Source organism: Cryptomeria japonica, chromosome 3 (genome assembly GCF_030272615.1).
Source record: "Cryptomeria japonica chromosome 3, Sugi_1.0, whole genome shotgun sequence".
Lineage (NCBI taxonomy): Eukaryota > Viridiplantae > Streptophyta > Pinopsida > Cupressales > Cupressaceae > Cryptomeria > Cryptomeria japonica.
In genome coordinates this window covers 399,785,790-399,857,878 of record NC_081407.1, presented here as the reverse complement: position 1 = coordinate 399,857,878, position 72,089 = coordinate 399,785,790, and positions in this window count along the sequence as shown.

The following is a 72,089-nucleotide window of genomic DNA, read 5'->3' as shown; positions in this document are numbered from 1 at the left end:
AGCCTTTCAATATTGTTATTATTGTTATCCATTTTCACCATACACATTTTGGCACGCCCCGTGGGACATGGATTTTTCTTAGATCTATGTTTTTTTTGCAGATTTTTCTAACCCTATATTGCTATTTTGTAAAACAATTTGGAAAATAACCTTGTGCAGCTAGGGTTTTGGACACAAAATCAAGATCTTGGAGAGATTCGATCATATCTCACAAATGGCTAGGAAATTTTGCACCAAATTTTTTTTGCAGGTTGAAGAAAGTATCAGGAGCTCTCAATCCAAAATTCAGAATTTTTGGAGCACATTTTCATTTTCTAGGAATTTTTTATGATTTTTCATAAAAAATTAATTTTGAGAGTAAATGAGAGAATTTTTTGGATTTTCTTATATTTTTGGAAATCTCTCATAATTATACATAGGATCTGTTCTTTGTGATTTTAATTTTGATGCAAAATATTTCCCTAAAAATTGGATCTTTAAAAAATAGGGTTTTTCCTTATTTTGATCAGATCTCACAAACCGTTTCTAATCAGATCTCACAAACCATTTCTAATTTTGACATAAAATTTTTTATGCAGGTCACGAAATGTATCAAAAAGATTCAGTAAAAATTTCAGATTTTTTGGATCTATTTTTCATTTTGTATGAATTTTTTAGGATTTTTCATAAAAAATTAATTTTGAGAGAAAATTAGCGAATTTTTTGGATTTTCTTACATTTTTGGAAATATCTCAAAATTATACACAGGATCTGTTCTTTGTTATTTTAAATTTGATGCAAAATCATTCCTCAAAAATCAGATCTTTGAAAATTAGGGTTTTACATTATTTTACTTATATCTCACAAACTGCTTGGATTTGTTGCAGAAAACTTTTTGTGCAGGTTTGGAAGACCATAAAGACTCTCCAATAAAATTTTCAAGTTTTTTGGATCGATTTTGCATTTTATATGAATTTTTTATGATTTTTCATAAAAAATTAATTTTTGGAGCAAATTAGCAAATTTTTTGGATTTTCTTACATTTCTGGAAATCTCTTGACATTTTACAGGTGGTCTTTTTTTATGATGAATCAGGTCTTTGAATTGGTTAACAAAAGCCATTGTTGAAGGCCCCTATTTCACAAAGTCTTTTGGATCTAAAATTTACCTAACTTGTGTGCTTGCAGGAAGGGGTGATTATTTCAAACAATCCAAACTACTAATAAATCTTTGTTGCATGTCCTTGGCAAGGGTTTTTGGATTTTTATTGTGTACCTTGTTTTCATAGACTAGCAAACACTTCAATTGGTGCACTAAAATTGAATCATTGTCTTTTGTGTCTTGAGCAATAGGCTCTTTTTGTTCAATCTTTAGAGGGCCTATCTTCCCGTGTGGTCATTAGGACTACTAGTGAGAAGAGAACGACCCAAGTGGTAGCGAGGAAAACCCATCTCTTCCGAACCACTATAGTCAAATGTATTCATGGTGAAAACTATGGATAACGTGTGCTGATTAGTTCATACCGACACTATGTCTCCCCATAAACCCGTTTGATCAAATTTATTTGATCATTTGTAGGGCGTAACCCCTATCAGCTGGGAGCCTTCTATATTTACAGATTTGAAAGTGCCGCATGTATGGCCACACGAGCGGATGCCCTTACTAGCACCTTTTTGTTTTAGAAGCCCAAATCCTTCTAGTTGTTGGGGCAGGAGGTCGGACCTCTAGTAGCGGCCCACACACATACGGTTCTTAGTAGAGATACAAAGTTCGCCATGGGGAGTTTTCATGGGGACTGATGCTTGGCTGACCCGAGAAGTGAGTGCCGAGGGTGGAGCCAATGAGGTCAAGCATCTAAGTATCCACTCAGAATAGCGTAGCCTCGGGGGTAAAACCCCATGTGGGATCAACAACTATTGTCGTGGCCAGCCATAAGAATTGTGCTTGACTTATTTTAAACATTCAAAACATTCAAAACCAAACAGCAAAACATTGTGTCTTTTGTGTTTTCAAGTGTATGCAAAACATTTTTACATCAAACAACACACTTTTCTTGGAGAGTCTAAACACTTGCAAACATTGAATCCTCATCAACATTGTGTCCTCTTGTCACGAAAAACAGTCAAACATTCAGATTTGGTCACAACTTCACAAATTGGAAAAATTTTACAGTCAAGCAAACAAGAACAATTAGTTTCGGAAATCTTGAGCTTCCTAGGTTGTTTCTCCAGGTTTTCATCTAGCATTCAACTTGTCTTTGGGTCTCACAAAATCCATCATTGCTTTACACCTTACATTACATTCACATTTGTCTAAACTTGAGTCAAAAGGTCACTTGCTTGTCCTCATCATACTTTGTCAACACACTACATACAACAACACTTTGCTAAGTGGTCCCTCATCAAGGTTTCTTACCTTTGGGTCTCATTTGGTCTTACTTAGGGTCAAGGTCAACTTACCTCATCAAGAGAAACTATCCTCTCTTTGGAAGTCACACCTACTCTACTACATACATACTTGGTCTTACACTTTGGACATTTGCAAGTACACTTCAGACTCATTTACATTCCATTCAACTCTTGGTCTTCCATACTCTTTCCATTTTCATCTAGTCTCACACATCTTGGTCAATACCTAGTTCATGGTTGAAACCCGTCTTCAAAAATCTAGGAGAGAAACTAAAGAGGCTCAAGAGTCCGCAAACATGAGTTCTTATGAGTATGACAATGATATCTTTTTCAATTCTGATCATACTACATTACCTAACATGGATGCCTATAGAAACATTCCAAATGTTGAGAACATGGACACTACAAACAACAATGCTACACACAATGACAATGTGGACAAATTTTCAGTACATTCAACAAATGTGGAAGAATCCATTATGAATCCCCATTTTAATCGATTGGTTGAGGAAATAATGAGGAGAGAGAGACAATACTTCTTACACATGATGGCACAAAGTGGAGCCAAGATACCTCATGATTTTGACATGTCTCAAATAATGGAACATAGACCTTTGCAACAACCTCACTCCAATATGGATCAAAGGAGACCTAATAGTGGAGGAAATAGAGGACCACATATGGTACCTAAATCACCATCAGCTTTGCTTCAAAAACTAGAGGTCCCACATACACATGGTCAAACATATGATACTCACCTTCGCAAACCATTATGGAAGTCTTATGGAGAAAAATATGCTCAATCACATATCAATGCTAAGGATCAACCACCAAAGCAATGGGATATTCCAATGCATGCTCAAAATTTGGACACAAGGAAACCTCATGTCAAATTTGGGGGCAATACAATAGAACATGACATGCCTGTAGAGTATGGTATACATGCACAAAATAGATATGGTGTTCCTCAACATGAATCTATACCAAGTGGTCCATATATGCAACATCATTACAGACCTCCTCCATAAGAACATGTGTATGATCAATATCATCCATATATGCAACATGCACCTCCTCCAATGGGTACCTCAAACATAGGATATGGTTCAAGAAGTTGATCTCCACCTAAGAGCAATTTGGAGGAACAAATCAGGGATTTACAAAAGAAAATGGAGGACATAAATACACCAAAGCCAACATACACAATGAGAGACATATGTCCTTACCCATTTGACAAGAGCATTCCAATGCCTCCATTTCCTGCACACTTTGTGACGCCTAAATTTGACAAGTATAGAGGAAAAGGGGACCCCAAGGCACATATAAGACAATTTTTCACAACTTGCATTGAGGTAGCAGCAGAAGAGACATATTTGATGAGATTATTCCCACAAAGCCTAGGTGATCAAGCTATGGAATGGTTCTCCCAACTTCCACCTGGCATTAAGTCATGGGGTGACCTAGCAGAAGCATTTATTCAACATTTCTCCTACAATATAGAGACAGACATATCAGTCACTACTTTGTGCAACACCAAGCAAAAAGAGGGAGAATCTTTTGCATTATTTTTACAAAGATGGAGAAATCTAGCCAGCAGATGCTCTTGTGAGATTCCACAAAAACAAATGGTAGAGATGTTCACCCAAAATGTTAACAAAGAGATTGGTTATGACTTAAGGAAAGCTTGTTTGTCTACCTTCAAGGACGTTATCGAAAAAGGCTTAGCAACAGAAAAGGTCCTAATTGAACAAGGAGTCATTAAAATATTCAAGGAAAACAAAGATGACTTTAAAGGAAAAGACAAGCCAAGATTTTGGAATAAAAACAAGAGCACAGTCAATGATGGTGTTGTTGATGCCAACACAGTGCGACCCAAATTCATTTTTTCTGGACCAAGTTCTACAAACAATCAAGTGAATACTCAAACAACTTCTAGATCACGAAGGAAGTATACCCCGTTGGGAGAACCACTTGAGTCAATTTTCAAAAAGTTAGTGGCAAACAAGGTGATCACAATTCCAGATTTCCCGCCATATGAACCAAAGGTCAAACCAAATTGGTGGAATGATGATGAGTATTGTGAATTTCATAAGAGCAAGGGTCATAAGACAAGAAATTGTCATCGACTGAAGAACATCATACAGGATCTCATTGATAGAGGTGACATTGAGATTGAGGGACATTCGTATAATCAAGAACATGAGATGTTTAAGGAACCATTCCCAAAACATGACAAGGGAAACGTTAAAGCCACAGATGACCAAGCCAACTATACTAGAGCACCTTACAACTATGATTCAACTATCAATAATATCTCGATGGACAATTACATCTCTACTATTATCATCAAGGACAAAGCATCTAAGAATTCTACTCAGAGACCCAGGATTGTCCTAAAAGGTGTTGGATCTTCTTCCGAACCTACCTCTGAATGTCACGTTACAACCCGTCGAGGTAAAATTACTTTGCAAGGTGCTCCAACTAAAAACACCACCTCTTCATCAACCAAACCTGAGTATGACCTTGTAGAATAGTTAGGGAAGACACCCACGCTCATTTCAATCCTTGAACTATTACGCATATCTCCCACACATAAAGCCATTCTTGACAAAATCTTGAGAGATACTACTGTTCCTACTGATCTGAACGTGGACCAGTTTCAAGCCATGGTGGGATACCTTTCCATTCCACACTCCCTTACATTCACGGAAGCCAATGACGCCTCTGTAAGTCAGCCACATAATGCACCACTACACATCGAAGCCTTCATACACAAACATAGAATCAAACGAGTCCTGGTAGATGGAGGAGCAGGTCTAAACATTTGTACATTGAGCACTATTAAACAATTGGGATATTCTAACAAAGCTATGAATTCTACAAACAAAATTACCATCAAGGCATATGATGATGAAGAGCGTTCATCCAAGGGCACAGTCACCTTACCTCTCAGAGTTGGGCCAGTTACAAAGGATGTGGTTTGTCAAATCCTTGATCTATATCTCACATACGACATACTCTTGGGACATCCATGGATTCATGAGATGAGCGCAGTCCCATCTACATATCATCGATGTATCAAGTTTCCACACAATGGAGTTGAAGTGACCGTCAAAGCAGATCCAAATCCATTCATATATTGCAACAATCTGCAACCTCAATCAGAAATAACAATCTCAGTCAATCGCGAAGCTGTTCCTTCATCGACATATGTGGATCCTGAATCCTTAAAAGCTTCTACATCCAAACAAGCAGAGCTAAAAGAAAAGTTCAAGATTAAAGACCTAGGATGTGGTGAGTATATATTTCATGTTGACCAACTCCCATTATCTCCTAAGGTATTCTGTCAACAAGAACAACCTACAAACAATTTTCAATGCCAAGGAATTGGGTGTGAACCACCTAGTGTTGTGGCTACTAAGTCTGAATGCAAATCTCCTCTAGCGGTGCAAGCAACTCTTGATATCAATAGTCCTAAGAGTGGTTCTAACAAAGAATCTATTGAGTGTATCGCCAACCCTCTTGAGAACTCACATAGCCTTACCATATCATCTGCTCATTCCATTTCCACTCCTCCCCTAGACTTGGATCAACAAGAATTACAAAAGCCCTTACTAACTGGGGATCAAAAATCAAGCTTTGAAAAGAAAAATCTAAAAGTCAAAAATAAAGAAAAGTGCTTCAGTCCAAATCAAAATCAAAAGCTATTGGACTCTACAAAAATCAAAGTCAAGGATAAAACTCATATGAAGCAAAAAGAGCAAGAGTTGATCTCCCCTAACACCAAAATAACTGGGGGCAAAAGTTCTACAATTTTAAGTCAAAAAGCATACTTGTTGATCCTAAGTCTCCATCATGCTATCCTACTTTCACTTCTTTTCACAATCATAAGCCTTCATCACTCATCCACTTGTTCCACACATCCATCCCCTTTTGGTGATACATCACGGACCTTTAATGGAGCTTCCTCGAAGGACTTTGCTATCAGTGATGCCCAAACTTCTTCAGGTGACACGCATATGGGCCTGTGTAGTCCACACACTAGTAATTCTATCTCAATTCCTTCATCAAGGAAGACAGTCACTCAAGCTACACATCATTCAATCAAGGAACAATGCAGCTACAATCACAAGGTCAAGCCTCGCACATTTGAGGTAGGTGACTTGGTTCTCAAAGAAAATCCCAAACATCAGCAAGACAAAGAGAAGAAGGGCAAGTTCGAACCAAACTGGTTGGGTCCTTACATCATCACAGCAGTATATGGCTCTAGGGCATATTAGCTCTCAACTACAGAAGGTGAAACTTTGGAGGATCCTATCAATAGCATGCACCTTCGTAGGTTCTACACATAGCTCTTCAGAATATCCAAAAAATTCAAAAATACAAAAAAAATAAAAAAAAATAAAAAATACAAAAAAAATTATAAAACAAAAAAAATCGTTACTTGGTGAAAACCTGGCAAGCAGGCGCCTTGTGACACAAAAACATTGAAAAATCAAAAAAAGTAAAGAGAAATAATTTCGTCCAACGGTGAAAACCACTTCGGTGGCGCCCTGGGCAAGTACCATGGTGAAAACTGGGTCACCAGTGCCATGCGTAGAGACATTGCTCCTCCCTCCTTCAGGATTCACTTTCATCCTTTCACTTCGCACACACTCACAACCTATTCATCCATAATAAATTTACCCAGTCCCATCATGGCTTGTTATTGATCTACCCAAGATTGGTTAGCCATTCATAATAAATCTCCCTTTTCACATCCCTTTCCATCCATAATAAATCCGATCCTATCTATGGCTAAGGCAAAATCCTACGTCTAGTGATGGGTGTGGAACTGAGAACATCACATGTTTTGAGGAGTAAAGTTTCTTCCAGCTTTCTTCAGTCTATTCGCGCACAATCCGCAATAAAGCAACATCTGCATCACAGATCCGAAATAAAGTTTCATCTTCTCTGCAATAAAGTATCAGTTTCATGGATTCAGTCAGTTTTAGATGAGACACAGCAGCAACAATGGGCTTCAACAAATCAAATCTTTCAACAGACTTAGACAACATTATGGTTCAATGCTATCTATCCTTTCTGTGAAAGTAAACATTGTGACCACAATCAAATAAGACTTATACAGGTGACAAGAGACACTAAACTTGAGGACTACAGTGGATGTTGGTGTCGAGTCTTGGTTTTCTTTTGATTTCATCTTTTTTTTGTGACATGTCTTTTAGCTTTTCCGGGATGTCTTTGACTAGAGATTTTATCTCTAGGATGTCTTTGACTAGAAAGGCGAGGATGGGGTATCATCACCCATTTTCTTTTGTTGTCTGTGGATTGTTTCTTAGTAATGATATGACTTGTCCAAGGATATGAGGACACTGTGAGTCTAGTATGAACTGGGGCATTCCTTGTTTGTGACTGTCTTATCTCCATGCAAACAGGTACAATGACTTTCTGGGTCGAACATATGCCTTGATTGTCATAACCTGCTTGCCATAATAAAGCTCAATGATGATAATGCACAAGAAGCTCTTTCACTTTCATATCTTCTGTCTTCCATCCCCCTTTCTTGATTGACTTCCATCGTCCTTCTCGAGTCCGCGTAGCCTGCTATCACATGACTGAGTATAATGACACACCAAAAACATTTGCATTTCATGTAGTTGCACCTACATTACCACATATAAGCATCTCATACATACATATAGATATCACAGCTGCATCACATCCTGTACACAACACCTGTTAGCACAATTTACATTTGCATTATCATATTCATCTGCATTACATACATTCACATTTGCATCATGCATACGCATATAAAACATAAAAGAACAAAAATATTGCATTGTGTCATATACATATTTGCATCCATATCATAAGCATCACATAAGAACATCTCATCACATAGGTACACATGCATATAGCTGCCGCAAAAATGAATCATCTCTCATATATATATATAAAGTGTCATGATACAATGATGTCAAAAATCATATGGCTACAATCACCCGCAGGTGTCTACATCATTATACAAAATGGTACAAAACTGATACAGAGGAACTCACTGATCACTCCTGCCAACACTATTGGTAGTGCTAATCCTATCCATGTCATGGTATCCCATGCCACGTGTCCCACCCTCATCTCCAGTCTTGGATCCTAGAACACTCGTCTAAGGGCATCCCTATCTCCGTCTCGATCGTACGGAATCAACTCCCCATCAATCGGTTTCCGCATAATCCTATATACATCCTCCAGGGTGACTGTCATCTCACCCATCGACAGATGAAACGTGCACGTCTCAGAGTGCCATCTCTCAGCCAACGCAGTCAGCAAACCCATGTTCGCCCGAAACTCAGGCACGTACAGTACATGTCTCAATCCCATCTCCTCGATGGCAGCTCTGTCCTCGAGCGACAACTCAGGTCGCAACCTCTGCGTCGATGGGAATCTCTCCCGTGACTCTAGCATCGGCAAATACTCCTGCAGTCAAACAACTCAATCATGTCAGTTATAGTGGCATTCACTGTTTATCACAAAATGCTACTCGCTATCTAAATGCATATGGCTATCTACCCTAGTGACACTCACTGTTCATCACAAAGTGTTGCTATTTATCCTAGTGGTACTCACTGTTCATCACAAAGTACTACGTGTGTGACACTCCCTGTTCATCACAAAGTGTTACTCACATTTGCACTCCCTGTTCATCACAAAGTGCTGCTCATATTTCAGTACTCCCTGTTCATCACAAAGTACTCTATCTTGGTACTCACTGTTCATCACAAAGTGCCTTGATCTATCCTAGTCTTCCTAGAGGACCTGCTTGAGTGTATCCCCTCAGCAGCTTATCCAATCGACAGTATATGTTCATCACAGAACTGTCGATTTGACCTAGAAGATGTAAATTCACATTTTTCAAACGCAAACGCGCTTACATGACATAAACGCGCCTAAAGACTGCACAAGCGCGCCTGTAAACACAGACGCACCTGTATGACACAAACGTGCCTATGCTGTGCATAAACGCGACCAGATGACACAGACGCGCCTAAACATAGCAGACGCGGTTCTAGACATAGACGTGCCTGGCGGACACAGACGCGCCTGGCACCAACACAGACGCGCCTAAACATTTTTTGACACTTTTTGGACCCTAGTCTAAGCGCATTTATTGCCCTATTCGATATGCATTAATGACAAAATTAAATGCGTCAAGGTACAAGGAGGTTTGGTGGTACTTACCGGCTCTCCTGCCTCTGCTGGCCTCTGAAATCGGCGAACACGGTCAAATCTATGCACGAAAGCCATCACTGCTGACTGCTCCTGCTCTTTTCTCACTCTGCACTTTGATCTCGTGAAGGTGTAGATGACAATGAGGATGTATTTTCCCCCAAGATCTATCTTATAGCCTACCCTAGCATTAGCCTTCGTTTCCCGAGTTAGTCTTCGTTATCCCGTGACTTTGTCACTTTATCCGGTCAGTCTATTCTAGCCTCTCTTTCTTATCGAGAGATTGTCTGCAATCTTTTCAGACATTTTCATCCAATCTCTCGAGGGGGCATATCATTCCCATTCTGGGGCAACTCTGTATCAGTTCATCTTATCTTCTTTGAAACAACAAGCCGCATTGTCTCAAAGAGGGGCAAAATGTAGACACCTAAAATTGTCATGTCTAATTAAATAAATATTTTATTTATTTAATTATCTAAGCCTAATTCTTCTATTAATTAAATAAATCTTTATTTATTTAATTAATTCATTTATCCTCTTCTAGCCTTATTTCTCATTTAAATAAATACATTTATTTATTTAAATTATCCTTTTCCTAAATTAAATAAATATTTTTATTTATTTAATTATCCTACTTCTTCTATTTATTAATTAAATCTTTATTTATTTAATTAATTCATTAGCTTTTTCTACCCATGACACATGTCATTCATCTCTTAATTCATACACTACCTACCCCTTTCATTATTTTATTATTTCCTTTACCTACCCTCTAATCCTAGCCGACCTCCTTTTTACACCTCTCAATCTTATCCCTCCATTTCATATTGTGTCTTCTATTTAAGGAGATGCCTTCTTCATTATCAAACCTTAATCATTCATTCCTAATCATTCTATGCATTCTAATCACTCAGCCTAATCGACAATTTGGAGGACTCGACTACACTACGATCCTACTTGCAACCACATTCCATTCTTTGTTGAGCTCTTGTGCATATAAAAATCTGAGAGCAAATATATATCAAGCAAGATCAATGGAGATAGGAAGAATGGAGATCCAAACCCTATTGGACATGTGATGGTATAATCTTTGTGATTTCATTTGATTTGCATTGTCTTAGGTAATCTTCATATGTTATGGTGGATCTTTGTTGATTGTTAGGCTAGGGTTTTGTGGTTGGATTCATTTAGCCTTTCAATATTGTTATTATTGTTATCCATTTTCACCATACATAGAATGATTATAGACTTCCAACACTAAGGAAGAGGTCCCAATTAAGGCTATGTAATGAATATCCTCATCAGGGATACTTGTTCCAATATTAGAGAGGGAATTCCCAATAGGAATATACACCTCTACAATCGATAAAACATCCTTATAGAAGACACTACTTCACAAAAGGGGAAGTTTTAATCTTAAGAAGTAGAAATGTTTGAAGTCATTCTTGCCCTCATACATAGAGACAAGAGATGGTAAAAAAATAGGCTATTATGTTACTTCCAAAGTAGGATTGCATGTGAAATTGTACTATCATGAATGACAATGAGCCCTGAATAGGTAAGCTACCAATGTCACATAGTGCAAAGAAACATAATAGCCACTAATATTATTTAAATATATGATAGATTGGATGAGGAATTTGAATATGACATGTTAAATTCTCTACAATCAATGAGAGCAAAAACATCTATAAGATGATATGTATTGAAATATATTGATCAAGAAAGTAGCCTCTAGTAGGAGAATAGGCCACTAAGTCGCATTCCTCTTGCACACAAATTTTCTCATACATAGAGGAAAACTTAGGAGAGGGATAAGTATAATTCATTAGGGCCTTATTTTTATAAGAGAGGCTATGAATAGAGGGTAAAGCCTCATAAGTGGGATTGGAAATCTCTTGGGGAGATTCATAAAGAGACTTGTCAATCACAATAATTTCCTTATGATTGGAATGAGTGTTGAGAGATGTAGAGGATGATTTAATTGAGATGGAGTCATCATCACTACTAAATATAGAATTCACATTGAGAGATGATCTTTTAGATGCTTTGGTGGACTTTGAGGGATTATATCCAAGTCCAAATAAAGCTTCACGTATGTTATTTTCTAAAGGAACCTTAATCCCTTGTTCCTTTATGCCACAAACATTGCCACTATATCCACTCTTAGCTAAGAATTGAAAATTAGGACCATAAAGAGATGTCAAATCAAAAATAGGTGTTGGGGTGTCATAGGTCTCAATGCCATAATTAGATGAATTAGAAGAAAATGTTGAATAATTGTTAGAATTAGAAGCATCTACAAAATTGTTACTTAGTTGTTTAGACAAAGTGGGTTGCTTTTTAGATTCATCCATGTCTTTCTCCTTTTTAGTCTTAGGATCTCTTTGGGGTATTTTATTCTCCTATAAAGGTAGGTGTAAAATCTATGGACCCCCAATCGTCTTCGAAGAGTACTTCCTTAGAGGAAGTATCTTGAGGAGGAGATGGTGTAAAATCTAAAGACCTCCAATCATCACCCAAAAGCCCTTCTTTTGGTGAATAAGTATCTTTCGGTGAAGATGATGATTTGGTGTGAGTGGAAGAAGATTCGAGAGTACTTGAGCAAGTAGGTTTACCTAAAGAAGTAAGAGTACTTGTGGAGGAATTAGAAGTAATTGGAGAAGATTTAGAAGATGAAGTTTGAAAACAAGCTTGTAAATTGGTATCAGGGTGCAAAGTATACATCTTATTGGTGTAAATGAATTTGAGGTTGCGATGAAGTGTAGAAGGGACAACTTGCATACTATGAATCCAAGGTCGTCCTAATAAAAGATTGTAAGTAATCTTATCGGGCATGATATGAATAGGTGTAGGTAAAATAATAGGTCCCACTTTTATAGGCAAGTTTATAGTACCTAAAGATTGTTTAGCAATATTGTCAAAACCACACATAGTAAGAGAATCAGGTTGAATAAGAGAACGATCCACTTTAATCTTATGAAATAAATCAATGCTACAAATATTAAGGCCAGATCCATTATCCACTAAGGTTCTTCTTATAGCATTACCATTGATAAGAACAACAATCATAAGAGGATCATATTGATGTTGAATCTCATGGGAGGGTAGCTCATCTTGTGTGAACACAATTTAAGCTTTAGATTCTTTCATGGGATCAATCAAAGAATCCATATTATTAGGTGTCACTATAGGTGGGACATCTAATTTATTTAAAGTATCTTGTAACATTTTATGATGTGTAGATGAATTTTGAATTAAATCCCAAAGAGATATCTTGGCAGGAGTTGCTTTAACTTGTTCAATATGATCATACTCCTTACTAATGGTTTGTGAGATATGAGGTGTTGGTGGAAGAATAGGTTGAAAAGCAAGAAGTGAAGAAGGAATAGCCGGAGGAGGAGTAGGTTGTCTATTGTTCCTCATATTATATGTGTGGGCAACTGAATTGTAACTCTCTCATGTGATTTTTTTAGAATACTCATAAGGACTCTTAGTGGGATATCCTCCTTGCACAATAATAACTAGTTTGTTAGGAGTGCAAAAGGCATCATTACTATAACCACCTTGAACTGCAAATAGAGGATTGTTAAGAGGTTGAGAATTTGGAAAAGGACTAGCACCTTCAACCGTGAAGAGGGGTTTATTAGGTGTTCCATAACCATTCACATGTATCATATTGATCGAAGATGGTTTGGGAACATGCGAGGAAGGTCTAGTAGAGCTGAAATCATCAAGTGGTTCATAAAGGGGATTATCAACCTTAAAATTTTCTTCATGAGTAGTATTTTCTTTAGATTGAATGAAAGGGACATCTTCATAGAGTGGATTGTTAATAATAGTGAGCCCTTGTAACCTAAGAGCATTCTCTTGTTCCTAAGTGTCCCTACAAAGGGTATGAATTTTAGAAGGATCAACATCATTTGTATGATAAATACTATTGAAAGAAGTGTTGATAGTTTCTTCATGCACAAATTTTTTATCATGAATAGGATCAATGTTGGGAGAGGGATTACCAGTAGTCATTAATGTTTCATCCCTAGAAGGAAGTGTATTGAAAGACAGTGTAGTGTTATTAGGAAAGATAGGCATCATATCATCCTCTATCACCAAAGGATCTACATAGGAGAGGTACTCTCTAGGATAAGGATCAACATCACTATTCAAAGCTTCATCCTTGGGAGGGAGATCTTTGAAAGAAATATTAGCACTCTCTTCTTGAACTAGGGTATCCTCATGAGTAGAGCCAAGTTGAGGAGAGGGAAATGTTTCATCTTTAGAGGGAAGATTATTGAAATGAATAGAAGGTGAGGTGTCAATCATATCACCCTCTTTTATCTCAATATCATCTTCTTTGACCAAGGTACTCTCATAGGGAATGAAAAAATTAAGAGAATGATCAACACCATCATCTAATGGCTCATCCCAAATAGGGAGATCATTGAGAGAAGTGTTAGAAATATATCCTTGTACTATGTTGTCCTCATGGGTAGAGACAATTTAGGGAGAAGGAATAGCATTATTTATTAATGCTTCATCTTTAGAAGGGAGAGCATTAATACATATGTTATTGAAATCATCCTCTTTCCTCAAAATTTCCTTAGTAGGATCTTTAGGGGAGGGGTGAAGAGTCATAAGAAGGTCTAGAAAACAATCATGATGCAAAGACAAATCAGCCAAAGGCTGACATATCATCCTAGAATTGATGGCACAAAAAAAATTTCTAGCATGAAAAAGATTTGAAAATTTTCTTTTTTTTTTACAAAACGAAATGAAAGAAACAATGCAAGAAAAGAAGGAAAATTGAATGTGCTAGTAATGAAGATACTATGTGTCTAACTAAAATGCAACCATGTGAACTAACCAATACAATTAATGAAAGTGCATAAGATATGATTGCAAAATGAATGTTTAAGTGCATTACAACTTAGATCTAAATATGAAAATCAGAATTAATGCAAGTGTAAGAATGTCGGGTTCAGCAAAATGTAATGGTGAAAAATTAGGGTTTCCACCACACGAGAGATGAAAACCACTAATTTTAAACTTGGGAGATAATTACATTCAAAAGAGGTGGAATCCAATAGATTCAGTCAAAAACCAGCAAAGATTAAGATTGAATACTGACTGGATTTGATTGGGGGTTTCCCCTTTTGTAAGTTGAATTGTTGAATTAATATGAAGTGCTAGAAATGAAGGTAAAAACATGAAAACATTAAGCTATAGATGCAAGTTTGAGTTGTGCACCTGGATCTGAGAAATATTTGCAGACTCAGATCTAATCCCTGAAATGACACCAAAATGTCGATATTGTGGTGCTCATCACCATGGTTCTCAAAACTTTTTGACCACTGAAGGGGGATTGATTTGTCTCTGCAAATAATGTTGATTCTGAAGATCATGGCTTTGTACCTATTTCCTAGACACAAACATTAAGGGGAAATAGGTTGGGAATAGGGGCTTGCCTAATTCAAACCCCGATTTTGGAATTAACCATGAAATTAAGATAAAGATAATTGAAATTGTTGTAATGGAAGGTTCTCCTTTTGAGGGAGATGTTGAATAATGATTGAAAATCAAATGATATACCTCCTTATGAAGTTTTTCTTGTCTCCACATGGGATTAGGGTTTTATGAAGTCTTCAACAAAATAGGATGAAAATGTATACTTTAATGCTAGAATCTTAACTTTATTGCTGCTCCAAGGCTTGAAGGAAGATTGATTATTGCTCAATTTCTCTTGAATGCTTGATTGTTTGATGTCATATGTGTTTGATTCCATGTGATCTTCAAATGAGAGGGGAAACCCAATTAATTTTTTGACATGAGTTGACATGGATATAGGAATCCCACTCAAATTTGAAATGCTAAATTGGGTTTTTGAGGGGCCCAAAATGAGGAGGACCATGGTGTGGCGCCATGGTCTTAGTGAGGACCAAGGCACCGCGCCCTAATCCTGTTGGTATTTTGGTATGGTTTTGTCATTGATGTCAACACCTACTAAACTCTTATAAACTTTGGCACTTTGGAGAATCAGCAACATTCACTGGCAAGCAAGTGACTCATGCACAGTCATCGGTATCAAGTACACCAGCAAGATATAATGATCATCGGCACTTGGAATGATATGGAAAACACATGGTTATGTCGAAGACATCGTTTGGACATCTTGTCTTGGAGTTTTGTTCATTGGTATATTCGTAGTTGCATATTTGTTGTTACCGGCAAATAGGTCTAGGGTTACGTCGGCAGGTTTATATTTTCCAGGTCAACATGGCACGCTATGAAGATGATTAATTATGGTAAATGCATTAAGCCGACATGTTCAATTGGTTATTGCATCGGATATTATATTGTTTGTAAAATGTTTTTATTGTAATATCTTGTAGAGCCAACCTACTAAAATTGGTCTTAGGTTATGGTATAAATGTAAGATCTTATTTGTAAGATCAAGTGTGGAATGCAAAAAAGGATTGTGTGAAGGTATATGCGAGAATAAGCAGAGCTATACACGCAAACATCATTTGAAGGTGAAGCTAGGTTTTTGTGAAAGCACATCAGCATTACACCGGTACTGAATCCAACATATGAAGATGCTATTTTGTGCAGTACATTCTTATTGGATTTAACCATCCAACTATAGTCAGTGTGACTCCCATTTTGTGATTGAGCAGTGAGCTCTAGGCGGTTGGCCTTTTTGCATGTGTAGACCCCATTTATGTACACTTACTATCTGCAATAGTATCATCTGGTTGTGGGTAAGGTTTCCCACCATGGTTTTTCCCCTTACAGGGTTTCCATGTACAAATATTGGTGTTATGTGTTGTGGATGACTTTGTGTTTATGTTTCATGCACTAATCCTTACCGGTATAACAATTAACTGCTAAAACTGTCTACCAGCATATTTAACTGGTTTACCGGTATTAAGCATTAAGTTGGTTAAGTTGTTTTTGGTTTAAATTTATTTGACAACCGATTCACCCCCTCCCTCTCAGTTGTCTCTGGGACCTAACAATTGGTATCAAAGCCTAGTCCTCTTTTGCAGAAGTTTAACAGCTTGAGGAGATCCAATGTCTACTAATTATTTTATGAAGGATAGTCCTAAACTTGATGGAACCAACTATGGGATATGGAAGATCAAAATGGAGACACATCTAAATTGCATTGGAAAAGACATCTGGGATGTTACAAAGAATAGTTATACTGCTACTGTACAAGGTCAACCTAGTCCAGCTAACTTGACTAAAGATGAGGAAAATGATTGCAAAGCAAGCACTTTTGAGAGCATTATCAGATCAACAAATCATGGGACTATCAGATAGGTCTACTACTAAAGCTATTTGGGATCATTTGGAAACACTGAATGAAGGAGATTCCATAGTCAAAATTGCAAAACTTGAAAGCTTCCGAGTTAGGTATGAAACATTTGAAAATGGAAGAAGATGAAAGGATTTATGCTTTTATGGAAAGAGAAAATGAAATTATTTTGGGTATTAAATGTTGTGGAGGAACCTTAAGTGAAGATGAAATTGTTTCAAAAGTTTTAAGAGGATTGCCACCGGCATATAAAATGAAAGTCACTGCTATAAATGAGTTAAGAACAATGCCTAATACATCAGTTACTAGGGATACATTGATTGGGAAACTTTCAGCTTTTGAAATTGAAGAATTTGGTCATGTTGCTACTATAAAGACAGATTTGGCCTTTAAAGCATCAACATCATTTGCTCCGTCATTTGACAAATCTGATTGGAAAGCCTTTTATGCAGGAGAACTTGAAGAAAGTAGGAAAGAAAATGAAGAACTTGAAGAACTTGAAGCACTATTTGCAAGGGAAATGCCTAAAGGTCCATTTGGAAGTAAGTATGAAGGTAAAGCACCCTTTAAATGTTTTAACTGCAATAAGATTGGTCAATTGGCTTCAAGATGCCCTGATAGACATGCTAGACTAAGAGAAGAAGCTAGAAGAACATAAAAGCCTAACCCTGAATATCAGAGATGTATATTTAAGAAGAATAAAGACAAATCTTGTTACATTGTTGATGAAGGTGTGACTGATGATTCTGATGAGGATCCAATAGACAATGGATGGGTTTTTGTTGCTATAACAAAAGATCAACTAGCACCTACTACTCAATCGGTAGTCCAGGCCCTCGCAGCTAAAGTTGAAGTAAAGGATGAATGGATCATTGATTCAGGATGCTCACATCATATGACAGGAGACAAAGGTAAATTCTTGAACTTTCAAGAATACAATGGAGGCGTAGTGAGATTTGGAGATGACAAAGATTGTTCAATCAAAGGTAAGGGTATAATATCTCTTGATGGTAAGCATAACACTGACAATGTCTACTATGTTGAAGGATTAAAGCATAATCTTTTGAGTGTTAGTCAATTAGTTAAGAAAGGATTTCAGTTACAATTTAAAAATGGAAAATGCAAAATCATGAATAGAACTGGTTTGGAAATTGCAACCGGTAATCAAACTAGAGGTAATATCTTTCATTTGAATAACAGTGAAAAGACATGCTTGATTGCACATATAGATGAAATTTGGTTATGGCATAAGAGACTCTGTCATGTAAACTTTGATTGCATGGTAAAGATCAGTACTACTAAGGCAGTTAGAGATTTACCTAAAATTGTCAAACCTCAGAATACAGTATGTAAGGAATGTCAATTTGGAAAACAAGTTAGAGCTAGTTTCAAAAGTATTCCAGAAAAATCAAATAATGCTCTTGATTTGATTCACACTGATTTATGTGGTCCAGCTAGAACTAAAAGCTTACAAGGTGATAGATATTTCATGCTAATTATTGATGACTATTCTAGAATGTGTTGGCTTACTTTTGTCAGAGAAAAATCAGAAGCACTTGGAAAGTTCAAACTATTCAAAGCAATGGTAGAAAATGAAACCGGTAAGAAAATCAAATGTTTAAGATCAGATCAAGGAGGTGAATTTACATCTAAGGAATTTAATACATTCGGTGAAGTGAATGGAATCAGAAGACAACTATCAGCACCTCGGACACCACAGCAGAATGGAGTTGTTGAAAGGAAAAACAGAACTATCTTGGATGTAGCAAGAAGTATGTTATCAAAAGCAAACCTACCACATGTATATTGGAGAGAAGCAGTTGGTACAGCGGTCTATACATTTAACAAAGTTCACATCAAAGGTGAAACTGGTAAGACCCCTCATGAACTATGGTTTGGTAATACTCCTACTCTTAAGTATTTCAGAATTTTTGGAAGCAAATGTTATATCAGAAGAGATGAGTATATTGGCAAATTTGATCCTAGAAGTGATGAAGGAATATTTCTTGGTTATTCATCTAAGAGAAAGGCATATAGATGTTTCAACAAAAGATTGCAGAATATTATTGAAAGTACAAATGTAAAGATTGATGAACAATTCAGAGGAACTTCAAGGTATATAGACTCTAAACCGGCAATAGAAATTTTGACAAATGAACCTACTCTGAATCCACCGATACAGAATGAAGATCCAGTTAACCCGGTATCATCTGAGGATTCCACAATAATTGAGGAACAACAACAAATCAAGACACCCCGGTATGTAAGACTAAATCATTCTGAAGATCAAATAATTGGAAACAAGTTTAAAGGAGTTATGACAAGAGGAAGATTGGCAAATGAAGAGGTATGTCTTATTTCTCAAACTGAACCATCATCTATTAATGAGGCATGTGAAGATAAATTTTGGATTAAAGCTATGGAAGAAGAATTAGTACAAATTGAGAAAAACAACACTTGGACATTAGTTCCCTGGCCTAAAGATAAAAATGTAATTGGAACCAAATGGGTATTTAGAAACAAACTTAATGAAGATGGTAAGGTTGTTAGAAATAAAACAAGACTAGTGTGTAAGGGATATTCTCAGAAAGAAGGAATTGATTACAATGAAACCTTTGCACCGGTAGCTAGAATTGAGGCAGTCAGATTATTTTTGGCTTTTACAGCACACAAGAACTACAAAGTTTATCAAATGGATATTAAATGTGCATTTTTTAATGGAGATCTTGAAGAGGAAGTATACATTGAAAAACCTGATGGATTTTCTTTGACAGATGACAATGATATAGTTTGCAGGTTAAGGAAAGCTCTGTATGGACTAAAACAAGCTCCAAGAGCTTGGTATGCAAGATTGGATAAGTATCTTTTAAAGATTGGTTTTACTAAAGGAAATACAGACAAAAATTTATAATATAAAGTAACTAATGATGACATCTTGATTATAGAAGTATTTGTTGATGATATAATCTTTGGAGGAGAAGATGGATTATGTAAGGAATTTTCTAATAAAATGCAGCAAGAACTTGAAATGTCTATGATTGGAGAAATAAAATTCTTCTTAGGATTGCAGATTTCACAGACTGATAAAGGTATATTCTAGAGTCAATCCAAATACTTAAAAGAGTTACTAAACAAATTTGGGATGGAGAACTCTAAACCGGTAAGCACACCTATGACAAAAAATGACAAATTATCACAAAGGGATGAATCTACACCTGTCAATCCAACTAGATACAAATCTATGATAGGAGGTTTACTGTATTTGACACAAACCAGACCTGATATTATGAATGCAGTATGTATTATTTCAAGATTTCAAAGTAATCCTAGAGAAAATCATGAATCGACAGTAAAAAAGATTTTTCGGTACTTACAAGGCACTATAAATCTTTGATTATGGTATCCTAGAGATGAAAACTTTGAATTATGTGCATACACAGATGCAAATTGGGTAGGAGATGTGGATGATAGAAAAAGCACCACCAGCGGAGCATTCTTTCTTGGAAACAGATTAGTCTCTTGGTTGAGTAAGAAACAAAGTTGTACATCTTTATCAACAACAGAATCAGAATATGTTGCAGCAGCAACTAACTATACACAAGTATTATGGCTTAAGCAAATGCTGAAAGACATAAAGGTAAAATGCAAGGAACCTATTACTATCTATTGTGATAGCACTGCAGCAATTGATATATCTAAGAATCCGGTATTACATTCTAAAACCAAACATGTTTCTATCAAACTGAATTTTCTAAGGGAAAATGTTGAAGCAAAGGAGATAAAACTGGTTTATGTAAATACTAAAGAACAAATTGCAAATATTTTCACTAAACCTTTGCCTAAGGAGACTTTTGAATATCTCAAAGATCAGCTTGGAGTCATACCACCATTGGTAGAGACTTAGACAGTTGATGATTGTCATCAACCAGCAGAATTAACAAAGAAATCTTTTATTCCGGTCCTTGATAAGAAGCTACTTCTCAGGGGGAGTAGTTGGTATATTGAATTGATTGGTATTTTGTCTATGAACTTGGTTTTATTGTAACTTTGGCATTTGATGTCAAAGGGGGAGAGATTGGTATGGAAAAACTTTGAGAAACACTAGGAAAACACATGTTGCTCCCAGGGGAGAGATTGTTGTTTAGGAGAAGTTATTACTTTTTATATCTGTATTTTGATTTTTGTTTATGATCTTTTTGGAGATTGTTGGTTTTTGGTATTTGGCATTTCTGTTTTAGCACTTTGATGGTTTTTCCATCTTGTGTTGCCATCAATGCCAAAGGGGGAGATTGTTGGTATTTTGGTATGGTTTTGTCATTGATGTCAAGACCTACTAAACTCTTATAAACTCTGGCACTTTGGAGAATCAACAACATTCACCGGCAAGCAAGTGACTCATGCATAGTCACCGGTATCTGGTACACCGACAAGATATAATGATCACTGGCACTTGGAATGATATGGAAAACACATAGTTATGTCGAAGACATCGTTTGGACATCTTGTCCTGGAGTTTTGTTCATTGGTATATTCATAGTTGCATATTTGTTGTTACCGGCAAATAGGTCTAGGGTTACATCGGCAGGTTTATCTTTTCCAGATCAACATGGCACGCTATGAAGATGATTAGTTATTGTTGTAAATGCATTAAGCCGACATGTTCAATCAGTTATTGCATCGTATATTATATTGTTTGCAAATTTTTTTTATTGTAATATCTTGTAGAGCCGACCTACTAAAATTGGTCTTAGGTTATGGTATAAATGTAAGATCTTATTTGTAAGATCAAGTGTAGAATGCGAAAAAGGATTGTGTGAAGGTATATGTGAGAATAAGCAGAGCTATACACGCAGACATCATTTGAAGGTGAAGCTAGGTTTTTGTGAAAGCACATGTCAGCATTACACCGGTACTGAATCCAGCATATGAAGATGCTATTTTGTGCAGTACATTCTTATTGGATTTAACCATCCAACTATAGTCAGTGTGACTCCAATTTTGTTATTGAGCAGTGAGCTCTAGGCGTTTGGCCTTTCTGCATGTGCAGACCTCATTTATGTACACTTACTATCTGCAGTAGTATCATCTGATTGTGGGTAAGGTTTCCCACCGTGGTTTTTCCCCTTACAGGGTTTCCACATACAAATATTGGTGTTATGTGTTGTGGATGACTTTGTATTTATGTTTCATGCACTAATCCTTACCGGTATAGCAATTAATTGTTAAAACTGGCTACCGACATATTTAACTGGTTTATCGGTATCAAGCATTAAGTTCGTTAAGTTGTTTTTGGTTTAAATTTATTTGACAACTGTTTCACCCCCCCCCCCCTCCTCTCAGTTGTCTCTGGGACCTAATAGATCCTACCCTATTTTGGGGCTAGGACAAAGTGCAAAATGAATGTAAAAGGTCAAAGATGGTGCAATACATGAGGGGCATGAGCATTATAAGGTTCCAATAAGGCCAAGGGGTGCAAACGCTAAGGTAGGGACCCAATGCAGTCAAAATTGCAAAGGGATGCAATTTTAGGACGCTACAAGTACAAAGGTTTGCATTCAAAACTTTCATCAAGACATCAAAGAGACAAGACACACTAAGCCCCCAAGGGACTTTAGGATCTTACTACTTTAATATCGAGACAAAAAGTACATCAAGAGAGAGAGAGAGAGAGAGAGAGAGAGAATCAGAATCATGACTGAGCCTAGTAAGTTTTGCTTACTATGAGTCGTGAAGAAAGAAAAATACCAATTACAAAGCAAAAGGTTCATTTTGCAAAGTAAATTTAGTATTGAAACGTGATTGTGTGTGCATAAAGTGAAACATTGAGCAAAGTGCATGCTCCCATGTTAAAGTGATTGTATATGACTTATCAGGAGCAATTTCTTTAAGGTAGCATGCATCCAAAAGACAAGCACATTACCACAATGATATGCCCCCAGGAAAGGACAAATCAAAAGATAATAATCACAAAACATAAAACACATAAGAGATCCACTAACTCTGGGGTCTATATGCTCTTATGATAAATGATGTATACCATTAAATTTATGTATTGAACTGATCTCATCTCCCAAAGGTAGTGGAACCACAAGAAAAATGGAAGAAGGGAACATGTGTCTTTTGAGTCAACATGGAAGATATCAAAAGAGATCTCAATGTTTTGCATCGTCCCCAAGTAAACAACACAAGGGACAACAAAGAGAAGAAATGAGATACAAAATAGAAGAATGTCACAATAGATTTGGCCTCTTTATTACCTTGCACCAACAAAGTGACAAGGGTCATCCAAAGAGAACCTAACATAGCAGAAAAACACATCATAGGGGAAACACAATACGAACAAGCAAGAGAGGGGAGAGACTCTACGATGTGAATGAAGAAAATCAAGAAAATCATCTGCCTCCCAATCTTGTTGAATATTATTTTGGGAAGGTGGACAAGATGCAAGAGGATCAACTTCAAGCATGGTAGATGGAGCTACTACAAGTTCCAAACAAGGACCAAGCTCTAATGATGAGTCACTTTGTCTGTCACTAAGAGCTAGGATTAATGTTTTTTAAAATTGTTTGGATAAATCATTGTCAAAATCAACAAGCTCATACATATCATCAGAATCATTATCATCAACATTGCTATAATGAACAACATCATCATTCATTTCTTCATCAAGATTAATAAAAATATGATCTCTAATATGAATAGAACATGAACCATTATTTTTATTAAACATTTTTAATGTTGGTGATTTAGGTTGAACTTCCTCCCTAGGATTCAGCAAAGGTTGGACAAATGGGACCAAGTCAACATTTGGTGTCTTCGGGGAGGAAATGGGTTGAGAAGCAAGTTCATGAGCCTTAGCATAATGACTTTTTCGGTGTTCTCTCACACAACGGTTTCTTTTAGTTTTAGCTAAGTGTTGTGAAGGTTTAGGAACAATGTACATAGACATATTCTCTTCTTTTAAAGGAGAAGAAATCAGAGAAGGTCTACTAGGTTGAAAAATAGTATATGTCAGGTGTTTCCCTTTTTAAGATGTAGGAGGTGAGGTTGCAACATTATAGGAGTAATAGAAGGTGTAGGGAGGATACCAAATCACACATGAGGAGGAGGAATAGGTCTAGGATCTCTAAGCTTACTCAAAGATATGATCATCTCATTCTTCCACTTTTCATAAGATTGAAAAAGAGCATCACTTTGAGGCTTAAGAGGCTCAAATTGTTTAGGACAACAAGTAATCAAGGTTCAAATATCCATGCCTCATTGTGGGTTGATACATGCTATAATTGATTTTTATGAATTTTTATTATAAGAGAATTTAGACATTATGAATAGTAGAAGGGATCACTTTCATGGAAGAGAGCCAAGGATGTCCCAGTTTCACACAAAATTGATCCAATGTAGGAATGATAGTGAAAATGACATATAAGCACTTAATACCAGCCTCAATGAGAAGTGTAATAGAACCAATAGTAGGGCAAGACAAACCATCACACACCTTGACCACTACATTAGATTTATCATATGTTATTTGATGCAACTGTAAAGTATAGAGATATTCTTCATTGATCATATTCACCATATACATTGGATCAATGAACATCCCTCATGAGAGTTTGTCTTTGATCTTTGTAGTGATATAGAGTGAGCCATCAGGTGCATCAATAGTATCACTAGGATCAAAGGTAATGCATAGGTCCTTAGAAGGTGTAGGTTTGTCGACCAGATTCACAATATTATTGGACTCAATACCAAGTGTAAAGAAGTTAAGTAGCGAAACAACTTCCTAAACTAACCTTGAGAGGAGGGTAATGCAAAAACTTTACAGATCATTGCAACAGTTACAAAAATTTAACTAAAATAATCATAAATAACATTCATACCACAACACAGTTATTTACATGGGGAAAATCCTTTCGGGAGAAAAACCCAACACTCCAAAAGCAACTCAATATATTATTCAGTAATCGATAACAGATTACAATATACTTGCAGAGCAATCTCTTCATAGGAGTACCACTCATTAGAGACTTAGACATAACTCAATGGCCATAAGACTCTTACTCACAACCTCTATCTCTCGCACCTCATATATAGGAGATGCAATACAAGAAACTGTCAAATGGTATTACAAAACCATGGGCTAAAACCACCCAATAAAGTAGAGCCGACCTTATCTCCATTCTGGATGCCCTATGACATTTCAAAACATACATCAACACGTGTTTCTCCATTTTACTTCTTATTTATGTGTCTGATGCATTTTATATTTCCTATTTCAGGAGTCCAAACTTCTGGAGGCCATAACTTGTGAACCAGGTGTCTGATTGATGAACTTTTTGATGCACCAGAAAGATCGTGAAGTTCTCTATCACCTCGTAGACCACTATGATAGTTACGCCCACTTCTCAAGGAATTTTGGATGGTCTAAAGTTCTCAAAATTAAATTTAAACCTTTCATCACACCCTTCAAAAATTGTGATAGACTTATAAAGCACTGAGAGGGGGGGTAAATCAGTGATAGCAAAAACAATAACACTTTAATCCCAGACCGGTAAAAACAATTAACTAGTTTACTTAAGACTTTGCATGCAATCCAAAATGATATAAAAGCATCCACAACAAGTAAACCATTCACCATAACACAAGTGTTTATACGTGGAAAACCCAACTGGTAAAAACCACAGTGAGATGGGACTCACAAGTTAACTATCTGCAGAAATAGGTAACTGGCCGGTTAAGGTCTACAAAGTGCTCTACTAGGAGTGAATCCTATTAAAGATCCCAATGCCATGTTAGGAGCTATACCTGGTTAAAGGTAACCTCAGTAAAGGATTTAGATCCAAATTAATCAATCACCTTGTTAGAGGATTTCTACAATGAAGCTTGTTAGAGCTTACCCGGTTAGGGGATTTAACTACTGTAGTGATTAGAAAACAATAGGTGGTTGATCTAGGAATAGCACATTCTCCTTGTATAGATCCTTTTCTACTCACTCAATACTGCAACACCAACATACTCTGCAACTCTTTCAATAAATCACATCAACTCTAACTCATAACATCACTTGAATCTTGCATATCAAAATAACTCATCATCATGTCTTTTTTATAGACATTAGATTTCATGTTGGCTCAAGAACCTCAACACAATTTCCTAGGTTCAGTGAATCTAGACAATCTTTCATAACACATCACAAATTATCGCCAAAAATGTCGGTTAGAGATAATTCATCACGACCGGTGATAACTCATCACACAATCTGTGAAACTGGTTGGAACACAAATATCGATTGAGTGTTAACCGCTTCCAACTCATATACCGATTGTCTCCATGTGCCTCCTTGTCGCTCTTCGTTGTATCTCAAAACTGGTAACAGTGGAATTGATCAAAACCAATTGTCTTGATTGTATATATCAATTGTCTACATATACCGGTTAGACTCCTTATACATATGATATTGGTTTCACTTAACTAAGACACTCAAAACATATGTGTGCCATCAATGACAACACATAAAGTCATCCAATACAAAAATCATCATCATGCCAACAAATGGAAACTTTAATAGCTTCAAAACTAGTTATGATCTTGTGACAAAAATTTGTCGGCATCCTTATCTAGCCAATCCAAAGATTTGGGGAGAATTTCACACCAATTCGTGCTCAAATAAAAAATTACTATAAATAGTAACCTCATGTAATTGCAAGGTTGAGACACCATTTTCCCAACATTCTCCCACTTCTTGAACATCTTGCAAGAGCAAAGGGAGTATCAACACAATAAATTAATTGGTAGGGGTCATGAGGCCCATAGACTCTGAACACCATCTAAACTTCTTTGTGCTCACAACCTTAGTTAAAGAATCTACAACATTAATCATAGTTTCTCCCTTAACCAGCTTCACCCTGCCATCTTCGACCATATCTTTGAAAAAATGATATTGAACGTCAATGTGCTTGGTTTGAGCATGAAATTTCTATAAGGAAGTTAAGTTTAAACCTTTCATTGGACCCCTCCAAAATGGAGACTTTAATATCTTCAAAACTAGTTGTAATCTTGTGACAAAACTTTACCGGAATGCTTATCTAGCCAACCAGAAGCTTTGAGCAGAATTTCGCACCATTTCATGTTGAAATGAAAACTTAATATAAATAGTAACCTCATGTAAATGCAAGGTTGAGACACCATTTTCCCAACAAATCTCCCACTTGTCAAACACCTTGCAAGAGAAAAGGGAGTATCAACATAATGAATCAATTGTCAGGGGCCATAAGGCCCATACACTCGAAACATCATCTGAACTTCTTTGTGCTCATAACCTTAGTTAAAGAATCTACAAAATTCATCAAAGTTTCTACCTTAACTAGCTTCACCCTACCATCTTCGACCATATATCTAACAACATGATACTAAACATCAATGTGCTTGGTCCGAGCGTGAAATGTCGAGTTCTTAGCTAGGCATATCGCACTCTAACTATCACAATAAATTGTCACAACTTCTTGTTTTATTCCAATGTTTGAACACAATCTCTTAATCCAAATGGCTTCTTTACAAGAATGAGTAGATGCCATATACTCTGATTCAATAGTGGACAAAGCAACCACAACCTGTCGCTTACTCATCCAACTAAATGCACCACCAAATAAAGTAAACACATGAGCAGTAGTGGATCGTCTGCTATCAATATTACCTACCCAGTTTGAATCCACATAACCGCAAATATCAAGGGAAATCACATCTCCAACTAAATTACCATGATAACACAAAGAATACTCTGAGGTACCCTTCAAATATCTAAAGACTCTTTTGACTACATCCCAATGAACTCTACCGGGATTAGACATATATCTGGAAAGAAATCCCATTGCTTGGGCAATGTCTGGTCTAGTACAAACCATAGCATATGCCAAACTTCCAACTATACTTTGATAAGGCACTCTACTCATGTCTTCCATCTCCAATGGGGACACAGGACAATCTACAATAGATAATTTCATTCCAACTGTGAAAGGAACACACAATGGTCTACAATCCTGCATGTTGAACCTCTGTAACACTGAATTTACATACTTACTCTAGCTTAGCCATAGCTTTCTATTCTCTCTATCTCTTCTAAGTTCCATCCCAAGAATGTGCTTTGTTGCACCAAAATCTTTCATTTAAAATTTAGTAGCGACTGAGACATTTTTTATGAAATCATACCTTTCCCTTTACTAATGAATAATATATCATCAACATACAATGCATAGTAAATGATCACCATCAGATTTATAATAAACACAGTGATCTGATTTTGAAGGCTCAAATCCCAAACTCAACACATATATATCAAATTTCGGGTACCACGTCTTAGGACTTTGTTTGAGGCCATACAAGGATTTCCTTAATTTACAGACCAAATTACTTTTACCTTTTGCCACAGTTCTTTGGTTGTGTCATATAAATATCCTCATCCAAATCACCATAAAGGAAAGCAATTTTCACATCCATTTGCTCAACCTCTAAATCATAAGCAACAACAAAAGAAAGCAAAAATCTAACGGATGTCAATTTTGCAATAGGAGAAAATATCTCACCATAATCAACACCCTCAACCTGAGAGTAGCCTTTTGCAACCAACATTGCTTTATACATATCAATGTTTCCATCAAAACTAATCTTTTTCTTGAACACGCATTTACAACTGATAGGTTTCTGTCTTTCAGGCAATGGTACAAGATCTGTGTGTCATTCTTTTTCAAAGTTGTCATCTCCTTTTCCATACCAATCTTCCAGGATTCTGCATCATTCATACCTAACGCCTCTTCTACAAATTTCGGTTCATCCACATTAGTATTCAAAGAAAAAATACATCTCTAATCATCAGGCGAATACCTTTCAAGTGGTTGTCTATGTCTTGTAGACCTTCAAACAAGCTGAGTTGGATGTTCTTCTTCCTCTTTTGAAGATTCAGAGCTAGACAAGCTCTCCTCAACTTCCTTCATATCTAGGGGTCTTGATTCAACTCTTTCAGGTGTAGAAGGGAATTGAATCACATCTTCATTTTAAGTCTGTTATGGCTGCAATGTAACAGAAGGAGACTTAATTTCTCTAAAAATAAGACTTCTAATATGAATTGCATGTTGTGCAATAGGGTCCCAAAGCTTGTATCCTTTCACACCATAATTGTACCCGATGAAGATACATTTCACAACCTTGTTCTCTAACTTTGTTTGCTTCTCCTTTGGCACATGTGCATATGCCTCATGACTTAAAACTCTAAGATGTCTCAATGAAGCCTTCTAACCTGACCATACTTCCATAGGTATTTTATCAACAAGGGCTGATGCAGGAGACCTGTTAATCAGGTAGCAAGCAGTGGCAACAACTTCAGCCTAAAACTTTTATTCTAGACCAACACCACTCAGCATACTCCTACCCATCTCCATCAATTTCTTGTTCATTCTTTCTGCAACTCCATTCTGTTGTGGAGAATATGGAGTTGTCTTTTTTCTATTAATGCCACAGTCTTTACAGAATCTATCAAAATAATTTCCTTAAATCGACTAAAAACTTTAGATTTACTCTTTAGAAAATATACCCATGTCCTACTACTAAAATCAAAAATAAATGAAACATAAGATGTGGATTTTCCAATCGAAGGAATGTCTACAGGGCCAAACACATCAGAATGAATAAGATCCAAAACACCACAAGATTTATGAGAACTCGAGTAAAATTGAATGTAGTTTTGTTTTCCATAAATGCAATGCTCACAGAATTGAAAGTCAAGATTACAATCATTCAAACCTTCAACAAGGTTTTTATTTTTCAAGGTCCTTAGACCCTTTTCTCCAATGTGGCCAAGCCTTTGGTGTCATAACATAGTCTTCTCTACAGGTAACTTTGCTTCAGAAGAAAGAGCAACCTTAGTTACCCAAAATCCATTTCCATCTGCTGAAGGTGAAACCCTCAAATCTTCCAATGAAGTATCCACAGATTTACTTTTTATAGAAGTTCTATTACACTCAATAGTGTATGCGTCTAGCTTATCCAAAGTGTCAAACTTGACACCTCTGGCAATAACCATAACACCCTTAATCATCTTACATCCTTCTTTAGAAAAGACTACCTACGCACCCACATCTATCATTTTGCTCACAGATAATAAATTTTGTTTAAATCTAGGCATATGTTGCACACCAGTAATCCTTTTTATTCTACCATCAGAAAACCTGATGCTAACTTTACCTCGACCAACAATGTCTAAATGTGAATCATCACCCAAGTACATCCTACCTCCATTAAATTCTTCATATTCAGAAAACCAATCTCTATTGGAAGTCATATGAAAAGATGTACCTGAGTCAATTAACCAGGCATCATTACCTACATGAGTCACCAAAGATGCAATAAATGCATCACCATCTTCCTTCTCGAACTTAGAATTAAAATAAAACATCTTCTTTTTCTTCTTTTTTTCTTCTTTGGAGTCCTTACGGATGTGACCTTGTTTACCGCAATTCCAGCAAATGACTTTGGACTTTCCGAGAGATTTTGATCTCCATCTCGATTTGGACTTATCGCGCTTCTCATTCTTCTTGCCTTTCTCCTTAGATCTTCCATAAACAATTAGGGCTTCCTTTGAATTGAGGGATACCTTCCTCTGCATCTCTTCACCAAGTAGGGAAGCCATCACATCTTCAGACTTTAAAAAAAAAAAAAAAGTACTACCGATAGCCATAATAAGAGAATCCCACGAATGAGGCAAAGAAAAAAGAAAGATCTAGTATTTCTCCTCTTTGTTCATCTTAACATTGACAGATACTAATTGAGCCACCAACCTATTGAATGCTTCCAGGTGGTCTGTAATGATAAATAATGATGAACAACAAATACCCTAATCGGTACTGAGAGGGGGGGTGAATCACTACATAAAAAAACTTCTCAACAACTTATCAAGTTAAAACAATGCTAACCAGTTGTCTTCATCACTGAACTTAACCATGGAAATACCGGTTAAACAGAGTAAGACTTCAGACAGCTAGACGAGTAAAACTAAATACTTCAAATAACATTCAACAGTTGATAACTACTTCACCAATATACTCAGGCATGTGTTGTATCAGTAGTACCATAACCATTAGCTTTGCATGCATATTCACCTAAACAAAGACTTCTCAATCATCACATGAAAAATGCACAACTCATGACACACAGATTCTTCACATGGAAACCCAAATGGGAAAATCCACGGTGGAGATGAATACCCACAAGCTTGTTTTTGAACAGTTTTGAAGCTCGCTCTGTTGGGAGCCTAGTCTAGTTAAAGACTTTACAATAAGGTTCTATTAGGAACCGATCCTATTAAATATCACTTGGTTAAGGGATGGCTATATACCCTGTTAAAGGTTACCTCGCTAGAGGAGTTGAAGAACTCAATGATCTTGAGTCACCTGGTTAGAGGATTTGCAATAAGCCTGTTAAAGCTACCTGGAAAAGGGATTTTCCTACTGTTGAAATGATTAGAAGACAACAGGTAAAGCTTTGATCTGATAACAGCACTACATGCTAAGGAAGATCCTTTTCAGCTCCTCTACTCTGCAATCACACTCTGCGGTTTTCCACTCACTGGTCTGGCAAGTATCTCATCACTCAAATACAAACACAATATTTGCCAACACAAACAATAACAAACATCATCGACCTTATAGACAACATTTAGGTCGGTAGCATAAACCCTAAACCCTAAACATTTTAGGTTTACAATTACAAGCGGTCCAATCTTGACCGTTCAAAACACTTTGCATAGAATAAAACAATCTCAAATAGATCACAATTCATTCTGCATCATCCATTCTTCACCACATATGGAAATCAGTAACCCATCATGCTCTCTTCACATATCGCTAAGAAGAATGTTCATTCCCGAGGTAGACATTCAATGCAAGCGATCTTCACATGCAAGATCCTCAAGGAAATTTTTCACGTGCACAAAACTGACATGGCATCTCGATCTCATCCTTATTTCTTAGCTAACTAATCACATAATGTCATCAGTTGCTTCGCACAAGCTAGATTGCCAAACCGGAAACCCTAGAGCTGAGACTACCAACTGGTAGTCACACTTAGTGGTTGGAGTGGGATGGGGGGCCCGACTACTATTGTTCGTCAGATGAGTGCCACCTGGAAATCCTGACACCGATCCACTTCATCCTTCATACCGGTTCTCCTACTTGAACATCAATAACAACTTCTTCCAATATTCATACTAGTTCACCTGCACTTGTTGACATCAATGACAACATACATTATCATCATACCGGTTCACCATATGCCAACAATCTCCCCCTTTGGCATTGATGGCAATACTCGGTGTAGCATTGCAACTATAAAAAAAATAGACCAGTGCAACTATAACATATATCTTCATCATCAGATATCTTCTCCCCCATACATCAGATATCTTCTCCCATATCATACATCATCAAATATCTTCTCTCCCTTTGACAGCAATGCCAAAGTGGAGGCACAAGCTTCCAAGCTCCACTATGTTTCTCCGCCTATGGAATAGCATCCTCAAAGATTTTACACTGTATTACCTGACTGATGTGGAGCACAAAACTTTAGTTTACTTCATGAAGTGGTAGAACCTCTAATTTACCTCTCAAATTGGTAAATGTAGTCTTCGGTAAGGGCTTAGTGAATATGTTTGCTAGCTGCTCCTTACTAGAAACATGTTCTAATACAACCTCTTTGTTTTGAACCTTCTCTCTAAAGAAGTGATACTTGAGCTCAATGTGCTTAGTTCTAGCATGCAATACCAGATTCTTGGAAATATTTATTGTGTTGTCACAAAATATACTCACCAATTCATATATAGGTACTTTGAAACCATCCAATACATGTTTCATCTGGATTGCTTGAGTGCAATTCATAAATGCTGCCACATACTCTGCTTCAGCTGTAAACTGGGAAATACAGCTCTACTTCTTACTCATCCATGAGACTAGTTTTCCACCAAGAAAGAACGCTCCACCAGTTGTGCTCTTTTGGTCGTCCACATTATCTACCCAATCTACATCGGTAAATACTTTGAGATTAAAATAACCATTGTATGGATACCACAATCCATAATTAACTGTCCCTTTCAGGTATCTAAGAATCCTCTTGTCTGCTACCAAGTGGGATTCTCTTGGACTTCTATGAAAACGGGCCACAATGCCCACTACATGAGCAATATATGGTCTGTTGTGTACACCAATACTCCTTATCATTCACCAATGCTGAATCATCTTCCTTAGTCAATTTACAGTTGGTCACCATTGGTGTACCAGCCGGTTTGCTCTCCTCCATGCCAAAGGTCTTCAATACCTCTTTAACATACTTGGACTGGGTAATAAAGATACCCTCTTTCATCTATTGAATCTGTAGACCAATAAAGAATTTTATCTCCAATCATAGACATCTCAAACTCTTTCTTCATTTCATTTGCAAATGCATGGCTCATTTTATCATCTCCTCCAAAGATTATGTCATCTACAAACACTTCATAGATCAGAATCTGATCACCTTCAGATTTCAGGTAGATGTTGTTGTCTTCACTTGTTCTCTGAAATCCTATCTTCACAAGATGAGAGTGTAACCGTTCATACCATGCCCTCGGTGCTTGTTTCAATCCATACAGGGCCTTGTGTAATCTACACACCATGTTACTATCTTCTGATAAGGAAAACTCATCTGGTTGCTCAATATACACTTCCTCTTCTAGGATTCCATTCAAGAATGCAGACTTCACATCCATTTGGTATTGTTTATGGTGAAAATGGATAACAATAATAACAATATTGAAAGGCTAAAATGAATCCAACCACTAAACCCTAGCCTAACAATGAATAAAGATCCACCATAACATATGAAGATTACCTAAGACAATGCAAATAACTCAAAATCACAAAGATTATACCATCACATGTCCAATAGGGTTTTGATCTCCATTCTTCCTATCTCCATTGATCTTGCTTGATATATTTGCTCTCAGATTTTTATATGCACAAGAGCTCAACAAAGAACGAAATGTGGTTGCAAGTAGGATCGTAATGTAGCCAAGTACTCCAAAATCAGTCATTAACATGTGTTATTAGGGTTTGAAAATGAAGAAAGCATCTCCTTAAATAGAAGATAGAATATGAAATGGAGGGATAAGATTGAGAGGTGTAAAAAGAGAGGTCGGCTAGGATTAGAGGGTAGGTATAAGAAATACCAAAATAATGAAAGATGTAGGTAGTGTATGAATTAAGAGATGAATGACATGTGTTATGTGTAGAAAAAGCTAATGAATTAATTAAATAAATAAAGATTCATTTAATTAATAGAAGAAGTAGGACAATTAAATAAATAAAATATTTATTTAATTTAGGAAAGGGATAATTTAAATAAATAAATGTATTTATTTAAATGAGAAATAAGGCTAGAAGAGGATAAATGAATTAATTAAATAAATAAAAATTTATTTAATTAATAGAAGAATTAGGCTTAGATAATTAAATAAATAAAATATTTATTTAATTAGAAATGACAATTTTAGGTGTCTACATTTTGCCCCTCTTTGAGACAATGCGGCTTGTCGCGTTGTTTCAAAGAAGATAAGATGAACTGATATAGAGTTGCCCCAAGATGGGAATTATATGCCCCCTCGAGAGATTGGATGAAAATGTCGGAAAAGATTGAAGACAATCTCTCGATAAGAAAGAAAGGCTAGAAGGGATTGACCGAATAAAGTGACAAAGTCACAGGATGAAGAATACTGACTCGGGAAATGAAGGCGAGGGCTAGGATAGGCTATAAGATAGACCACGCGCAAAAGACATCCTCATTGTCATCCACACCCTTACAAGATCACAGTGCAGAGCGAGAAAAGACCAGCAGCAGTCAGCAGCGATGGCCTTCGTTCATAGATTCGACCGCGTTCGCCGATTCCAGAGACCAGCAGATGCAGGAGAGCCGGTAAGTACCAGAAAACCTCCTCGTACTTTCACGCATTTCAATTTTTGTCATTAATGCTCAATAGGTAGCAATAAATGCGCTAGGAATAGGGTATTTAAAAAATGCAAAAATGCGCAACCGCGTCTGTGTCAGTGCCAGGCGCGTCTGTGTCCAACAGGCGCGTCTGTGGCGGGTCCAGGCGCGTCTGTGCCTGGGACCGCGTTTGCGTTGATTGCGGGCGCGTTGGCGAATTGTAGAGGCGTTTATGACCTTTAGGGGCGCCTGTGTTCCCTGGCCACGTTTATGAAGGATTTAGGCATGTATGTGTTCCGAAAGCGCGTCTGTGTTGCAGAAGCGCGTTTGTGCAGTCTATAAGCGCGTTTATGAGTTTAAAGTGCGTTTGTGAGTTTAAAATGCATAGTTTAAGTCTTCTAGGTCAAATCGGCAGTTCTGTGATGAACATACGCTGTCAATTGGATAAGTTGCTGAGAGGATACACTCAAGCAGGTCCTCTAGGAAGACTAGGATAGATCAAGGCACTTTGTGATGAACAGGGAGCACCGAGATAGGCAGCACTTTGTGATGAACAGGGAGTGCGGATGTAAGTAACACTTTGTGATGAACAGGGAATGTCACACACGTAGTACTTTGTGATGAACAGGGAGCACTACTAGGATAGATAGCAACACTTTGTGATGAACAGTGAGTGTCACTAAGATAGATAACCAGATGCATTTAGATAGCAAGTAGCATTTTGTGATGAACAGTGAATGCCACGATAACTGACATGATTGATTGGTTGACTGCAGGAGTATCTGCCTATGCTGGAGTCATGGGAGAGATTCCCGTCGACACAGAGATTGCGACCAGAGTTGTCGATTTAGGACAGGATTGCGATTGAGGAGATGGGCCTCAGACATGTGCTATATGTGCCCGAGTTTCGGGCAAACATGGGTTTGCTGACTGTACTGGCGGAGAGATGGCACTCTGAGACTTGCACGTTTCACTTGCCTATGGGGGAGATGACAGTGACCCTCGAGGATGTGTACAGGATACTGCATATACCGATCGATGGAGAGCTAATTCCATATGATCGAGATGGAGACAGGGAGGCGCTGAGACGGGTATTCCAGGATCCCGGGTTGGAGATGAGAGCAGGGCACGTGACATGGGATACCATGACCGCAACAGGTTTAGCGTTGCCAGCTGTTATTGGAGGAGCCATCAGTGGTTTCTTATGTCCTGACAGGGCTACCCGGGGATTGGCAGTGGGCTGGGGAGGAGCACTGGAGACACTGGTGACTGAGCACACCAGATATGCCTGGGGGCCATGTGTCCTGGCACATTTGTACTATGAGCTGCATCAGTTTGTCTATCACGGATCAGTGGGCTTGGGCTGCGGAGTGACACTGCTACAGGTGTGGGCATATGAGCACCTTCCTATCACACGGCCTATCCACTTCAGAGGCAGAGGACATGGATGGAGTTTTGTACACCTGTACGATATGATTACATCACAGCCTCGGATTGGCCGGCTGGAGCACTGGAGGCCGGTCATAGATGACATTGATATGGTTATCTGGAGGCTGTACCTGGGGTGCGAGGAGTGGGAGGATGATGTCGTGGAGCTGCCATACACATTTAGGAGCAGATATCTGATTGGGCATACGCCCTACATACTGGAGAGGCAGCTGGTTGACAGGGTTGGGAGACAGTTCGGCAGGATCCAGAGGATGCCGCGAGGCTCGGGCATGTATGCCCGCACAGTCAGTGATCAGGCACAGTTCGGGCCATTGTTATCGTATGATCAGGCCGTCACACAGCTGGCTGAGATGATGCCACTACCTTGGGATATGTGGCCAGAGGTGGAGGATGCAGGGATGGACGTAGAGTATGCTGCATATTGGGCAGAGCATCCATTTCCGAGGTTGACAGATCCTAGAGAGCTGCTGGATGGAGAGGTTGGAGGGGATGATGATGATGATGGTGGAGGGGATGGAGGTAGGGGCCGACGGAGGTGGAGGGGAGTAGTGGGGGAGAGGCGGGTAGCACCTTGGAGGGAGGGAGGACAGGAGGGAGCAGCCCAGGTGGTGAGGGGTCGAGGTGGATTGCCCCTACAGGTACCAGCAGCACAGGGTCCTAGAGCACAGGGACCTAGACAGGTGCAGGGACAGGGACAGGTACAGGTTCCCCAGCAGGTACAGAGACAGGCTCTAGTTCAGGCACCTAGACAGGTATAGAGGGAGGCACAGGTACAGGCACCTGCAGAGGAGGAGCCACAGGCAGAGGCTGAGGGTGGAGATCCTGAGGAGGATGAGCTGCTAGAGCTGAGAGAGATCTGTCAGGGCCAGGCAGACGAGATCACAGAGTTGGAGCGGGAGAGGGATCGTCTCAGGATCAGGCTCCGAGATACAGAGTGAGAGAGGGACCAGGCCATCCAGCGATATACTGAGGCCGAGACAGCTCTGAGGGCAGGGAGGCAGGCGGCAGAGGATGCAGGGGCAGGCTACGCATATGTGCTGCGAGCCGGAGAGGAGATTGGGTATTGGAGGGACCTGTACTATGGTGCAGTGCCAGCGGATCAGCGGGCGAGGAGCTTCCATAGACCATCGCGTACAGCGACGGCTACGGGAGGGAGCCGGAGGAGGCAGGCATCTAGTGGTGGGGTTATGGGTCCTCCACCACCACCAGACAGGCAGGGTGATCCTGGAGCAGGTCCATCTACAGCTCAGCGTCCGTCGAGGCCAGGCGGCTCCGAGGGAGGGAGTTCATCATAGCCATAGAGGGCTCCCCTTTGTATCAGTATATGTATCATTTTTGTATTGTAGACACCTGCGGGTGATTTTGTAGCCATATGATTCTTTTGACATCATTGTATCATGACACATTTGATTATATATGAGAGATGATTCATTTTTGCGGTAGCTATATGCATGTGTACCTATGTGATGAGATGTTCTTATGTGATGCTTATGATATGGATGCAAATATGTATATGATGCAATGCAATATTTTGTTTTTTTTGTTCGTTTATGTTTTATATGAGATGCATGATGCAAATGTGAATGTATGTAATGTTGATGAATATGATAATGCAAATGTAAATTGTGCTAACAAGTGTTGTGTGCAGGATGTGATGCAGTTGTGATATCTATATGTATGTATGAAATACTTATATGTGGTAATGTAGGTGCAGTTACATGAAATGCAAATATTTTTGGTGTGTCATTATACTCAGTCATGTGATAGCAGGCTATGCGGACTCAAGAAGGACGATGGAAGTCAATCAAGAAAGGGGGATGAAAGATAGAAGATATGAAAGTGAAAGAGCTTCTTATGCATTATCATCATTGAGCTTTATTATGGCAAAATAGGTTATGACAATCGAGGCATTTGTTTGACCCAGAAAGTCATTGTACCCGTTTGCATGGAGATAAGACAGTCACAAACAAGGAATGTCCCAGTTCACACTAGACTCACAGTGTCCTCATATCCTTGGACAAGTCATAGCATTACTAAGAGACAATCCACAGACAGCAAATGCAAATAGGTGACGATACCCCATCCTCGCCTTTCTAGTCAAAGACATCCTGGAAAAGCTAAAAGACATCTCACCAAAAGATAAAATCAAAAGAAAGCCAAGACTCGATACCAACATCCACTGTAGTCCTCAAGTTTAGTGTCTCTTGTCACTTGTATAAGTCTTATTTTATTGTGGTCACAATGTTTACTTTCACAAAAAGGATAGATAGCACTGAACCATAATGTTGTCTGAGTCTGTTGAAAGATTTGATTTGTTGAAGCCCATTGTTGCTGTTGTGTCTCATCTGAAACTGACTGAATCCATGAAACTAATACTTTATTGTGGAGAAGATGAAACTTTATTGCGGATCTGTGGTGCAAATGCTGCTTTATTGCGGATTGTGCGCGAATAGACTGAAGGAAGCTGGAAGAAACTGTACTCCTCGAAACATGTGATGTTCTCAGTTCCACACCCACTACTAGACGTAGGATTTGGCCATAGTCACAGATAGGATCTGGTTTATTATGGATGGAAAGGGATGTGAAAAGGGAGATTTATTATGAATGGCTAACCAATCTTGGGTAGATCAATAACAAGCCATGATGGGACTGGGTAATTTTATTATGGATGAATAGGTTGTAAGTGTGTGTGAAGTGAAAGGATGAAAGTGAATCCTGAAAGAGGGAGGAGCAAAGTCTACGCATGGCGCTGGTGACCCAGTTTTCACCATGGTACTTGCCCAGGGCGCCACCGAAGTGGTTTTCACCGTTGGACGAAATTATTTCTCTTTACTTTTTTTTTTTTTTTTTTCGATTTTTCAATTTTTTTTGTTGTCACAAGGCGCCTGTTTGCCAGGTTTTCACCAAGTAACGATTTTTTTTGTTTTATAATTTTTTTGTATTTTTGAATTAGGATATTCCAACGAGCTATGTGTAGAACCTGCGAAGGTGCATGCTGTTGATAGGATCCTCCAAAGATTCACCTTCTGTAGTTGAAAGTTGATATGCCCCAGATCCATATACCGCTGTGATGATGTAAGGACCAAGCCAGTTTGGTTCGAACTTGCCTTTCTTATCTCTGTCTTGCTGATTCTTGGGGTTCTCTCTGAGGACTAAGTCACCTACCTCAAATGTGCGAGGTTTGACCTTGTGATTGTAGCTGCGACTCATTCATTGTTGGTAAGCCTTGAGATGATTAAAAGCAGTATGTCTTCGTTCCTCCAGCAGTTCTAGTTCTTGTACGCGAGAGACCCTGTAATCTTCATCGTTGATTATGTTTCTCAAGGAGACCCGTAGAGAAGGCAACTCGACCTCAATAGGCAAGATGGCTTCAGCGCCGTAGACAAGTGAGTAGGGTGTAGCTCCTGTAGGTGTGCGGACACTTGTGCGATAGGCCCAAAGTGCAGGATTAAGTTGGATATGCCAGTTACGGCCAGCGTCGTTGACTGTCTTTTTAAGGATTTTAAGAATTGTTTTGTTAGATGCCTCAGCTTGGCCATTACTTCGGGGGTAATATGGTGTGGAGAAACGATGAGAGATATGGAAGCGGTCACAGAGTTCCCGAACATCCTGATTTTTGAAAGGACGCCCGTTATCAGTGATAATGGAAGTAGGAATCCCATACCGGCAAATGATGTAGTTCAAAATGAAGGTAGCGATTTGTTTCCCAGTAACTTGTGTGAGAGGCACGGCTTCTATCCACTTTGTGAAATACTCTATGGCTGTGATAATGAATTTATGACCATTGGAAGAAGGAGGGTGAATCTTGCCTATGAGATCAAGTCCCCACTGACAAAAGGGCCAAGGAGATGCAAGTGGTTGTAGTTCCTGTGCTGGTGCATGTATGAGGTCTCCATGAATTTGACACTGCTTACATTTCTTGACAAACTGATATGCATCTTTTTCCATAGTAGGCCAGTAGTATCCAGTTCTGATGAGTTTCTTGGCCAAGGTAGGACCACTAGTATGCGGACCACATATCCCTTCATGCACTTCTCGTAACACAATCTGAGCTTCGTCACTCTCTAAACATCTAAGAAGGGTGCCATCTAGACCTCGTCAGTATAGGATATCAGCTAAAATGACGTATCGAGAGGATTGGCGAATGAAAGTGCGGCGTTGATTGTTCGATAGATTGGGAGGTAAGATATTGTTGCGAAGGTATGTGAATATGGAACCATATAACTGGGATTCAGGACCAACAACACATATCATTTCTATAGGAGTGATCTCATATGAGGGAACCAACAGGTTGTCTACCAGGAACTCATAGCAGGTCTCATTTTGTGGTAGATCAATGAGCGAAGCAATTGTAGCCATGGCATCTGCAGCACGATTCTGTTCTCTTGGTATCTGCTCAAACTCTATCTTTGCGAAGTGTTGTTTCAGATCATCTACCAGTTGTTTGTAAGGCATTAGTTTTTCATCTTTTGTTTGGTAATCATCAGTTGCTTGACGGATAACCAATTGAGAATCCCCAAAAACACGAAGTTCTTGGATCTTCCACTGAACTGCAATTCTTAATCCAGTTGTTAATGCCTCATATTCCGCTATATTGTTGGTGCAAGGAAATGATAAGCGGTATGATTTTGGTATAGAATCGCCTTGAGGAGTTATAAAGAGTATACCCGCTCCTGCCCCATGCTGTGTGTAAGAGCCGTCAAAGTATAATTGCCATGGCTTTCCAGGTGATATTGTTAGAATGGACTCATCTGGAAATTTTGACTGTAGAGGAACATCATCTATCATGGGAGCATCTGCCAATTGATCTGCAATTGCTTGTCCTTTGATTGCTTTCCTGTCCACGTACTCGATGTCAAATTCACTCAAAATCATTACCCACTTGGCCAGCCGCCCAGTAAGTGTAACTTTGTTGAGAAGATATTTTAGTGGATCGATTCTGGCAATCAACTTAGTCTTGTGAGTGAGCATATAATGTCGTAACTTCTGTGAAGCAAAGACCACAGCGAGACATGCACGCTCGATTGGTGTGTAGTTTAGCTCATATCCCACCAATGTGCGACTGATATAATAGACTGTCTTTTCCTTGCCGTCAGGTATTTGTTGTGCTAGGAGTGCCCCCAGTGCCGTTGGAGTAGCTGATATGTAAAGTAGCAACGGTTGATCTGGAATGGGTGGCATTAAGACTGGTGGGTTCAAAAGATAGTCTTTGAGCACCTAAAAAGCCTGTTGACAGTTCTCATCCCATTTGAACTTGATGTTTTTGTGTAGCAGGTGCTGGAAAGGATTACACTTATCTGCAAGTTGTGCTATGAATCTTCGTATGGATTGGAGTCTCCCTTGTAAAGATCGAAGTTGACCGATATTCTTGGGTGGCGGCATGTCCAAGATAGCCTTGACTTTTGCTGGATCGGCTTCGATTCCGCTTTTAGACACAATGAATCCTAGGAGCTTCCCGGAGGTTACTCCAAAGACACATTTCTTTGGATTTAGTCTCACCTTGTATTTTTCCAGCTGATCAAAGACAACTGAAAGTATGTCCAAGTGTGTATCTCTGTCTATTGACTTTCCCAAAAGATCGTCAACATAATCTTCCACGGTTATGTGCATGAGATCATGAAAGATAGTAGTCATCGCTCTTTGATACGTGGCGCCTGCATTTTTCAGCCCAAAGGGCATGACATTCCAACAGAAGGTTCCCCATGGACAAGTGAATGATGTTTTATGTTGATCTTCAGGTGCAATCCTGATTTGATTATATCCAGAAAATCCGTCCATTAAGGATAACATTTCATGACCTGCTGTGAGATCAACGATCAAGTCTATGTTTGGTAATGGGAAATCGTCCTTTGGACAAGCCTTGTTGATATCTCTGAAGTCTGTACATATTCGGATACTGCGATCTGGTTTGCTAACAGGTACTAGATTGGAGATCCATTCGGGATAATCAATTGGGCGTATGAATCCGACATCCAGTAATTTCTCTAGCTCTGCTTTGACTAGTAATGCCACTTGTAGGTGCATTTTCCTTAATTTCTGTTTTACCGGCTTTGCCCCCGGTTTGACTGTCAAATGATGCATTACCAAATCCGGATCCAGTCCAGGCATATCAGCGTATGACCATGCAAAGTTGATTTGTCGTTCCTTGAAGAAGCTTATGAATTTTGCCCTTTCGGCCTCTGTCAATGATTGTGCCAAGAATATGTTGTGTGGAACCTCTTCTGTACCAATATTTGTCTTTATAGTCTCCTCTACCAACATGGATGATTTTTCCTCATATGATGCTGGGAGAATGTCGAGCCTTCCATCTTCGGGTGCCTCAGAGAGGTTTTCGCCCTCAGATACGTCCTTTCTTTTTACTTTTTTGGGGTCAGACAGCGCCACAGTGTGGTTTTCGCCATAAGACCCTTGTTTTGTTTTTATTTTCATATTTTTGTGACTGGAAGGTCCGACACCCTCACCGAAGTATGCCATGTTGTTGAGTTCTATGGCATATCCTGCTTTATGGTCTCCGGGGGGAAGATCATCTCGAATGCCAAGATAGTCGACAATAGCTTCGTCATTTTGAAATGTATCAAATTGTGCTGGTCCTTCATGATCCCAGTCAATGAGTTAGGGGTGAACAAGGGGAAGGTCTTTAGTGCTTTCAGGGTTTGCAGGACTAATAGTGAAGATGTGGTTATACTCGGGTATGTCAAGGCAATCGTCGAGGTCATCGATGGCACTCTCCTCATCAGTTTCGATCGTGAGCGAATCCAAATTGTCATCACTAGTAGCGCCTTCTGGGACAGGTGCCCTCATCCTATGCGATTTCAACCTAAGGCCTTGAAACGAAGAATGTGCGGGATCCTTATGGGTTGGTTCTTGACCAACTCTGAACTTTTTGTAAAATTCCTCTTCCTCTGTGGGTTCATCTGGCTCTCTGAATGTTTCAGCGAGCTCATAGTCACTGGAGGATTTATCTGAGCCCCATTCCCACTCATTAGAATCTGTGGAAGGATAATCCTCTTGTTGAACTTCGGCAACCTTGATTTGCCATACCTCTTTTGTTCTTTTATTGTGATTCTTGGAATTCAGAAAACCAAGTCCCTTGGAGTGTTCCCTTCTTGTAGTTAGCTCAGGTTGTAAGGGCTCCATGACACCTTCTTTGCGTAACCCGAGAGGGCTTTTTCCATCATACCCGAATTTTTGTAGAATTTTAAAGCCTTTGCCATAGTTCTCACAGGGTATAATAATCTGATCATGTGTGTCCTCTTCAATGTCTTTATAGAGCATTTTATATAAATTTTCCTCTTCTAGTTCACCCCACCTTTGAAAGATGGTAGGATCCCATTTGAGTATCATGATGGAGATTTGCTTGTTAGGATGTGGCCTCCCATATTCTTTTGGAGAGCTCAGGACTTGTCGTAAAAACATTGTCTGATTCAAAGTGTATTCTCCCATGCCTTTGTCTTGAAACTTGCCTCTAAGTTCACCTTGTTTGGATGTCGAGGGTTTTAATGACTCAGGATCAATGTATGCTGAAGAAGGAGTAGCCTCACGATTACTAGGAATGATAGTCTCAGTATGTGATCTCAAGTTATTGCAATATATGAATGGATTTGGATCACCATTGACTGTTACCTCGACTCCATTATGAGGAAACTTAATGCATTGATGATATGTTGATGGGACTGCCCTCATTTCATGAATCCAAGGACGTCCTAGCAATATGTTATACGTGAGATCTAGATCTAGGACTTGACAAACCACATCCTTTGTGACTGGCCCTATTCTTAGCGGTAAGGTGACTGTGCCCTTGGACGAGCGCTCTTCATCATCATAAGCCTTGATGGTGATTTGGTTTGTAGAATTCACAACTTTGTCAGAATATCCCAATTGTCTAATAGTGCTCAAAGTACAAATGTTTAGACCTGCTCCTCCATCTATCAGGACTCGCTTTATTCGATGTTTGTGTATGAAGGCTTCAATGTGTAAAGGTGCATTATGTGGCTGACTTATAGAGGCGTCATCGGCTTCTGTGAATGTGAGGGAGTGGGGAACGGATAGGTATCCCACCATGGCTTGAAACTGGTCCACGTTCAGATCAGTAGGGACAGTAGTGTCTCTCAAGATTTTGTCAAGGATGGCTTTATGTGCAGGGGATATACGTAAGAGCTCAAGAATGGAGATGAGCATGGGCGTCTTCCCTAATTGTTCTACAAGGTCGTACTCAGGCTTGGTAGATGAAAGATTGGTATTCTTAGTGGAGGTACCTGGCAATGTAATCTTACCTCGACGGGTTGTAACATGACATTCAGAGGTAGATTCAGATGAAGATCCCACACCTTTTAGGACAATCTTGGGTCTCTGAGAAGGGTTCTCAGGATTTTTGTTTTTGATAGTAGAAATATGATTGTCCATTGAGATGTGATTGATAGTGGAATCATAATTGTAAGGTGCTCTAGTGTAATTGGCTTGATCATCTGTGACTTTGCCTTTTCCTTTGTCATGTTTTGGGAATGGTTCCTTAAACATCTCATGCTCTTGATTAGATGAATGTCCCTCAATCTCAATGTCGCCTCTATCAATGAGGTCTTGCACGATGTTCTTCAATCGATGGCAATTACTTGTTTTATGACCTTTGCTCTTATGAAACTCACAAAACTCATCATCATTCCACCAATTTGGTTTGACCTTTGGTTCATATGGAGGAAAATCTGGAACTGTGATCACTTTGTTTGCCACTAGCTTTTTGAATACTGATTCAAGTGATTCTCCCAATGGAGTGTACTTCCTTCGTGGTCTAGAAGTTGTTTGAGTGTTCACCTGATTGTTGGTAGAACTTGATCCAGAAAAGACGAACTTGGGTCTCACTGTGTTGGCATCAACAACACCATCATTAACTGTATTCTTGTTCTTGTTCCAAAATTTTGGTTTGTCCTTTCCTTTAAAGTCTTCTTTGTTTTCTTTGAATAGCTTGATAACTCCTTGTTCAATTAAGACTCTTTCTGTTGCTAGGCCCTTTTCAATAACATCTTTGAATGTAGACAAACAAGCTTTTATGAGATCATAGCCAATAGCCTTGTTAACATTTTGTGTGAACATTTCTACCATTTGTTTCTGCGGGATTTCACAAGAGCATCTGCTAGCTAGGTTTCTCCATCTTTGTAAAAATGTTGCGAAAGATTCTCCTTCCTTTTGTTTCGTATTGCATAAGGTAGTAACCGAGACATCTGTTTCTATGTTGTAAGAGAAATGTTGAATGAATGCCTCAGCTAAGTCGCCCCATGACTTAATACCAGGAGGTAGTTGAGAAAACCATTCCATAGCTTGATCGCCTAAGCTCTGTGGAAACAACCTCATCAAGTATGTCTCTTCTGCCGCTACCTCAATGCAAGCTGTGAAGAATTGTCTTATATGTGCCTTGGGGTCTCCTCTCCCTCTATATTTGTCAAATTTTGGTGTCACAAAGTGTGGAGGAAATGGAGGCATTGGAATGCTCTTATCGAAGGGATAAGGACATATATCTCTCATAGTGTATGTAGGTTTTGATGTACTCATGTCCTCCACTTTCTTTTGTAAATATCTTATTTGTTGCTCCAAATTATTCTTGGGAGGAGATTGATTTCTTGTAGCATACCCCATGTTTGAAATGCCCATTTGAGGAGGAGCTTGTTGCATGTATGGATGATACTGATCGTAGACATGTCCATATGGAGGTCTATATTGTTGCGACATATATGGAGCACTTGGCATAACTTCATGTTGAGGGACCCCATATCTGTTTTGTGTGTATAAACCATATTCAATAGGCCTTTCATTTTCCATTGTGTTGCCCCCAATTTTGACATGAGGTCTCTTTGTGTCAAAATTTTGAGGATGTCCTTGAGTATCCACTTGTTTTGATTGATCCATACCTTGAGCATGTGATTGAGCATATCTATCCACATAAGGCCTCCATGATGGTCTTTGAGTGTAAGTATCATATGTTTGAGCTTGTGTATGTGGGATTGCTGGTTTTTGAAGCAAAACTGATGGTGACTCAGGCATCATATTATTCGGTCCTCTATTTCCTCCACTATTTGGTCTCCTTTGATCCATGTTGGGCTGAGTTTGTTGGGAGGGTCGACTTTCCATAAGTTGAGATAAGTCAAAATCATGAGGTATTTTAGCTCCACTTTGTGCCATCATGTTTAAAAAGTACTGTCGATCTCTCCTCATTATCTCTTCAACCAATCTATTGAATTGAGGATTCATTATGGATTCTTCTATGTTTGCTGATAGTATTGAAGAATTGTCAACATTGTCATTGTGCGTAGCATTGTTGTTTATAGTGTTTGCGCTTTCCACATTTGGATTGTGTCTATAAACATTCATGTCTGGTAATGTAGTGTGCTCAGGATTGTAGAATAGATCATTGTCATACTCATAAGAACTCATGTTTACGGATTCTTGAGCTTCTTTAGCTATTCTCCTAGATTTTTGAAGGCGGGTTTCAACCATGAACTAGGTGTTAGACCAAGATGTGAAAGACTAGATGAAAAGTGAAAAGAGTATGGAAGACCAAGAGTTGTATGGAGTGTAAGTGAATCTTGAGGTGTACTTGCAATGTCCAAAGTGTAAGACCAAATATGTAAGTAGTAGAGTAGGTGTGACTTCCAAAGAGAGGATCGTTTCTCTTGATGAGGTAAGCTGACCTTGACTCTAAGTAAGACCAAATGAGACCCAAAGGTAAGAAACCTTGATGAGGGACCACTTAGCAAAGTGTTGTTGTATGTAGTGTGTTGACAAAGTATAATGAGGACAAGCAAGTGACCTTTTTGACTCAAGTTTAGACAATTGTTAATGTAAAATGAGATGTGAAGCAATGATGGACTATGTGAGACCCAAGGACAGGTTGAATGCTAGATGAAACCTGAAGAGACAACCTAGGAAGCTCAAGTATGCCGAAACTGATTTCCTTTGTTTGCTTGACTGTTAAAGTTCTCAATTCCTGACACAGACGCCTCTGTATACTTCACAGACGCGTTTCCCAGACACAGACGCTTCTCTGTTTGACACAGACGCTGATAAAAACACAGACGCTATTCTGTCCTTCACAGACGCGCCTATATTACGCAGACGCGGTTAAAACAGACACAGACGTGTTTCTGTAAACTTAGTGCAATTTTTCTGATCTGTGAAATTGTTTTGTTGTGACCAAATCCGACTGTTTGACTGTTTTTCGTGACAAGAGGACACAATGTTGATGACTCAATGTTTGCAAACTGTCTAGACTCCAAAAGTGTGTTGTTTGATGTAAGAAGTTTTACATACACTTGAAGACACAAAAGACACAATGTTTTGTTGTTTTGTCTTGAATGTTTGAGTGTTTAGCATAAGTCAAGCACAATTCTTATGGCTGGCCAAGACAATAGTTGTTGATCCCACATAGGGTTTTACCCCCGAGGCTACGCTATTCAGAGCGGATACTTAGATGCTTGACCTCACTGGCTCCACCCTTGGCACTCACTTCTCGGGTCAGCCAAGCATCAGTCCCCATGAAAACTCCCCATGGCAAACTTTGTATCTCTACTAAGACAATGATTCAATTTTAGTGCACCAATGGAAGTGTTTGCTAAGCTATGAAAACAAGGCACACAACAAAATTACAAAACCCTAGCCAAGGCCCTGCAACAAAATTGTTAGTAGTTTGGGTTGTTTCAAATGATAACCCCTTCCTGCAAGCACACAAGTTAGGTAAATTTTAGAAAACCCAAAAGACTTTGTGAAAAGGGGCCTTCAACAAAAATGTTTTTGCCTCCAAAGCAAGCTGCACAAACCAGGTTAGCTAGATCTGCAAGGGTTAGCCGAAAATAAACCAGATCCGAAACCCTAAGTATGAAATCCGAAAACCCGAATCAAAGAAAAATTAAAAATTGCAAAACAGAAAGCACAGACGCTTCTATACCAGACGCAGACGCGTATGTATTACACAGAAGTTGTTCTGTGATGCACAGACGCGATCAGAGATCACAGACGCTGTTAAGTGACGCAGACGCGATTTGATGCAGTGCAGACGCGGTTTGGAATCACAGACGCAGCTTTCGGAAACCTGCAAAACAAAAATTGGCAAAAACACAGACGCGATTCCAGAGTATACAGACGCTTTTGAAACACAAAAACGCGATCCGAACGCTCACAGACGCGGAAAAAAAACTAAAATGTCGTCAAAAATAGTCCGATCTGCAACTTCAAAAATGCCAAATCTGCAATAAAAATGTTAAATGCAAAGGGACAAGAGTCCCATCGGGCGTGCCAAAATGTTTATGGTGAAAATGGATAACAATAATAACAATATTGAAAGGCTAAAATGAATCCAACCACTAAACCCTAGCCTAACAATGAACAAAGATCCACCATAACATATGAAGATTACCTAAGACAATGCAAATAACTCAAAATCACAAAGATTATACCATCACATGTCCAATAGGGTTTTGATCTCCATTCTTCCTATTTCCATTGATCTTGCTTGATATATTTGCTCTCAGATTTTTATATGCACAAGAGCTCAACAAAGAATGGAATGTGGTTGCAAGTAGGATCGTAATGTAGCCAAGTACTCCAAAATCAGTCATTAACATGTGTTATTAGGGTTTGACAATGAAGAAAGCATCTCCTTAAATAGAAGACAGAATATGAAATGGAGGGATAAGATTGAGAGGTGTAAAAAGAGAGGTCGGCTAGGATTAGAGGGTAGGTATAAGAAATACCAAAATAATGAAAGATGTAGGTAGTGAATAAAGATTTATTTAATTAATAGAAGAAGTAGGACAATTAAATAAATAAAATATTTATTTAATTTAGGAAAGGGATAATTTAAATAAATAAATGTATTTATTTAAATGAGAAATAAGGCTAGAAGAGGATAAATGAATTAATTAAATAAATAAAAATTTATTTAATTAATAGAAGAATTAGGCTTAGATAATTAAATAAATAAAATATTTATTTAATTAGACATGACAATTTTAGGTGTCTACAGGTATACCTTGAATCCCTTAAATTCTACAAATGCAAGTAGCATTCGAACACCTTCCAGTCTAGCCACTGGGGAAAAGGTTTCTCCATAGTCTTCTCCCTCTTCTTGAGCATATCCCTTACATACAAGCCTTGCCTTGTTCCTTACAATTGTTCCTTCTTCATTTAGCTTATTCCTGAAGACCCATTTGGTACCTATGACATTCTTGTGTTCTAGTCTGGGTACCAAAGACCATGTTGCATTATTTTCTATCTGATCCAGCTCCTCTTCCTTTTCCTTAATCCAGTCATCATCTGTAAGTGCCTCTCTAGTGGTCTTAGGCTCAAATTCATAAATCATGCAAGAGTTTTCTTTCACCTTTCTTCTTGTGAGTATCCCTGCATCTTTATCTCCTATGATCTGCTTTGGATCATGATGTAGTTTCACATATCTAGGAATGACTCTAGCTGGTTCTACTTGCTTTTCCTCTTCTTCTTCTTCTTCTCCATCTTCTTCTTCACCTACTGCAGCTTCTACCGATACAATAACATTGAGGTCTTTGCTTGTTTCTTTCTTAACCGGTTCCCAAAAGGCTACACCCGATTCATCTTCCACTTGTTCCCTGCAGGTTTCCTCGGGCTCCTTAGGGGATTCATCAACCCTGACATTGATACTCAATAATTTTCTGATTCCTATTGTTGTATCACTTGAGAGCTTTGCTTTTAGTGGAATATGCCAGAAATATTCCTTCATCATATTTAGCATCAAACTTGCTCAGATGCTCACCTCTCTTCATATAACACTTACTCCCAAATACTTTAGAATAACTCATAGTGGGAGTCTTCCCAGTTTAGTACTCATAAGGGGTTTTATCTTTACCTTTCTTGATGAGTACTCGGTTCATAGTATAGACTACAGTGCTCACCGCTTCTCTCCAAAAAGTGTGAGCAACCTTTCCTTGGATCAACATTGTTCTGGCCGCTTCAACTACAGTCTTGTTATTCCTTTCTGCTATGCCATTCTGTTGTGGTCTCCTTGGGGTAGAGAGCTACCTTTTGATACCATTCTCTTCATAGTACTTGTTGAATTCATCAGAAGTGAATTCACCTCCTTGATCAGTTCTTAGGCACTTTATCCTTTGACCACTTTCCTTCTCTACCAATGCTCTAAAGGCTTTGAACTTTCCAAATGCCTCAGGCTTGTCTTTCAAGAATGTGACCCACATTATTCTTGAGCAGTCATCAGTAAGAATCATGAAATACCTATCTCCCTGAATACTTCTAGTTTTCATTGGACCACACAGATCGGTGTGTACAAAATCAAGTAAGTTCTCTGCTGAAAAAGACTTACCTTTAAAAGTTGAGGAAGACATCTTCCCAAGTTGGCATTCTCTGCACAAAGAATTCTCCGGTTTGTTCAGCAAAGGCAATCCTCTTACTGCCTTGATCTTACTCGCCTTTACAATATTATCAAAATTCATATGACAAAGTCTCCTATGCCATATCCAACTATCATCAAACTTCACCATCAGACACCGACTAATCTTGGCATTCAATTGAAACAAGTTACCTCTGGTCTACTTACCGGCGGCAATAAGTTCACCACTCTTTCCAATTATACTATAGACTACACCTTTGAACTCCAGAATGAGTCCTTTGTCATTTAGCTGAGCAACACTCAAAAGCTTATGCTTAAGACCTTCTACCCAATAGACATCATCTGCACTACTCTTTCCATTCAGTGAGATGGATCCTTTACCTTTCACCAAGCATGGCGCATCATTGCCAAACCGAACAACACCTCCATCATATTCTTCCAGAGAAAAACTTTCTCCAGTCACCAATCATGTGGTGAGAACACCCACTATCAATAATCCACTCATTAGAGTTGTCAATGCGAGAGACAAGGGCTTTCTTATCAGACACTTCTTCCTTTACAGCTACAAACACTATGTCCTCATTCTCTTCATCCTCATATTCTTCATTAGTAACACCTTCATCCACTGCAACAAGACAATTTCTCCTACCTCTTCCTTTATACTTTCTAAACCTCTCCAGTTTATCCTTATTGTCATTGTTAGGAGAGTTAATCCTATCTTATTGCAAGAAAAACATTTTAAAGGAAGCTTACCTCTATATTTTTTGGTGCCTTTTGGAAGTCTCTTGGCAAGAAGAGCTTCAAACTCCATCAAAATCTCTTCATCATCCATATCTCTGCATTCCCTGGATTCATAATTGGTACTTACTTCTTTTCCTTTTTTGATTGGTGCAGCAGATGCTCTAAAGGCTGACTCGGTCTTCTGAACACTGCCATCATAGCTATTCAACTCATATGCAGTCAACCTTGCAATGATAGAGTCTAAGGATACCTTGTTTTTGTTGATAGACCTTAGCTCCTAAATAGAAGCAACTCTGATTGCATAGATCGGTAACAATGATCTCCAAACTTTAGTGACAATGGTGGCATCATCAATTGTTCCACCAGTGCTCTTGATATCTCCAACCATAGTCTTGATCCTTATGCCATATTGTTGAATGGTCTCTCCTTCAACCATCCTCATGTCTTCAAATTTTCCTCTAAGGCTCTCTTCCTTAGCTTGCTTGACATGCTCATCACCACCATAAATGGTTTCCAGAGTATCCCATACATCCTTAGGAGTATCCTTATCTTGTACATCAATGAACTCAATATCGGACAGGCTGCTAATAAGGGCTTCCATGACTTGCCCATTTTCTTGAATCTCTCTTTTCTAATCATCAGTTAGAGTGCCAGTGGGGATTACATAGGCATTCTCAACATAGCTTCAGTGTTGAGCACCCAAACTCTTGATATAAATCTTCATTTTGTCCTTCTATATTTTGAAGTTATCTCTATTGAACTTAGGACCTTCCCTCTTCATCATTAAAGAAAGATCTTTTACCTCAAGCAGTTAAGCTTATATCACCGAGGACCTAGAGTTTCTCTGATACCAATTGATGAATAATGATGAACAACAAATACCCTAATTTGTACTAAGAGGGGGGGGTGAATCAGTACATACAAAAACTTCTCAACAACTTATCAAGTTAAAACAATGCTAACCGATTGTCTTCATCACTGAACTTAACCATGGCAATACCGGTTAAACACAATAAGACTTCAGACAACTAGACCAGTAAAACTGAATACTTCAAATAACATTCAACACTTGATAACTACTTCACCAATATACTCATGCATATGTTGTATCAGTAGTACCATAACCATTAGCTTTGCATGCATATTCACCTAAACAAAGACTTCTCAATCATCACATGAAAAATGCACAACTCATGACACACATATTCTTCACGTGGAAACCCAAATGGGAAAATCCACGGTGGGGATGAATACCCACAAGCTTGTTTTTGAACTCTTTTGAAGCTCTCTCTGTTAGGAGCCTAGTCTGGTTAAAGACTTTACAATAAGGTTATGTTAGGAACCGATCCTGTTAAAGATCACCTGGTTAAGGGATGGCTATATACCATATTAAAGGTTGAAACCCTGTTAAAGGTTACCTCACTAGAGGATTTGAAGAAATCAATGATCTTAAGTCACCTGGTTAGAGGATTTGCAATAAGCCTATTAAATCTACCCGGCAAAGGGATTTGCCTATTGTTGAAATGGTTAGAAGACATCAGGTAAATCTCTGATCTGATAACAGCACTACATGCTAAGGCAGATCCTTTTCAGCTCCTCTACTCTGCAATCACACTCTGTAGTTTTTCACTCACTGGTCTGGCAAGTATCTCATCACTCGGATACAAACACGATATTTGCCAGCACAAACAATAACAAACATCATCGACCTTATAGACAACAATTAGGTGGGTAGCATAAACCCTAAACCCTAAACATTTTAGGTTTACAATTACAAGCGGTCCAATCCTGACTGTTCAGAACACTTTGCATAGAATAAAACAATCTCAAACAGATCACAAGTCATTATGCATCGTCCATTATTCACCGCATATGGAAATCAGTAACCCATCACGTTCTCTTCACATACCGCTAAGAAGAATGTTAGTGCCCGAGGTAGACATTCAATGCAATCAATCTTCACATGCAAGATCCTCAAGAAAATTCTTCACGTGCACAAAACTAACGTGGCATCTCGATCTCATCCTTATTTCTTAGCTAACTCGTCACAAAATGTCACTAGTTGTATCGCAAAAGCTAGATTGCCAAACTGGAAACCCTAGAGCTGAGACTACCAACTGGTAGTCACACTTAGTGAAACAATGACACCGGTCCACTTCATCCTTCATACCAGTTCTTCTACTTGAACATCAATAACAACTTCTTCCAATCTTCATACCGGTTCACCTGCACTTATTGACATCAATGACAACATACATTATCATCATACCGGTTCATCATATGCCAACATATAATTCGTCCACCCTCTTACATCTTCAAGGAATATAATTTCTTCCTCAAGAAAATCGATTTAATAAAGATTCCTCTTGATACATTTCACCAAGCTTAGTCCATAGCATCTTTGCAAAGTTTTCTTCGTGGACATTGATCAGAGTAGAGTCTGTCTGGCACAATTTGATTAGATCCTTGGCTTTTCGATCCATAATATCCTATTGAGTGGTTGCAGTAGGAATTGAGGACCTTTGGACATTCACATCAACAACATCTCATAGATCTTGATCTATTAGAAGATCTTCCATCTTCAACTTTGACATCTCAAAATTCATTCCATTAAATTTATACACCTCTTTTTTCCCTGACGAACTTGTCATCTGAAAATTCCTGCAACAAGATCAAAAAGTGTCTTTTGCACAAGCTCCCACTCAAATCTTGATTTGTTCAAAAAACCCAACAACCCACAACTAAAACCAAATGTGATAAAGCTCTGATATCACTTGTAAGGAAGTTAAGTTTAAACCTTTCATTGGACCCCTACAAAATGGAAACTTTAATATCTTCAAAACTAGTTGTGGTCTTGTCACGAAACTTTACTGAAATGCTTATCTAACCAACCAGAAGGTTTGGGGAGAATTTTGCACCATTTTGTGTTGAAATGAAAACTTACTATTAATAGTAACCTCATGTAAATGCAATGTTGAGACACCATTTTCCCAACAATGTCGAGTTCTTGGCTAGGCAGATTGCACTCTAACTGTCACAATAAACTATCATTGTACCTTGTTTTATTCCAATATCTCAACACGGTCTCTTAAGCCAAATGGCTTCTTTACAAGCATGAGTAGCAGTTATATACTCTTCTTCCGTAGTGGACAAAGCAACCACATCCTATCCCTTACTCATCCAACAAATTGCACCACCAAATAAAGTAAACACGTAAGCATTGGTGGATCTTCTGCTATCAATATCACCTTCCCAATCTAAATCCACATAACCATGAATATTAAGAGAAATCATGTCTCCAACCAAATTACCATGTTAACACGAAGAATACTTCTAGGTACCCTTGAAATATATAAAGACTCTTTTGACTACCTCTCAATGAACTCTACTAGGATTAGACATATATCTAGAAAGAACTCCCATTATTTGAGCAATGTTTGGTCTAGTACAAACCAGAGCATACATCAAACTTCCAACTACACTTTGGTAAGGAACTCTGCTCAAATAGATAATTTTGACCCAACTGTAAAGGGAACACACAATGGTCTATAATCCTGCATGTTGAGCCTCCATAAAATTGAATTCACATACTTACTCTAGCCTAGCCATAGCTTTATGCTCACTCTATCTCTTCTAATTTTCATCCCAAGAATGTGTTTCACTGCACCAAGATCTTTCATTTCAAATTTAGCAACAAGCTAAGACTTTAGTTCTGAAATCATACATTTCCCTTCACCAATGAATAACATATCATCAACATATAATGCAATGTACAAGAAATGATCACCATTAGATTTCTAATAAACACAGTGATCTGATTTAGAACATTCAAATTCCAAACTCAACACATATGTATAAAATTTCTGGTACCACATCTTAGGAATCTGTTTGAGGTCATACCAAAATTTCTTCAATTTACAGACCAAATTACTTTTACATTTTACCACATAGTGCTCTGGCTATGTCATATAAATATCCTCCTCCAAATCACCATGAAGGAAAGCAATTTTCACATCCATTTGATCAGCCTCTAAATCATAAGCAATAGCAATAGAAAGCAAAAATCTATTGGATGTCATTTTTGCAACGGGAGAAAATATCTTACCATAATCAACACCCTCAACCTGAGAGTAGCCTTTTGCAACCAACCTTGCTTTATACTTCTCAATGCTTCCATCTAAACCAATCTTTTTCTTGAACACCCATTTACAACCAACAAGATAAATTGTCCTTTTGGCAATGGTACAAGATCCCATGTATCATTCTTTTTCAAAGTTGTCATTTCTTCTTCCATATCAAACTTCTAGAATTCTGCATCATTCATACATAATTACTCTTCTACAAATCTAGGTGCATCCACATTAGTATTCAAAGCAAAAATACATCTCCAATCATCAGGTGAATACGTTTTAGGTGGTTGTCTACGTCTTGTAGACCTTCAAACAAGCTGAGTTGGAGGTTCTTCTTCCTCTTTTGAAGATTCAGAGCTAGATGAGCTCTCCTCAACTTCTTGCCTATGAAGTGGTCTCGATTCAACTCTTTAAAGCGTAGAAGGAAATTGAATCACATCTTCCTTCTTAGTCTGTTCTGGTTGAAATGTAATAGAAGGAGACTTAATTTGTCTAAAAAGAACACTTCTACTATGAATTATCTTTTGTGCAACAAGGTCCCAAAGCTTGTATCCTTTGTAATAACCCACTTAACTTAATCCAAAAACTCAATTGATTTTTTTTTCTTAATATATAAAAATATTGATTTCTTATTCTTACTTATTCTTATTTATTTTTTATTCAATCACATACTCAAGTACATCTATCCAAATGAGATAGGCTTCCATCCAACCAGGATGGGCATCTAACCATATGGGTTAGGCATCTATCCATACGGGACTAGGCATCTAACCATACGGGTTAGGCATCTAACCATACGGTTTAGGCATCTGTCCATACAGGACAGGAGGTTTCATCTATCCAATCCGGGATAGGCATCTACCCAAATGGGGTAGGCATCTATTCATAAGAATAGAATATGCTCTAGCCAGAGACTTTAGACTCATCAGGACCATCCGGGTCCTGAGCCACTCTCTAAAGACTACACTCCCCTACTAGGAGTGCACCGAGGTCGCCGTCCTTAGGAGTATAAAAGTAAATACATAAACAAGCTTGAGTTCCGCCTCAGAATTTGGCCTAAAGCCTTGGGAAGTCAAGCGAATCCATACGAGATTCCTTCTGAGTATGCATTGAATTGATTTTTAACCTTTAAATTAATATTTGCACCATTTGATTAAAAGACCAAGGAGCTTCGAGAAAAAAAACTACTCACAAAATCCTAATCCCCATCCTCGAACGCCTGAGTACAAGGGACAACTTCGTCCCTAGACTGCCTACATACTCGTTTTAGCACGAGATCAAGGCGTAAAGTATGTAGTTCTGGTTTCTAACTATGGTTTAATGTAAACTGTATGGTGGGTACGCGACCCTTTCTAGGGTCAATGTCCCAGACAGTTCCTCTGCGGTTGCTACCCACGATGGTAGCTCTATAGCAAAAAGGCTCAAGGTGGCCTTCTGCTTGTGGCCTAAAATAACTAAGTCCTAATTCCTATTAAAAACGTTACCCTTAAATCGTTATCATCCTCTAAAAATCCTCAAGATAGATAAATTCCAAATCATCACACACCACCAAGCCTTGATAGGGTTTTCTAAGGTTTAACTGAGCGGATGTAAATTCATTTTAAAAGATTGTCTTTTTTTTTTAGATTATCGAACCAAGGGGGATTACCCACCCCTTGGATTTTTAACTTCCATATGACCCTTATTTCTCCCCGGTGATTTATAGGGACGATGCCATAAACGCTATTAGTGCATCTTTATTAGGCATTAAGTGCAATAGTTCAACGCGATGACATTACCCGTAAGCATGACCCAGAGGCACCATAGATACCGAACACTGCTAAGGTTTTGGTTTCATCTCCTCTTGTTTAGTTGTCTAATTAAGAATTCTAATTTTGAAATCATGAATCTTATGGAAATAAATATACTAATACAATCATGAAAAAGAACTATAGTATACAAAAAAATTTTGCTTGAAAACTTGTGAAATTATAACTTATGAAAAAACTTCTTGGAAGGTACTAAACTGCTTAAAGAAAATCCAATGCCTAGGTAGAAGGCCTTAGAAATGAATTTTAACACTTACTTGATTGAAGAAAAAACTTAATATTAATAAGCTTGAAAGTAACCGCATTATTGATAACCATCTAATTCTTCCACTTGAAGCAACATAAATTCTATCTTTAATTATTTCCCACAAATGATAACCTTACTTTAAATATGAATCTTAATGCTTGAAAGACACTAATTTGCTTAAAGAAGATTAAATTATCTAATAATAATACTTTGAAAATAAATTTAATATTCACTTGTTTGAAGGAAAAAGAAAAGAACTATTAACGATAAGCTTTAATAATCGCAATATTTTAATCACTAATTGTTTGAAAATAAGATTAGAAGAGAGTCTAATACTTGCTAATCAACTAACATAAAATAGAGACCCTAAGAAAATTCGAATCAATCTTCTTCCAGTTGCTTTACAACCAATGTCAATTCCTTTTCAATATTATAAGAGATAACTAACTAATTCTTCCACTTGAAGTAACATTTTACTCTTAGATATTTTCTACAAAAATAATAACCTTATAATTTTCAATTTCTTTACTTCAATTTAATTCTCTAAGTGGTCATAGGGTAGATTTCTTGAAACTCATATTAAGGTGGGAATCCAATTATAACTTACTTCATCATCAAGGATAAGTTTCATTAAACATTCACAAGGATGAGTACTAAGATTAAGAATACTCAAGATAACATCTCGTGAAAAGATATACCGTTTTTTTTTTCTCTATTTTTCATTGCTAAATTTTTATCTATTTATTTTTCTTTACATCCTAATTAATACAAAGTTCATCTAAAATAGATTTTACCCCTCCTAAGTTGTATGAAGAAATTCACATCAATTTTCTAAACTTTAATTAAATTCATCTATAGTTACTTGTAATATAAATGTGCCTTCTCTTTTTCTAGTCCTAAGGTTCTTTGTAGCTAGAAGGTACTGTCTTAGCCTTGTATACTATATTTTAAAATCTAATAAAGAACAGTCAAATATTCAACTACACGAATTGAGGAAGAACTATTAACTAAACATTATTTTCTATTTTCAGACTACGCAAATAAAAGGGTAATTATTAGTCCAAACACACTTACATGGTAGGTAAATCTTTAACCTTTGATGTTTCCACCAATTTGAAATATACAAGCCATTTTATATTTTTTTATTTTTTTATTTTTTTTATAACTCATAAGTAAGAGACTTAAATTGACATGTATTGATTATCTTGAAGGAATCTATTTATCAAAATTTATCCAAGGTTAGCTAGTGATTCTTAATGAAGAGAAATCAATTCCATTAACTAGGGCAAAGCTTCTCAAGGTGCGTCACAAATGCTTTCATAATTCAAAATATTTTATTCAATAGAAGTTTTACTACTATATTAGGGTAAAAGGATGCATTAGTGGACTATTTTCCTCTTGCAAAATTTACTCTTTTGAAACCCAAAGGGCTCTTTTACCCAACATTAGGAAGATAATAATTTCAAATAAAATAAAATAAATAAAGGTATTGATTGAAGAATTTATGACTTAATCCCTTATTTAAAATTCCAATGAGGGTCCCTTAACATGAGCTAGGTTCTTTATAATTTTCCCTAAAGGGTTAATTACCACTTCATTTAAAACTTAATTACTATATATGAAGGGGTCAATCGCTTTTAATGTTAATTTAATAAATTTAAATTATAATTAAATAATAAGCTTCCACTAATAAATTTATTTATTCCAATTAAATTTTAAATGTCAAATATACAAATTAATTTAAGATAAGATCTAAGCCATTACAACTATTAAAAAAATAGTACAAATTCTAAATTATAACTCAAAGAAATATAGTTTAAATAAAATAGTTAATAATTAACACCCCAAAATCTAAATTATTTATCAACAAATAAATTTTAACACATTATAATTAACAACTTTTTGGATAATAATAAATCTTCAATTATAAACTAATTTAAATAAATCAAATTTTCATTAATAAATTTTAAAAATAAAATAAAATAAAATAATCAAAGTTTACTAAATGACATTGTTTGTTTTTAAGCCACTTTAAATGTAGTGGCATAGTGGATTATGGGAAAGTGGGCCGGCCACCCCACTACCTTCTACAACATATAGCAATAATTTAAAAGAAACAACTTCTTTAAGATTTTTAGTTGATTTTCTTTCCTTTTTTCTTTCCTTTTTATATATACTAAGAGTAAATCATTATTAAGTTTGACAATGGAAAAAACATATAAATATGTATTATTAATACTTGAATTCATAATTATAGTTTTGTGTTTTATTGCTTGTTGATTTTGCACAGGGATGAAACTTCTAATTTTCAGAGATGGTATACACAGATACCTGCACCCAGAAATATTTATTCAAGAGGATGGATTCCATAGATTTTGCTTGAAAGGTAAGGATTTCACAGAGAAATAAGAATCTCGCAGAGATTTCACAGAGACGGAGAGGAAGCTTATTGCAAGTTATGTATTTCACAGAGAGAGATTTCACAGAGAGAGATTTCACAGAGATTTCACAGAGACAGAGAGGAAGTGTATATATATATATATATTTCACAGAGATTTCACAGAGACAGAGAGGAAGTGTGTGTGTATATATATATATATATTGTTTGAGAAAGTTTTTTGAAAGATTAAATCTTCACGATATGCTTGGGATCAAGGCAAATAAGGTTTTCTCAGGAAGAAATCAACTAAATAAATAGAGGGGGAGAAAATTGTTTTATTCAACTCATAGGGAATAATGAATACAAATGAAATGCTTTCTCAAAAGAGCAATATACATTCACAGGAAGGTAAGATTGATCATAGAGGGGAATGATAGGGATTTAAGATTTAATCAAATCTACATTCAGAGAGGAGAAATGAGTTTATTTATAGGAAAAATAATTAGGGAAAAATAACTTCGATCCACGGGTGAAAAACACAGAGAGATAAGATTTTCATAGAGTAGTAAGATTGATTTAAAAATTTCACTCAAATGATCAAACTCACATTCCAGAGAGTTAAGTTTAATTCACAGAAAATAGTCAAATAGAGAACATCATACAATCACAGAAAAAAAAAAAGATTTTATTCCCCCAAAAAAAAATTTTTTGCACTCTTAATAAATAAAAATATATTATTTTTTTCAAAAAGACAACAAGAATCAGATTTTTATCTTTTTTTTTTTTTTCGTTTCTAAGAGAATTAAATATATAATAAAGATATGTATTACAACATTTATCCCAAATTAATAAAAAAAGAGTTTAACTATGTTTTAAAACAAATTCTAAAAACTTTTATATAAATGAAGATCTAAAAGAAGGATAGTAGCTATATTCTTCATTATAATTTTCTCTTTTTACATATGAAAAATTTAGGAAAGCAATAGAAGAGAACCTGGATCGACGAAGTTTGGTGTTGAAACCTCTCCAAATCTCCAAGCTATTCTTCCTTGATCCTTCCTTGCAACTTGGTGAAAATTCTTCAAAACAACTACTTAACAATTCTACAAATGAAATGTGACTACAAAAGAAATCCTACTACTTTCTACAAGAAACTTCAGAAATTTTTCTTCAAAAAATAAACCAACTCCCTTTTTCCGAAAACTTGTTTACATTATATAGAAAAGATCCCTCAATTCCACTATCAAGAGAATTAATTCAAAGAAATTATTCTTTTTCCTAAATTATCTTCATGCAAAATTGATTGATCACTAAATGGAGGAGTTACATGCAAGAAAATGGAGAATGAAGATTCCCTCTAGAAGCTTCCAATTTCTCCTACGACATGTGCTAAATAACATATTGAGAAAACAAATAATTTATAAATTAATTTTATTACAAAAATGATTGTTGTCATAGTGGGGGTTACATTTGACCATGCATTTAAAATTTGAATTTGAATTCTCCTCCAAAAAATAAATTTTGTAACTCCTTTGTCATAAAAAGAACTATGAATAGAATTATTCCTGTCATAGAATAATTTATAACTCCCATGTCATATATTTGCTAAATATAATATTTATTCCTTGATATTTTGAATTTGAAAATTGCTTTTCTAGAATCTTCTTATTTCTCATACACCATGTGCTCAATTAGAATATTGAGGAAATAAATAATTTCCAAGTAAATTATGACCTCACGAGTTTGTCACCACTATTTAGTTCTTCTTTTTCTTTAAAAACTTCAACCTCATTTCTATTTATCTTTTCTTTCTAACATTACTTATAAAATTAATATAATAATAATAATAATGATGATGATGATGATGATGATGATGATGATGATGATGATGATGATAATAATAATAACAACAACAACAAGTCATATCAAGGTCCAAAAAGAGGGTTATGACATCCTTTCACACCATAATTGTAATCGATGAAGATACATTTCACGGCCTTGTTCTCCAACTTTGTTCACTTCTCCTTTGTCACATGTGCATATGCCTTGCAACCAAAAACTCTAAGATGACTCAATGATGTCTTTTGACCTAACCATGCTTCCTTAGGTGTTTTATCAACAAGAGTTGATGTAGGAGACTTGTTAATCAAGTAGCAAGAAGTGGCAACAAATTCAGCCCAAAACTTTTGTTCTAAACCAACACGACTCAACATACTCCTAGCTTTCTCCATTAGTGTCTTGTTCATTCTTTTTGCAACTCCATTCTCTTCTGGAGAACACGAAGTTGTCTTCTATCTATTAATGCCACAATATTTATAGAATCTATCGAAATCATTAGAGCAAAATTCACCGCCATTATCAGTCCTCAAACATTTAATTTTCTTTCTAGTCTACAACTCAACCATTGCTTTAAATTCTTTAAAATGATTGAAAACTTTAGATTTATTCTTTAGAAAGTATACACATGTCCTTATACTAAAATCATCAATAAATAAAACATAATATGTGGATTTTCCAATAGAATGTACATCTACGCGACCAAACACATCAGAATGAATAAGAACCAAAACACCACAGATTTATGAGAACTTGAGTAAAATTGAACGCGGTTTTGTTTTCCATAAATGCAATGCTCACAGAAATCAAAGTCAAGATTACAATCATTCAAACTTTCAACAAGGTTTGTTTTTTTCAAGGTCCTTGGGCCCTTTTCTCCAATGTGGCCAAGTCTTTGATGCCATAACATTGTCTTCTTTGTAGGTAACTTTTCTTTAGAATAAAGAGAACCCTTAGGTACCCAAAAGCCATGTCCATCCATAGAAGGTGAAACCATCAAATCTTTTTATGAAGTATCCACAGATTTACTTTTTACAGAAGTGTTATTACACTCAATAGTGTATGCCTCTAGCTTATACAAAGTGTTGAACCTGACACCTCTAGCAATCACCATAGCAGCCTTAATCATCTTACATCCTACATCAGAAAAGACTACCTGAACACCCGCATCTATCAATTTGCTCACAGTTAGTAAATTTGATTTTAATCAAGGGATATGCAGCACACTGCTAATCCTTTTTATTCTACCATCAGGAAACTTGATCCTAACTTTACCATTACCAACAATATCTAAATGTGAATCATCACCCAAATACACTTTACCTCCATTAAATTATTCATACTTAGAAAACCAATCTTTATTGGAAGTCATATGAAAAATGCACCTAAGTCAATTAACCATGCATAATTACCTACATAAGTAGTCAAAGTTGCAATGAATGTATCACCATCTTCCTTCTCGAACTCAAAATCAGAATCGAACTTCTTCTTTTCTTCTTTGCAGTCCTTACGGATGTGACCTGAATTACCACAATTCCAGCAAATGACTTTGAACTTTCTAGGAGATTTTGATCTCCCTCTGGATTTGGACTTATTGTACTTCCCATTCTTCTTGCCTTTTTCCTTAGGTCTTCCATGAATAGTTAGGGCTTCCTTCGAACTGATGGATACCTTCCTTTGCATCTCTTCACCAAGTAGGGCACCCACCACATCTTAAAACTTCATAACAATAGACGTACTATCGATAGCCATAATAAGAGAATCCCACGAATTAGGCAAAGAACAAAGCAAGATCTGACATTTCTCCTCCTCATCCATCATAACACCAACAGATACCAATTGAGACACCAACTTATTAAATTCTTCCAGGTGGTTTGTAATCCATCCACCCTCTTCCATTCTGAAGGAATACAATTTCTTTCTCAAGAAAATCAGATTCAATAAAGATTCCACTTGATACATTTTGCCAAGCTTAGTCCATAACTTCTTTGCAATGTTCTTTTCGTGGACATTGATTAGAACAGATTCTTTCAAGCACAATTTAATTAGACCCTTGGATTTATGGTCCATAACATCATATTGAGCAGTTGCAGTAGGATTTGAGAGTCTTGAGACATTTGCATCAACAACATCCCACAGATCTTGATCTATTAGAAGATCTTTTATCTTCAGATTCCACATCTCAAAATTACTTCAATTAATTTTCTCCACCTCTATTCTCCCTAACAAATTTGCCATCTGAAAATTCCTACAACAACATCAAAAAGTACCTTCTACACAAGCTCCCACTCAAATCTGGATTAGTTCAAAAAACCCAACAACCCACAATTGAAACCAAAGGTGACCAGGCTCTAATACCACTTGTAAGGAAGTTAAGTAGTGGAACAAATTCTTACACATACCTTGAGAGGAGGGTAATGCAAAAACTTTACAAATTGTTTCAATAGTTATAGAAATTTAATTGAAATAATCATAAATAACATTCATACCACAACACAGTGATTTACGTGGGGAAAACCCTTCCGGGAGAAAAACCCCACACTCCAAAAGTAGCTTGATATATTATTCAACAATCAATAATAGATTGCAATATACTTGCAGAGTAAGCTCTTCACGGGAGTACTAACTCAATAGCCATAAGAGTCTTACTCACAACCTCTATCTCATGCACCTCATATATAGGAGATACAATACAAGAAACCACCAAACGGTATTAAAAAACCATGCTAGGCTAAAACCACCCAATAAAGTAGAGCCGACCTTATATCCATTCTAGATACCCTATGACATGTCAAAACACACATCAACACGTGTTTCTCCCTTTTACATCTCATTTATGTGTCTGATGCATTTTATATTTCTTATTTCAGGAGTCCAAACTAGAGCCCATAACTTGTGAATCGAGTGTCTAATTGACAAACCATTTGATGCGTCAGAAAGCTCATAAAATTATATATCACCTTGTAACCCACTACACTAGTTACTCCCACTTTTCAAGGCATTTTAAAGGGTCTAAATTCCTCAAAATTAAATTTAAACCTTTCATCACACCCTTCAAAAATGGAAACTTTGATATCTTCAAAACTAGTTATGATCTTGTGACAAAAATTTGTCGGCATACTTATCTAGAGATTTGGGGATAATTTCGAACCATTTCGTGCTCAAAATAAAACCTACTATAAATAGTAACCTTATGTAAATGCAAGGTTGAGACACTATTTTCCCAACACCAAGGTCATGGAGAGAATATGCAAGAGGCTCAGACTCAACCACATTATTAGAATAGGAAGGCAAAGGATTAGTAAATTTTTGGAGGTATTGATTAGGAGGGGCTACACATTTGTTTCTTTTGTCATTTACATCAGGTATAGATATGGTATTATTATCAATAAAGTCTTGAATCCAACTCCTTAAAGTATAACACTTCTCAGTATCATGACTGGGTTGGCGATGGCATTGGAAAAAGGATTTGGGATCATGATGAGGTGGAAAATGTTTGAATGTGTCAATTGGCTTGATGAGAGGAAGTATCAACACATTTTTATTTATTAATTGTGTGCAAAGACTCTGAAAGAAAAGTAAATTATTTTCTAAAGTATTTGGATAAAGGGGATACCACTTAAATATTGATGTTGTTTTTTATCTTGATGTATCCCTTGTTCGGTTTAAACTTTACAAAATATTGTTAAGCACTCTCATTCTTATCAACTGATCCATTGAAGGATATGATTCAAATTGACTCAAAGATGATAATTATTAAGCATTGTACACAATTGTGTAATGGAAGTAGACTCAAAAAAGAGAATCTTATCTCTAATATCTTTTTGTAAGTTAGCAATAAAAATTCTTTGAACATCATGATTATGCATAGCATAAGCAATTTGAGAATACAAATGTTTATATCTACAAATAAAATCAGTCACTTTTTCTTTAACACCTTGCTTACAATGAATCAAATTAGTCAAAGTAAATTTAGGACCAATATTATTGTGAAATTATTGAATGAAAGCATTATCTAATTGTTGAAATGATGTAATAGAAAAAGGAGGCAAAGAACAATACCATTGCAATTCTTTATCCCTAAAAGTTCATGTAAACAATTTAGCCATAAGTCTTTGATCATGAGCAAAGTCACTACACAAAGTTTGAAATATTTTCACATGAGTCAAGGGATCACTTTTACCATTATAAAGCTCCAATTGAGGAACTTCCATATGTTTGGGAGGGATAGCATAGACAGTGTCATTAGATAATGGGCTCGCTACATCAAATGTGGGCACATTAAACTTGGATTGGGTAATGGAAGCTAATTGTTGTTGTAAGGATGAAATAGTTTGGGCCAAGTTATTGATGGTTTCTTTGGTGGATGGATTGAAATTGGACATATTGGATTGTGATGGAAGAGTAACATTGTTGTATGTAGGTTGAGGTTGAGAGTAAGGAGGTGGAACACTATGATATGTGGGTATGGGAGATGATTGGGTCACAAAATGGAAGACTCGTAGAAGGAGGTATAAATAATTTTGATTTACAAGGTTGCCCCCTTGACTAACATGTGTAGGTTTAACATTTTGTGTGGAAGTAGTCATGATGGAATATTTAAATGTAGGCACACTAGGCAAGGATGTAGGCATAGGAACAGAATGATTGACTTGACTAGTGATTTGAGTATAACCAAGAACTTTGGCAGAACTTTTGATAGGCATGATATTAGTGTCAACAATATGAGAAAGGCCACACAACAAATGAACACCAATTTTATCACTTTGAACCATTTGTTGGAAGAATGCGTTGTTGTGGTTATCGTTGATGTCAAACTCATTGTTCCAGTTAGTTTTTGGTCCATATAGTTTGTGGTGTAGAGATATCTTGTTGTGTTAGTGTTTTAGTTGTTCTATTGGTTGTTTCAGAACTGTTTGGGTTTGGAAAGTGTTGTTGATATTGTTATATTCTTTGGTTATGTTTTTGGTATTATGGATGTGATAGTTTTGTGGTCCAAAAATATCTTTGTGGTCTCTGGATGTAGTGGTATATTTCATAGCCAATTGTGATGTTCTATGTTAAACCTATCCTTGGGTTTGGATATGATTTGTGAAAGGTAATTTGATGTGTTATGGGTCTCATCGAAGCATGTGGAAATCCATATAAGAGTAATTTGCATCGAAGGATGTGTGTTGGCTATTAATTATTTATATGGACACGTTTCGTGTTGCTATGTAGTTGGTTATGTTCTGGTGATTATAGATCACTGGATTGATCTTTGGAAAATGTTTTTTGATCCCATCTTTCTCCTAGAGTGGATCAGCATGTGTCTTTTTGGTTTGGAAGGTATATTTTGTTTCAAGCCTACTTAGTTCAAGCTTTGATGATCTATCTTGTGTTTAAAGGATAAATGTGACTAAGCTGAGTATGAGGTGTAGAGAGAAAGAGAGAGCAAGAGAAAGTGTATGATGTGAAGACAATCACTAAAATTTAGTGAAGATCAAGATTTGTGATTGAATGATATGCGAGATGATTGAGACTATGGCAGAGGTATGAGAAAGAGTGTTGATAGATGAGGTCTGAGTTGTGTGTGTTGATGTTGGTCACTTGATGCAAAGTTCAAGGACAACTTCATGATCAAGAGATCCTTCTTTTCAAATCATTTTTGTCTTATTCTATTATAGTTAGTGATGCTCTGCAAAAAGGATTAGAAAATCTGTTTGATGGCAACACACACAAGAGCACAAGAAACAAACGTTAGTGTTAGCAACAAAAGATTATCCTAAACAGGCATATCAAGAGAGATATTAAGCATGAAATAGAAAGCATATAAACATAGAATGAAATAGCTAATCAAGATGCTCATAGTTGCTCCTCCCTTGTTCCTCTCCTCTCCAAGTCCCAAATGAGTGTAGCTCTCAGCTTTTAGCACTAGCCATGGATGCCATATGGAGATTCAAGATGGTTGAATATGATAAGCAAATACTATGCAAGAGTAGATAGTGATGCTATGAAAAAGCTCTATGCTAATGCCAGTATAACAACAATACTCTAAAATGCTTCTCCTTTTGCTTGAGGAGAAGGGTTCTATTTATAGAAGAAATAGGGAAATGAAGGGTTAAGATTGAGCAATCTTAACAAGGGTTAGGATTGAAAGTTGGGGATCCATGTGCACAATTGGCACCAATAAAATGGTGACAAGTTTCAACATAGGATTGGGTTGAGAGAAGAGGTTGGAGGCATTAAAGGCCTGAGAAGACCTCATGGTTATCTAGAAGGCAAGGGTCAAGTCTAAATTAAGATTACCCACTGGATTAAGAGTTAATCCAAGGATAAACCTTTGTGCAAATGTTTAAGAGATAATCATGGTCAAAGCATTAATGGCCTGATGAGACCTTTGGGTTGGGTAGAGGTTGAGTCAAAACAAATGTTTTAACCATGTGGGAGGGTTTGAGGTAACCATTAATGGTTATTGGAGACTTTGGGGATTAAGTGGTTGAAGGTTGAAAGCCTTCAATGGTTATCAAAGACTTTGAGGGTTAATTTGTTGAACACACAAAGCATTAATTGCTTTTCAAAGACTTTGGAGTCTTTGAGAAGTGACTCCAATTTGCTTAGGAATGTGACAATATTTAGGGGATGGATTAGGCTAATTAGGAAGGGTTTAGAAGAATCTAGAAGGGGTTTAGGCATACAAGTGGATTTTGTAGGAAAATGCAAGTGGGAGAAATTTTAGTATTTTCAATTAAAATAAAATCATTTATTTCAATTAAATGGTGTAATTTGCATTTGGATAAATATTCAAATAAATATTAATTTATTTAAATGAGAAAAATGAAGATAAAGCATTAAAATGCTTGAAGACTTTGAGGGAAACCATTAAAGGCTTGAAGACTTTAAGGAAAACCATTAAAGTCTTAAGAAGACTATAGAAGGAAGCCATCAAGTTTGAAGACTTTAAAGCCATCAAGTTTGACTACTTTAAGGGAAACCATTAAAGGTTTCAAGTGGGTGAGGATAAATAGGATTTTAAATAAATAATTTATTTAAAATAGTTGTGCAACTTGCTTTTGTAGGAAAATACAAGTGGGTGGAGGATAAAGGTGATTTAAATAAATTATTTATTTAAAATAATTGTGCAACTTGCATTTGTAGGAAAATGCAAGTGGGTGGAGGATAAAGGTGATTTAAATAAATGATTTATTTATTTAAATGTGAGAGGTGGGATTTTGGGGGTTTTAAATAAATATTAATTTATTTAAATGTGAGAGGTGGGATTTTGGGGGATTTAAATAAATATTAATTTATTTAAATGTGAGGTGGGATTTTGGGGGATTTAAATAAATATTAATTTATTTAAATGTGAGAGAAGATTTAATTAAACAAATATGATTTATTTATTTAATTAATGGTATGAATTTGGTTAAGTGAATTAAATCAAATAAATTGAATAATTTATTTAATTAATAGGAGAATGGGGTTAAGATGAATTAATTAAATATTAATTTAATTAATTATTAATTGATGGTTAAATAATCAAATAAATACTAAGTATTCATTTAATTAAGTGGACAGATTTATGTGACTACATTTGCCCCTCTTTGAGACGGTGCAGTTTATCGCGTCGTTTCAAAGAAAGAAAAATAGGTATGAAGAAATGCCCCATAAAATGTAAATTTAATGGGTGGTATGCCCCCTCGAGAGATGGGCCGAAATTTTTTGAAAAATCGGGCGATCTCTCGAAAAAGAATGAAAAGCGGAGGGGAGGTAGAATAGAAGAAATTAGAACTAATGATGAAAGAATGGGAGAAAATGGAGTGAATATGAAGAAACAACAAGCCAGCGAGTACCCTGAGGTCATGCAAGAGATACATAGCAGATGTAGTGTGGGGTTTTGATTGATGCTATACAATTGATCAAAATTGGTTGGACAATCTGGTGCAATCGGTTGAATTGCCCCGGTCAAGTCAAAGCGTGACAGTTGATGTCAGTTGGTCGCTTGGACATGATAAAGTCTGAGTAAGTGAATCAAAGTGACCTGATGGTGACTTAGACAATTGATGTAATTGCCCGATGAAGTCAAGGTATATGAAGCAAAATACTCGTTGAGACGCAGACAATTGATGTAATTGTCCGTTGGATTGTGTTTGATTGGTTGATCAATTGATAGTGTGTGCGTGTGATGGATGATTGTGGTGAATCATGGCAGCCCCGTTGAGACTAGGTCATTATGATAAATGCCTGATGTAGTCTAGGATTACCATAATCGATTACCTGTTGAGACCCGAAGATACTTGATCAGAGTATCTGTTGATAGTCTAGGTGTGTGGGAGTCGATGTATCTGTGCAAAATAGAGTAACTTTCTTGACTTATTGGATGACTTAGGATAGGAAACACAATCCCTCCTATTTAGAGATGGATGGTGATGAACGTGGCTTGATTAGGTTGATTGGGACATGATGTAGGGTATGTGATGGTGATTATCGAGATGGGGAGGGTGAGGGGGGATTCGATGTTAGATAGAAGATATGGAGGACTAGGACCGAGTCCTATGGAAGAAGATGTGTAAAATAGAGTATGCATTATTATGACTATGTATGCATGATATGCAGCTATTATGAATGTATGGATGGGTGGAATGCAACGAAATGCAATATATACAGATGAGATGGAATGACGATCCATGGTGCTTTATTTTTCATCATTGAGCTTTAAAATGTTGTAAGAAAATACAAGCAACTTGACATAAAGATTCAAGATGACCAGAGTATTTCTTACATGGATTTTGATATAGCAAGTTAATACAAGCAACTTGATATAATGGATCAAGTTGACCTGAGTATTGCTTGCGGAACAGATAAGGATTATCTCCTTTCATGCATGACTTGGAACGTCCTCCTTGATCTTAGGCTGATCATATCCTGAGACAAGTGCATACCGTAATAAGAGATAAAACCTTTATCCAGTTTGGACGAGGTAGGAGGAACCAAAGGAAGAGCATTGTACCTGCAAACAAACAGTATATACATAAAGAATAAAGAATAAGGATCCTTGGTAATGGTTCATGCTCATATGGTCGAGGTATATGCTGTAGTCAGCAAGCCGTAGTGATCTATGACTATATTTTTGCATAAGATCATGTAGCTTGGTGAACTTCCCACGTAGACACCATTAGTACATGCCCCAGAACTTCATCGGAAGTAATGCGCAAACGATACAAAACAATGCTGAAAGATCCCGATACAGATAAACAAATGATTGTACTCATAAATCAACCAAGTATTTGACAGCCTAACAGAATTTTCTTGTCAAAGAAAACATCATCTTGTCTTTGTTTTGGTAAGGAAGGATGCATCCTTTTTTTAAAGACAGTTTTGGATTGTTGATGTGGATTGTGTGGTTGTTTGGTAAATGGTCATTGTGTGAGTAGTTTGTCACAATGTTTGTTTTGGTATCTGCATGGATGAGTATGTACAAGGTGTTGCCATGTTTTTGTGTGATTTTTCAATGGTTTTGTTGATGTTTTTGGATTTTGAATTGTTTTGAATGTTTTTGGTATTTTTGCGAGATATTTTTGAATGTTTTTGGATTTTTGATGATTGTTTGAATGAAGAACTTAATGAATCATAAGACAATGTAGAATCCACTTCCATCAATAGGTTAAAGGCATTGCCCCCAGTTTTAGACATGACTATGAAAAAGCGGGATGCAAGATGTATGGAGTACTATCATAATTGCAGAGGAATAACAAGCCATGGTTGATGGATGGATGGATGTATGTATGAAGTAGATGTGATCACCACAAGTCTGAAAGATAATGGAGCCATAGCCTTTACGAGTGGCGCCTGTTTGCCAGGTTTTCACCATCGTTCTTACCCAAGGTGCCACCGGAGTGGTTGTTCACCGTTTGGATGCATGATTTTTCTTTACTTTTTTGAATGTTTTTATATTTTCTTCAGGACATTTTTCTGAATGTTTTTTGGTATTTTCTGATAGGCAGGGGAGCCTGATGCTCTGTACAGCTTATGTGTAAAACCGTTTGAGGTGCATGCTGTTGATTGGATCTGCGAGCGGTTCTCCGTCTGATGTAGCCAACTGATATGCCCCGGACCCGAATACAGCAGTGACAACATATGGGCCCAGCCAGTTTGATTCAAACTTGCCTTGATGTTCTCTATTTGGTTGGTTGCGAGGATTTTCTCGAAGAACAAGATCACC